Raw genomic sequence first — 72,089 nt, 5'->3', positions numbered from 1 at the left:
TGCATGGAACAGGAGAAACATCATCTCTCTCATCTGAAGTTGTGCTGGTTTGTTGTCCCATTGTAACTTAGACCTCCACCCCCCCATCATCCTTTTCCATGTTTCCTGGAATGCAATAAGAAAGATGTGAATATGGTTTATGTGCGTGTGTATATGTGTGTGTGTTGACATCATCTGGCGTTAAAGCAGAAATGCACAACAATAAGCTTGAATGTGGTGAGTGAGCTGCACAATCTGTACAGAAGTATTAACTCGGTCTCTGGCTTAAAGTTTGCTTTGGTCCCACACGTATAGCTGTTGTAACTTATGTCTTTTAGAAAGACAACATGATTTTGCCTGTATGCTTTTTATGTATTTTTTACAAGTGATTGTAAATAATTGTTATATTTTTGTTTAAGAGAATGTTTAAAAAGGAATAAATACCTTTTATTTCTCTGAGTCTACTGAAACGGATTTGGACAATAAATAAAAAGATAAAACTGGAAGAATTTAGGGTTGTCATTTGTGTTTGTTTTGTTTCATTTTAATATTCTTAACAACTTTATACGAACATGGTACCAAAAGTGCAACATTTTCCTTCAGTACCATCAGTATATTCAGTATTTATATGTTTTTTTTTTTAATGTTCTGAATCTTAATCTGAATATGTTGTGATTGTCTGTGGAAAATGATCTTTGGCTCAACAACACAAAAGAAAAGTATCTCCAAAGTACAGTTTTACATGAGAGCATAAAAGGCACAAATACAGACGTTACACAGATACATGCAAGACACCTGAAAAGGAAACTTAAGAAGTAAAAAGTTTATTTAATGTTAAGAAGCAGTGCATTGTTCCTCTTTAATGCCAATAATCTCGCCAACAATCAGAGCAGCATTTAAGTTATGGCCAGATGATGGCGCTAAAGGTTTTAATGCAACTCCTAGGGTTGCTGAAAATATATTTACACGATTATTAGCGATTAGTAGAGTATATATATATATATATACATATATATATATATATATATATATATATATATAAAATCTGCTAATCACATGGTTAAATCTAAATAATGCTGGGAATTTACTTTTGAGGCGAATGGATAGTGTTAAATGGAGAAACTAAACATTTTTAACATTTTATCATTCCAAATATAAACTGTACGTACGTTTGGTGTAGTTTTCACTTTCTCATGGTTTAAACGAGCCTTCATGTAAAAGAGGAAGACCCTGATCTCTCCTTATGCTGTTCTAATGTCCTCCCTGTGTTTTCACCTTCTGCTGCTTTCAGCACTTTATCAGATCTGATCAGAGCAGGAGAGCATAACATGGAGCTCAAGGTCAGCCTCCTTTTATTACTCATTAAAGGTTTACTGTCACACAGAGAAGCAGGCTGGTTGACCTCCCTTTGTGTGTGTGTGTGTGTGTGTGTGTGTGTGTTTGCATCATGGAGTTTGTGTGTTTGTATGAAGCACAGGCTTATGTGGTCTGAACCTTACCAAATAAATGAAATGTACTACAGAACATGACTGTCCCAGCTTTGTATGTTCCAGTTGACTTTTTCAACCCCTCATACAGCCACATATTCTTGCAAGTTTGCCTCATAACAGAAAAAGGAAATAATACAACCCTGTACAGCTTGTATACACCATTTATTACATTGTTCCAAATGATGTGCAGTGCATCTTCACTTGCATCTGTTCAATGTACTTGTTTTGTACTATATGCATATAAATTATGTGAAAACATGACTTTTTTTTTTTTTTTTTAAATCATGCATAAAATGCTGGACACAGCAGGGGTGCAACAGCTTGTCAGGACCACTTCTTCACCATTTTGAATGGGCACTGCTAAACACAGCCTTAAAATTCATCACGTAGGTTTTATAGCAGTAGATGGACAATCAAACTGGTGTCATCTCTGATCTTCTGCTGGTTCCAGTTAAGGTTTGCTGCAGCATTTTGTTCCATCTGAAAATGATGAATGGATTTTTTTTGTTAAGGTGAGGAGAAGGTTCAGCCTCTCACGCCAGCCTGGAAGCACGCCAGCAGACATTTTTTCATAAATAATAACTAAGCTGTCAAGAAACTGTCCCCCAAAATAGAAAGCTGGAAATGTGTCTTACTTCCTGCAGGCAGCAGGTGATGCTTCATGGCTTGTCCTTGTTATACGGGTGTTATATGCCTGCAGGTAGGCTCCTCCTATAGTTTACATGTCAGAAATGTTGTTATTACTGAGTGTTTTTGAGGATTTCTGCTGATCTTCATGCACCTCATCCCTGCTTTGATCCTGATTCTACATGAAACAGTGTGCACACTTCGTTTTTTTTTTGTTTGTTTTTACTTGTCCGGCATCGAAGCAAGCAGAATGATGGTCTGGCTGCTGCTTTGTGCCGAGAGGAGCTTCATAAATAATAAGATCCCCTTGATAATCAGAATTCTTATTTTGTTTGTTTGTTTATTTTGAATAATTGTTTGTTACAGAATTCATACGGTACGGCTGGGCTTGACTAGAGAGGAGAGAAAAGGATGGAAAGAGGGAACAGACAAAACAAAAAAGAACAGGAGGAGACAAAGATACACCATGTAGAAAACGAAGCAGTTTAAACACAGATTCTAGACAATCGGAGATAACTGTACAGAAACACAAAAAGGACATCCTGTGGCCCCCGCAGGAAGACAAAGTCCACAACCTTCAGAAACACCAGACATGAATAAGCGAAGAAGAAACCATGTAACCATGTAACTTAACCTACAACACAGTACCAGCATGCAGAATACACACAGTTACAAGTGTTCATAGATCATGCCATGATCATGCCAATGGTACCCCAATCATAAGACATGTATATTAAGTTAATTCCTATGGTTAATTGATCACTTATCACATGTAAGTAGCTTTGGATAAAAGCCTAGTTTGGTTAGCGATCCTGAGATCAGCTTCTCCAAACACGGACACTAGCCGCCACACGGCGTAATGGTGACGGGTTGTGTGTGGGTGGTAAGCTAACCTGGTAGCTACGTAGCAAAAACGTGGCAATAAGTAACTCACAAACACACTGGTAGTGTATTTCCACAGTGCTCTTCGTTTATTAAACTGACCAACCTTATAAAGGCCGGTTGGACGGCTACTGCCTTATCATACATGATTAACACAGAAGCTACACAACCCACCCATTACCATGAGATCAGGAACCAAAACGAGCGTTCTTCTAGAGAAAATGTCCATCCATTCTCCACGAGGCGACGTCCCAATCTGCTAGGCGCTGTCCGATGACATCACCAGTGGTGGACAGGCAAAGTGTTCTTAAGGGGTCATTCCACAATTACGACTGTTACAACGACGACCTTGAATCTGTACAAGAAAACAAAAGGCCCCCTGCAGCCAGGGGCACTGGTCCAGTACTGGTTCTGCTGGGTGGACAGTGCTGCGCAGAGCCCAAAGCTACTCAATACTCAATACAAACACGTATTGTTAAAGGGAAAGGTGACCTAACGCAGAATTAAAATGAGTGAATATTTGTTTAAAAAAAAAAAAAAAGATCAGTTTAAACATTAAATATGTTGTTTTTGTAGAGTATTGAACTGAATGTCATTTAAATCAGTGGATTCTGCTTTTTTATCATGCTTTACTCGACATCCCAGCTTCATTGAAATTTGGGGTTGTAGTTAGAAATTTTTTTAAATGCCATCAGCAATAGTATGGTATGTATGTAGCATACAACGTAATGTATGCATGTATGAATGCCTTACAATAGTATGGTATTCATTCCAACCATGTAAGCATCATATTAAGCAAAAATCTGATAAAGTCCGACTTATTTAAGTGTCATTACGTAGACCTTCAAAATTTTAGAAGGAATCCTTGTGATGATGTTCAGGTGGGATTGGTCCGAGAGAAAACGGAGGATGTCCTAACCCGCCTGCTCAAGGAGACAGTGTCTCCATTTCACAACGGGAAGAAGAGTTAAAGTTCAGCTCCAAGTGGGATATGTCTGCAAACGTGTGTGTGTGTGTGTGCGCGCGCTCAACACCTCCTCACTGTTTTGACTTTGAAGTTGTGACTTTGTCAGGAGCAGAAGCCAAGAGCAGGAGGTGGGAAAACTGAAGCGTCGCCACCTGAGGCTTGCGTGCACACATGGGGGGCGGCTTTTAGCATATTCCTGTCTAAATGAAAATTTGTGAGGCAAAACAGTATGAAAAGTATTCTGTCACAATCTCAGCTTCTCTGTCCTTGAACACAAGCATATGGAAGCGAGCGTTCGCTCAAACATACACAAATGGGAGAATAAGCTGCTTTTGCTCGTGTTGTGACTCGCTTTCTGCGTTATCATATTAAATCATACAAGCACCTCAAACCTTTGCATCTACCTTAAAGAAACCATAAACATCACATCGTTACTGTTTATGGATTTCAGACATTCACAAAAAGTTTTCATCAGTAAAAAGAAGCATGTTGCAACCCAAGCTTTGTTTAGGTGTGTTTAGGTGACAAATGACAGCTGCAATTACACTAAAAAAAACAAAAAACAATAAACTCTTCGTCTTAGATTTGATTTCTTCTGCTTGTGAGAGAATTCAACTGTAAATTTGACCTGTTTTAAGTGAAGTTTACACCAAATGGTGGTGGCGTTTATTTTCACCGCTTTAAAAAAAAAAAAGATTCCTGTTATTTAACAGCTTCGTTTGCTGTGAGGTCTTAATAAGAAGTCAACAAGGTCTCACAGCAGAGCTTTTGTGGAGCTGAAGTTACACTTGTCAGCAGTGTTGGTGCAGAGGAATTTTTAATCACGATATTTTACGGTGAAACCTTTTTAAAGCAACGCAGCAGAACCATGTGAAAGCTGAAAGGCTGTTTAGTGGCTGTGCTGGTGCCCAGGTTCATCTCCAGCCGTTTTCACAGCCCATGGAAATATTGATTAATTACTCGGATGTATCGCTTGACATTCTCAGCATGTGTCGTGAACAGAAAATACCTGGACGCAAGAGAAAATCAAATTTTAGAGGTGTTGTTGTCTTGCAGACGTGGGACTGGATCTTCAACGGATTCCCAAGTCTGAAACGTTTTAGTTGAGTTTCACCTCAACATATGCCAGCTGTTCTGGCCATTTGTCATCACTCCTCCAGGTTTACTGCAGCTTGTCAATGGGTTGGGGTCAGCGTCCTTGCATCTGGCTGTCCTCAACAATGTCAGCCGCAAAGCCCAGATAAATGACCTGACAAGCTCACACAATGTAACCTGATGTTTAAAAGGCCACAAGTAATCCTTCATGCTCCTCTCTCTCCTCCCTCCCTTCACTGTTTTTAAACATTTAGGTGTCAGTGTGCCTCCCTTAAATCTGCTCCCCCTTGACAGTTTACAGCATCGCAGCGTGAGGCATCTTCATTATCATTTCACCCCCTCGACATTCTCCCTTTTTTTCTGCTCATGAATCGGCTCAGAATAATATCGAGTAATTAACTTAATCCTCGCCCAGGAAATAGATTTAGACTCTGAAACCTTCCTCAACACAAATCAGGTAAGTGATTATAATGACAGAACAGGAAGAGCTGTTAAATATAATCTTTAAATGTTTAATTTTCACCCAAAATGACACAATTCCTGTTTACATTAATGTGCATAATTGCTTTTGCTTGCTTATCTTCACCCAAAACGAAGCTCTCATGTCCGTCTTTGCTTTATTTCTCTGAAGATGAGGTTGATATGAACGGTTTCAGTAGCTGCAGTTCCACTAACAAGCTTACGGGGGCAGTGCTGAATCGTGTGAACAGCTCAACCTTTCCAACTCTATTCCCTTTGGCTTCAGGCAAAATTGTGTGAAGGAAGACTATTTGAGGAGCATGTTTCCCCCCAGAGGTTGGACATCCTATTAAGGTGCAAATTACCAACACGTAGCCTGTGTGTGAACAATCCAAACCCAGCTTTGTAGATGTGGTGATTATATCTCACTCCACTGTCTTTGCCCTCTGTATAAGTCTTCCCTCATCCTATAACTAGCTAATGCTCCTCCATACTGGGATTTAATAGTTAGTTTTGATGGCTGGACACATGTTTGTATGGTGATGTGCATTAATGACTCATATGTGGAGAAATCATTAAGGAGTGTAATCTGTCCTCCCAAGTTAGAGAAGAAGCGGCAGCACAAAGATGCCTCCTCCTCATCATCATCATCTGTACATCATTAACCTTAAGCAGCAGAATTTGATGTCTTTGAAGAAGATTATAATTTTTTTGTGGGTTAAAAAGAGTCAAAAATCCAGTTGTGTAAAAACAAAAACTTTTGTTTGATTTGTTTAAACTTACAAAGTCTAATTAAAAGTGTCTAATTTCAAGCTGTGTTCATTACACAGAGTTTTGAATGGATCCTTGTGGAAAAAGTTAATGAAGGGATGTGGCCTGCCAAGCACTCGTTCTGCAGTATGATTGTGTGTTAGAAAGAGAGCAACATAGACAAAGACAGTGTTTAGTTGGATACACAGACAGATTCAGTCCGTCCGTCTCTGTCTCCTTGGTTGAATGCATTATTTGGTCTGTTTTCAAGTGCTAAGCTATCCGTCACTTGATGCAGAAAACTGAGCAACACAACGGGAGACTGCGGGGACAGTATTTATTTGTATAGCTGACACTAAGGTTGCCACCCGTCCCGTAAAATACGGAATATTCCTTTAATTGACAGACAAATGTTGTGTCCCAGATTGAACCAATACGGGACGCACTTTGTTACATAATTTCATCACTTTCCAACAGCCTACACATGTCGGCCACACATCAACACTCAATCTAAGAATAATTAACAAAATAAAACACAGAAAATCCAGCAGTCGGCAAAAATGTTTTTTTCGGGGAGAATCTGCAGGTCCAAGCCTCCTCCCCTGTGTCTGTATGTTGGACAGTCACGGTTGCCTCGAGACAGACATGGATAAAAATGTCTGCAGTAGCTTATCTAGTTATTACTCTAAGTCCTCAAAATCAAAAATTCTACAAAACAGACGTGAGTGGGAAGAGGCTGCAGCGTCACTGAAGGTGTTTGTAAGTCAAAATGTATGCAGGTGAAACCACACAGGTGTTATTGTTTCTAAAGTTCAATGTTGCACACTCTACACACATAGTAGAGATCCTTGTAATTACAGCTTTATGTCTCCTAATTAGCAAAACTCCAACAATGTTGCACAACAGGAAACGTATAAGGCATTTTAATCTTTAAGTTTGATTAATTGATCACTTCATCACTGCTTTAGGCTACTTAAGACACTAGCACAAAACATACCACTGCTGTGGACGCCCCACTTGCCTGCATTGGAGCTGTGGTGGTCCCTTATTTAAATTTCTGAAAGGTGGCAACACTAGCTGACACACAACCCGCAAAAGGAACAAACTGAAGAAGAAGAAGAGGAGGAACATTAAAAAGATGACACAGAAAGTGTCATATAAAAAGCACCCGAAGAAGACGCAGAAGAAGTTGAGGATAGCTGGAATAACTTAGTGGTTTTATTCTTCGAGCTCTTCTGGTGTTTTAAGACGGGTGAAAACTACGTTATAGTGGTGCATTACTGCTACCGTGTAGTGTGAAAATGCAGTGTCAAAACTCTCAACTCATAAAAGGGACATTTAAGGAGCGTAAATGGGACTTGACTATGGTTCTTAAATTTATGGGCAGAAGTAACACGGTTTCTCTGTCTTCCTGCTCCAGTGAGACTCAAACCTCCTCAGATTCTCACACCTGAAATAAACAAATAAAACACAGTTTTTCAGAGGGTCAATAAGCACAGAGAACAGCGCCAGTTTGTGAAATCTGCCAAAAATGGGAACGGTGGAGATTTGTTCATGTGCAGAGAACCTTAAGGCAGCCATACTTTCCACTTCCTCTCTGAAGGATCCAGAAAAATGATTCCTTGAATTATTTATCAGAGAACTGAAGCCTAAAGAGCCATATATGTTCCCTTGTGTACGTAAACAGGGACATCCATTTCAAACGTCACTGCCCTCATACTTCCATGAATTGTCCCTGTGGTTGTTACATCAATTCATCCACTAGAGGGCAGTGCTGAGTTCAACGTTCACCTCCACGTTTTGACACATGTTGGTGGCTGTAGTTACGGACACACACCCAGCCTCGCCATGTCTACAGTTGTTTATGTTGCTGCTGTGCTCAACTTCTTTTGCTGCATCCTTTACCTGTTCCTCTTCTCTTTACTTGGTTTGTTCATTTCCCTGGGTGTGTGTCCGCTATACAACTGTCGCTGCAGTTTACCACGGTATTGCTCTATTTTCTTTGTCAAGTGACATACGGTGAAGCTCTTTGAAAATTGACAAAATTATGCATGTAGCGGACATATGAGCTGGATGAAAGTGTTCTTCTGTCTGTGTGTTTTTGCATTGAACAGAAATGGGCCTCAACATGATGTATTAGGACATGTAGTACAAACGTCATTATTTCAGCACAAGTGAACTTTGCAAGCTCAAAGAGCAACGCATTTTCTTACTTGTAGGAACCTGTTTATGCACCGAGACCATAGACTGTATATGATCAAGGCATTTTGAAAATATTCTTTCTGAAAATGGAGACACTGATAAGACTGATTTTTTTTTTTTTTTTTAAATGTTACAGGATTCCCAATCACACCTAATTCTTACCCGTAGGATTTAAAAGGCCTGGCTCTAATCTTCAAATTAATCCAGTACGTTTTCACCGTCTCAACAATCACTGATATGTAAATCTAAAACCATGATCAAATCATTAATTAATTCAATCCTTAAGACAATGAAATCTTAAGAGTATTTTCGTTTAAGTTTCATTCTGATGCCAGAACTCATCCTGGTTTAGATCGGAAAATCTGGGGATTTTCCAGGACCTTTGTAAACAAGCAAATTCAATATATAAATGTGTGTGTATGTATGTGTGTTTATTCTTAAAAATGGATGAATTAATCAACCATTCCATCCAAACCTGTGACCTTCTCCTCCTCAAATGACCCGACTCACTATTGGACGCTGGTGAATAGCCAGTCAACCGTGTCAACCGAGGCTCCTATGAGCTGCTCACGCTTAAAGATGTACCTATAGAAAACACACACACACACACACACACACACACACACACACACACACACACACACACACACACACACACACACACACACACACACACACACACAAATTTCTCATGGGGATGGACACAGTTTATTTTCTCTTACAGTTATCTAGTGGGAGCAAGTGGAGAGTGGTGAAGAGTGAACAGAACTGGCAAAAATGGCAAAGGAAGATGGAAAAGATAGGCGTTGATTTGTGTGTGTGAGCATGTGTGTGCATTCATATATATTTAGCCGGGGACTGGAGAGTATTGAAGCAATTCTAAAATGATGAAGAAGGGAAAGACAGAAAGGAGGAGGTGGATGGAAAGTGCAGAAGTTTGAAGAGATCAGTGTTTAAACTCTCCAGCCACAGTTGTTTTCACGGTTTTAACCATTTAAAGAGGACATATTATCCTGACTTTTGTTTTTTTCCTTTCCTTGGAAAAGACCTCAAACAAATTAATAACCTTCTGCATTATAATCCAGTATTGATCTATTGGAACATGTCAAGCCTTTTGCAACAGCGAACTTAAAGAGGAAGGTACAAAAGTAAAATTTTAATCCTTTCAAAAATTTAATCATAAAGCAGTAAACAGGCTTATCATATCTAAAGGACAACTCCAATGCAAGATTGCATTTATTTAGGTTTCATCCCACTATGACCCAGTAAAAGGGGATAAAATAAGACTGACCAGCACCCAGCAGTGACTACATATGAGTAATAGTCTATGTCCATCTTAAAACCAGCACTGATCTGATCGACAGTAAGTCGCCCTAGCTAAGTGGACAGCAGTGACAAATGAGGGACTTATCATTCTACCTGTAGTGATTCATGTGGATCTTTTATGATCTTGGAAGTACATTAACATTGGTTCTAACCTACTGGAATGGATACGCTACTTCTGTCCGTTAGCAAAAAGGTGCTGCTATCGCCATTGGAGAGGGAAACAACCAGTGTGGCTAAGTTACCGACCCACTGGAGCAAGTTTTATGTTAGCATTGCTGGCATTAGTATGAGTAAACTGAGTATGGGCACAGAGGGACTGGTAACAGTTACACCAAAGCTTTGGGTACTAGCATGCTATAGCAAGCTGTTAGCTGCCCTAGCTTGTCTCTTTTTTTTTTAAATTGCAGATTGTGTGGTATACTGCTACCACCTATTTTTGACTTGGTTGTCACTGCAGTGTCAAGGCTCATTTATATTCTCTATATGTTTGTAAATAGGTGTTTACGTTTCAAACATCACCATACCCATACTCCAACGTATCCTTTACATTAGCATGGTTATTAGGCATTACAGCCACTAGAGGGCAGTGTAGAGCTCATGTTGTCAGTTATAACAAACATGGAGGCAGGAGATGATAATACTCACTGAAAAATATTTTTTAAAAAGGCAGTACAGTAAACAGTGGTAGTTTAGGCAGCCAATAAATTGATATTGCTTCTTCTTTTTTGTTCCTTTTGCTGGTTGTATGTCAGCAAAAATGCACCCTATCAAGTCTAATGACTGTGCCCCATTTCCTATGATACACTAAATATTTGCAAGAGCCATGCAAAAAGATGATTATATGTGTAAAGGACAAAAAAGACAGACAAAGCTCTCCGTATTAACTTTTAGCATAGAGCATGAATGGGCCTTTAGGTGCTACTAAAATGTAGACATTTTCCTCTATAAAGCTCCTCTTGCAAAAGACATGTTTGACTTTATCAGGACTTCCTGATCAAAATCAAACAAAATAATAAATTTAATTTATCCACTTAAGGGTATTTCTTCTAATGAATGTTGTACCAAAATGCTTGCTCACTCACACAAGAGCATCGGCTCTGTGTTGTACAGAAGGACGAGAGCAGGCAAAAATCTTGCTTCTTTAGCATATCTGTAAACTTGCTTGTTTAACAAAATAACAATAAAATGTTTTAAAGCACACTGAATGCGTAAAAGTTACAGCAATGGAATGGCAACTGCCCCACAGAACTCTCTACCTCCTGAATACATCACTGAAGCTTTTATATAACATTGCAGCAACATAGATCCCAGGCAAAGATGGAGGACAGACGAGTAGCAGGCGCAGCTGTAAAGATGGAAAATTTGAAGTACAGGAGCAGAGTGAGAGATGAAGAAAGAGAAAGAGAAGAAGGGAGTAAAGAGAGAACATCTATGAAACGCCCCCACTGAGGAAACTTGGGAGAAGGTGCAGAAAAATGGATGAGAAAGGTGATGGGGGGTGCTTAGTGGGAGGCCCCTTCTTTGAACTTGACTTCAGGAGGGAGGAAGAGGGAACGAGAAGAGACTAATGGAAGCTTCTCAGACCATATCAGATTGTAGAAGAGGAGATTAAAGACGGAGAGATCACGACAGAGTTAAGGATGATGTGAGGAAAAGAAAGGATAGAATAAAACGTCAGAGAGGAGAAGAGAGGAGAGGAGAGGAGAGGAGAGGAGATGGAAGGTCTAACTTCTTCTGGTGGCTCTGTGCTGCAGCCGGGCCTTTGATCCTGCACTTCATTTAAGTCCACTGTAGGAGACCTCCGAAGTCCGATGCACAGGATAAAAAGGCCCACTCCGGAGTTTATTTGATGCATACATTATTATTCATGTACAAATGATCCAGGAGTCTTGCCCAGCATTGCATTTTACAACTTTGCTTGTGGCCATTTTAATTCTGAAAACAGCAAGCTGTGCTAGAAGCTGTGCGGCGTCCATGCGCTGGATTGGGCTGACCACTGCTGCCTGTCGTTTGTCTCTTTGCTCCTTATTGCCCATTAATGTCACAAATGTGAAAAGTGAATAGAGTTTTCATAGTCTTTCTCCAAGCTTCTCCCTGCTCTAATGTGAACCATTATGTCGTTTGAATTAATCCACCATTAGGACACAGTGAGGTATTTAGTAATGTGAAAAGCAAAGAAAAGGAGCAAGAGAGGAAGAAATGCTTTATCAGTCATGTTTAAGCTATAAGAAGTAGCTCCAAAATGGATTATGACTGAGTCTTAACAGGCATAAATCTCAGCTTTGGATGGACAAAATGTACAAAGAGAGCTAGGGCCATGTTTAATGTATTTTTGTTGCTTATCAACATTACATTCAAATAGAATGGAACTGCAGCCTCCCAGCTTTATCAGAGCTTTTTGGAGGAGTGGAAACAACATGCTGGTTTATGCAGATTTGTTTACAGCCTTGTTGTCGTTGGACTTATGGTTTTCCTTTACAGAACGCTTCTGTATAAACACCTCTGTTCGCCTGAGTTGGCAAGCTGCTCTTTGTTGAGGAGCTTCTTTCAATGATAACTTGACTTAGGCATTGAACTGTTGTCAGGGTTAACAGTTTTGGGATTTTAAAGTCAAAGCCAGATGATTCATTAATGATGTTTTGCTTTGTTGTGTTTTAACTTTCTTTGTAATGTCTTTCCCAGTTTGAATAGCTGCATGTTGTTCCGTGGATGCCTTATTTTTTTTACCACTGAATTTTAGCAATAGAGAATATTCTTCTCACTTGGTTTTTGCTTTCTAAAAATTTAATTAATAAGTTTATCAAAGTTTATGTCACTTTCTTTAGATCTCCTAATTTTCTAAAGTTCAGACCTAGCAGCTAATAAACCTATAAATAACTGACTAGAAGATAAAAAATAAAAATAAAAATAGAAACTCTTTAGTGGTAAAGATCTGGTCATGACAGAGAGAGGAGACGTGGTGACACAGCAGACATATTCAGACACCTGGAAGTCTGTTCACTCCGTTGTTCTAAAAAAAAGACATATATGAACATCTACAGTATTTAGTTAGATATAAAAAAGAGGAGCTTCAAAAGAGCCTTTCAAGCTGCTCAGTTTCTTACCTGTCCTGTAAGCCAATCACTCTGTGGTTGTTAATCTACTGTCAAGCAGCTGAAGCATCATTATCAGCAATGCAAGGACTCCTGCAGACTCCAGATGGACTGTCATAGCATAATGGCATTGGTGCTATTTTACATTTATAGGGCAGTGTGTGGAAATCTTTCAGCTCATGCCAACGTTAGCATTTTTTTCTGCAGTATGTATCTGCTTGGCTCTTTTTGTACAAAAAATTATTGAGCTCTGAACACATAAATGAGGTTACTTAGCCACATTGTTAAATACGATTAATATATAATTGAAGATATTTTGATGTTTTTGAAGTTCTTTAATAAATTATTCTGCTTTTTACTTTGCACATCAATAGCCATGTTTACGTGGATACTTTCACCCCATTTGACTTGAAATAATCCCAATTTAAGATTTCATAGCAGTTGTTTCCATGGAAACTAATCTACGGTGATATGGTGTGTAAATGCGCTAACATTTAAGCAGACTGATCCTGTCTGACATGCGCAGAAAGATGTTTACATCGCGGGATTTAGTAAAAATGGAAAGGTTCACAGACTGATTGGCATATTTGTTATGGCTTTTGCAGTACTTTCAACCTGCAGTGTGCATAATACTCATGTGTCCTGCTGCAAACAAAGAGGAAAAGTAGAAACAGAGTTGGAATTATAAACAAACTTTATGCAGCTGTCTGGTGAATTTGTTTGTTCGCCCCCATCTCTCCAAATGAGGAAACGTCACTTGTTGCATGTTTATGTCCAGTCAGAGCATGTGTTGCAAGAACACAACCTGAAAACTGTTCAGTGTTTACGTGATACCATTATCGGGTTGGAAAAAGGAATATTCTATCCTTGTGAAACCAAACGAAAATCCTTTCGGTTTTACACTTTTCATTTGGAATGAGGTGAATACATGGATCATTTTCATTCCAGTTGGGCTTTCAGAATTAACTCCTCCCTGAGCTGCCACCTTATTGTGGTAGAGGGGTTTGTGTGTCCTGAAGATCCTAGCAGCTATGTTGTCTGGGGGCTTTATGCCCCTGGTAGGGTCACCCATGGCAAACAGGTCTCTAGGGGAGGGACCAGACAAAGTGCGGCTCAAAGACCTCTATGATGACAACGACCATGGGTGGAAATGTTCCCTTGCCTGGACGCAGGTCACCAGGGCCTTTCTCTGGAGCCAGGCCTGGGGGTGGAGCACAAGAGCAATCTGGTGGCCGGGCCTTTGCCCGTGGGTCCCGGTCGGGCTCAGCCCGAAAGGCTTACATGGGCCTCACCTCCCGTGGTCTCACCATCTGCAGGAGGAGCCGTAGGGGTTGGGTGCAATGTGAGCATGGCGGCAGCAAGGGGCGGGGACCCTGGCGGTCCGATCCTTGGTTGCAAAAACTGGCTCTATGGGCGTGGAATGTCACCTCTCTGGTGGGGAAGAAGCCTGAGCTTGTGCGCGAGGTTGAGCGGTTCCGACTAGATATAGTTGGACTCACCTCGACGCATGGCTTGGGCTCTGGAACCAGTACCCTCGAGAGGGGCTGGACTTTCTTCCTCTCTGGAGTATCTCATGGTGAGAGGCACCGAGCAGGTGTGGGTAGAAGATGGATGGGTGGATGGAAGAATGGATGGATGGATGGAAGGATGATGAATTGACTGGAAAAACCATCATTAAGAGTTTCATTGGCTCCAGGAAACTACACTGGTGTAAAATATGTTGGGTTACTCGGAGTTGAAATGCTTCTTAGGCTTAACAAATTCAGAAAGTTACTGTAATCTTTAACATAGAAATTTGTTTTCTCTTTGAGGTAAACCCACCTTGACACAAACTTCACATTCTGATAAAATGTATTCTTTGAAGGTAAGGTTTTCTTTTGGACAGTGTTTTTAGAGGGGGGCAGGGCATCTGACCTTTCGAGTGACTAATGGCTTACATCCTTGTGCACACTATGCATTTACATGAAATAGAAATATTCAATCGGGTTGCTTTCATTGTCATGGAAACCAGTACAACAAGAATGTTGTTTACTTTTCTCTCTCCGTTGTACCTGGCTCATCTCAGTCATGATCCACTCATAAAAACAGAGAAGTTGGGAAAAAACTGGGCCATGAACTCAACTTTTTACCTCATCATGCGACCAGCAGAGGCTCAAATGGTAATCTTGGTTTGCTGGTGTATTTTTGTCATCCCTGGCTTGTTCTCAGCATGCAGCCAACAAAGGCTCAGCCCAGCGTGAGATTTTTGACACAAAAGAGGGACAGCAGAGAAGGCATCAGGCCCAGATCAGAGGGGGAGATCTCTCCTCCTGAAACTAGGCCAAAGGAGATAGTTCCACTTTCCTGCACTTATTATATTTGTGGCACGGTGGCTAAACCAGTTACTAACAGTCAGACTCCAATCTTTTCCCACAGAAATTTCAAAGGTGAGTTTGCTGGGTTCCCTGCAGACTCATCTCCTTATTTTTCTCTCCCTAAACCCTGACATGCAACATCTGATAACCCACAGGTGACACAGTTATGTATAATTAGATCTTATTACAGGAGGGAATTTATATAAACTAGATAAAATCTGTTATATTCTATCCCCATCTCAACCTGTCCCTCAAAGTGCCATCTCACTTGTTTGCTGTGTTTTATTGTTGTGTTTTTAAATTGTTTTCCTAACTTGTGCAGCAGTTTGTGTGACTTTGGTCATAGTAAGCATGCTATAGAGATAACCTTGAACTTAAAGATTGTCCATCGTCTCGATCAAAGACACTTCATCATATAGACTGAAGGATGTTGTGATCAAACAACCAGCCCTGAGTGGATGACCTGAACTACAACCATGCCATCGCTCTCTCTTGTTGTCTGTTTGTCTTATTCACTGCAAAAACTCAGCCTTAAAAAAAACAAGAAAAAAAAAAACAAAAATTAGGTAAATGTTGCTTAAAATAAGATAAATTATCTGCCAATAGAACAAAAAAAATTTGGCTTGTCAAGACTTCCCAAAACAAATAAAAATACTCTTAAACCAAGAGGAATTCTCTGGCATAAAAACTAAGAATTATCTTACCTTTAAAAAATAAGCATATGTGTACTCAATTTAAGATTTTTAATCTTACTTAGATTTCAGTTTTTGCAGTGTAGTTCATCTCTATGTGATCTCATTTAATAGGCTTACTTAACAACTGATCAAGCAATAGGACGAATAACAATCAGAAGAATATCAGAAATTTGTCAACATGTCTAATAAAACATAACAGTAACAGTGAGATGCATACAAAACAGTATTCTGTACGTCATGTCGCTCATTGGTCTTGGATTTGGTTAAGTTTGGGTTTGATTCTTTTTCTTCCGTTTGTCCCCTCCTGTCTTGTAGTTGTCTGTTCTTATGGTGAACCTTAACTCTCTCTCTCTCTCTCTCTCTCCATCCTATGCAGTGAGACTGATCTCTCTTCCATTCAGGACTGAGAAGTTCAGCAGGTCCTTCATTCCAGCCACAATTAGACTGTTTAATATTAATCTTTCATTCAATCTATTTATTTATTTTTTTTAAGGAACTGTTGGAACACCCTGAATTTCCACCCTGGGGATGAATAAAGTGTCATTCTATCTATCTATCTATCTATCTATCTATCTATCTATCTATCTATCTATCTATCTATCGGTCCTTATTTTACTGCTCTCATCACAAGATGTTCATAATTTTTTGCTTTGTAGTGTCAGATGCTACTGAAGGCATCATTAGTCCTATCTGACTCAAATGGTAAATAAATAATCATCTCCACATGTATCCAGATGTATCCTCTAGATACAGCAGAGTTCCTTTTGCCGGGGTTCATGGATTGTAAACTTTGTCATACGTAAAGGTGTCAGTTCCTGAATTGAGAGGTTGAGACATGTCTGAGCCATGATTACCATCCCATTTTGACTTCTTGACAACAAGGTCCAGGTTGCTTCTCATTCTTTTCCTCAAGGGTGAGCTGAGGCCAGAGGTTGAGAGAGGCTCTGAATGAAGTTGCTAAGGTGTGCACCAGCTTGGGTCCATAAAGGCAAAGTGGAGAGCTCTGCAGGCCTTTTATAGCAGCTTGAACGTAACCTTTCCCTGACTTTTAGAGAAGAACTCACCTGCTACATGCAGCCACATCATGACCTTTGCAGTATTTTGCTCAGAGCTGAAACAGTTAAAAGCATTGCAATTATGAAAGAGGTTGGAAACCGAGCAATTTTTCTGCAGGCTCCAAGTCGTGTCAGTCTCAGTGAATCAAAATGAGGACATGAGGCTGACAGTAGTCCAAGTCAGAAATCAAAAGTTGAGTCATTTGGATAAAACTGAAACAGAATATACTGGAGACGTTGCCGTTGGCTGTGAAAAGGAAAATAAGATTTACACTTACGCTTCATGTGCATAGCAGTCTGAACATTCAGTTATTTGATATTCCTCCCTACACCTTTCTTTTTTCTCTTTCTGTCCTTGCCTTTCACTGGAAGATGATATGAGTGTGACTGTGGATTGACAGATGAGTACATTACCCAGAGGCAACAATTTCAACTTACAAGTCTGTTTCCAACTCAGCTTTCACACCATTTTGAAGAAGACACACGGCGTGACAGTGTGTTCAATTTTAGTTTCCTCATTAGCTTTCACCACTGCTCTACTTTGATTGGATCAGAAAGATGGTGACTGTAATATGTGTGTACACCTAAGTTAGCCTCAAACAAGCTGCTCTTAGGCAGAGAGAATTATTCTGTCAGCCAGGTAGCATCTACTGATGAGATGCAGAGTGTCTCTGACAAGCTGCAGAGCAGCAGGAGAGATCGTCTCTCATTAGCAGGGAGACGTTGACGTCTTCAGATACTTCTCATGCCACACAACGTTAAAGCTAAAGTTCCTTTAGCATCTTCTCATTCATGTTTTATCTGTCAATCATCTGTCGGATAGGCATCACACAAAGAATAGATATTGTTACAAGTGCTTTAACATTTACCTATTAAAGATTATAAATTCTGCCGGACACTTTTGCAGATTGTTTTTCTTTGAAGATTAACTTGTGTGAAGTACTCAGAAAGTATCTTCATTACAATAGTGCTGTTCAGAGTGGTCTTGGTTTGGTCAAGGGATTTTCATCACCTTATACGACTTATACTTCCATCCATCAGTCCATCCATCCGTCCGTCCATCCATCCATCCATCCGTCCGTCCATCCATCCATCCATCCATCCCTCCATCCATCCCTCCATCCATCCATCCATCCATCCATCCATCCATCCATCCATCCATCCATCCATCCGACCAACCAGCCAGCCAGCCCAGACCTCTCTTCCTCAGCCACTTCTTCCAGCTCATCTGAAAGGATCCTGCGGCATTGCCATGCCAGCTGACAGACTGATCATGATTCTAGTTTCTTTAGGATTTCTTTCAGAAGGACTTTCTGCAGGAAAAAAGCCAATTAAATTAGTTTTTGCAGAGAAACCAGAGATTCTAGATCAGTGGTCTCCAACTCCAGTCCTTGTGAGTTAGGATTTAATGTTTCCCTGCTGCAACACACCTTACCCATATCAATGGCTCATTAACAGGCAGGTACAGAAGATGACAACAACTTGTTGGAGAACTTTTTTTTAATTGAATCAAATGGGCTTCACCCGGGAAAAACTAAAACCTGCAGGATGGTAGCTCTCGAGGACCGGAGTTGAAGACCCTTGTTCTACATTGCTGTGACTAGTAACACTTGTAACACCTGTAGTCCATTGTTGTCTTTACTGTATTTTTTGGAATGTACCAGTGGTCCATCCAGTGTGTACTAGGTGTTTCTTAGGGCCTCCCCCCATTGGGATGTCATCACTGTGAACTGTTTAATTATTTGTTACTTAAAAGCTGTGACGTGTTTATGGTTAGTTGTTATTTTGGGATTACATCGGCAGAATAGTCAGTCACAGCTAATCATAAGGGTTGTTGGACCCAAAAATTACCACCAGGAAGAGGCTGATTATGTGGAGCCTAAAATCAGAACAACAAAAAGGAAAAGAGTTGGCTATTTAGTTAAAAGCTGTTTTGTAGATTTATGTACCCATATGTGGGGGTGTCAATCGACCATCAGTCAAACACAAATTACATGAAGAGGTATGACACTGTTGTATATGGCAAATATTGATCAGCCAGCTTTATTCACCATTTTGACCATAAGCACGTTCCAAAATATTAACACACATTAACAACTACAACAACAAAACAAAGCATACATTTTTACATGTAGTCATATGTACATGGTCATAAATAATTCTACAACTAACTTTGCTGCATACTATGTGTAAAGTGTAACTTATCTCAGCTACCCCCCCACCCCCATTAACATGGTTTGCTCCACAACCCCTAAGCAGGTAATTAGGCCTCCTTCCCTCCTTGACGTCCCCTGTCATGCCAAGAAGACAAGAGGTGAATATTGCCATTACCTGCTGAGCTTTTAATTTTACACACATAAAAATGAACAAAATAGAAGAATCAGGAGGTTTTTAAATCTAAAAATACTCATTAAAGTTTTCTTTAATGAGGAAGGTTGACCTCTCTGCAAGCACACATCAACATTTTACTTTGTACAAAATTCCAAACAGTCTGTGTGCTTTCTTCTTGCAATCGTTTTATTAACATCTGTATAAAATATTAAGCAATAATTAGTGATGGGACCACAAATCTTCATCACAAGAGGCTTTGGATGAGGCAGACCTACGGATATGCAGTGCTCCACCCCTCGAAACAAACAAACAAACAAACAAAAAATTCCATAAATTCTGGAAAAGGTTACAGTTAAATGTTGACTCATTTAAAGTTCCAGTGGTCACCATTTCCAGTCCTTGAGATGTACCGTCCTGCAGGTTTTAGTGATTTACTGATACAACACACCTGCTTCACATGGAAAGGCTCTCCATCAGCATGTTGTCAGCTTCTGCACCAGCCTGTTAATGAGCCACTAATTGGAGTTTGCTGTGTTGCAGCCAGGCAAACATTAAAACCTGCCGGTTGGTGGATCTCGAGGACCGGAGTTTGTGACAACTGGTTTAAACTTCATAACAGAGAGAATGATGCACCAATGATGCGGGAAAAGTTCAGCCATCACCGGATCATCTTCATTATTTTACCATTAGTTTCATCCCATCACAATGCAGATATTTTACTATCTGTTTTTCCAAAACCATGCTAACGCCTCAACAATTGCATCAATGCACATACCTCAGAAATTTCTGAAACATTTGTCGGGCTGTAAAACATCAGATGCTAGATGCAGATAATATGTAAAGTAGGTCCAGAGTTTAAGACTTTAATGATGAGTGAAATGAATCTGTTCTCTTATTTGCACTTTGCAATATGTAACAGCTCTTTTTAATTTTGTAATCAATTTCCTTTCACATTCTTTAAATGTCACATGAATATTTTCAAACTACGTTAAAGGGCAGGTAATAAAGTAATTAAAATCATCTTTAGGTCATGTAGCCCACAGATGTTAAAGGACAACGCCGGCCGTTGCAGGTAACTGATAATGAGGATAGGCTGTGAAGGAGGATTATGTACATACATAAATTCTGATATGAAAGCTTGATGTTTTATGTTACTATTATGGGACCAAATATTTTACTCTTATTTACTGGACCAAATATCATACTCTTATTTACTTTTGTATTACTTATGATGGAGAAGAAATGCTTATAAGGCCAGACCTCTGCTCTCTCCCTCTCCCTCCCTCTCTCCCTCTCTCTTGTGTCGCACAAGACTCAGAATAATAGTAGAAAGATAACGCTAAGACCTTGAAAGATAACAGGAGGAAGGATGCGATTGACCATTGAATACATGATTCAGTGTTACAGGGGAAAGGAAGACAATTCCATATATGGTCATGCGGTGTGTGTATGTAGAGAACTTTTTGTGGGAACATTTATTCAACTGTATGTATCGCTCCACCCATATGATTTAATAAAAACAGCCTGTGTGAAAAGAAGGCGGATTCTTCTGCGGCAGACTGTGGTGCTGGCGGCTGGGCAAGGAATCCCCTTTGCAAAGGCGAAACTGATATGGACTCCGACTTTTGTTGCAACTGATTTACCTCGCATTTCATCCAGCAAATCCTGAACTTGGGAGAAGGCTGTGAGGATTTCACAGCACTTCAACAGCTGCAAGACAAAAATGCATCAGGATTGTTTTAGTCATCTGGTAAAAAAAACCTTTTTTTTTTTTTTTTTAAAATTTATATTAAGAAACAATTTGATTTAAAGGAATAAACAACCCACTATGGTTGCACACAAAAAGACACGGTAGTTTTTAATTTAAAAAAAAAAATGTTTTAGTACCTTTAGCCTGTAGTTTAAAGTTTAAAATATATAATAATGAGGATCAATTAACCATGGAAATTATCTTAGTTATGTAAATAATAGTTTGCTGCAGTCCCAAGTCAACATATTTGGGCTTGAAAACAAAAACAAAATGAGACTGCCAAAGATATCCAATAGAAAACGCTACACTCTCACAGCGCGATTGGTGAGACAAGCAGGTTCAGATAATGGAATTAATGGCAGCCTTGTGCTGCCCAGGTTAAAGTCACGCTGTTAGGGCTCTCTGGATCACTTAAGTGGAAATGAACCATCATTAATTTTATTAGTTCCATCTGTGCACTCTTCATGATAAGTTTCAGCGGCCTGTCTTTGACCTTGGAAACGGCTCTTAACACAACTTTCCTTGCAGGCAAACAGATTCTCTATATTTGTAGATACTGGATTTTCTGAGCTGTCATAGAAATGATAAGTTTTCTCCTCAAATCAGATAAATTCTAAGATGTTGTTATTGAACAGGTAATTCCATAGAAAGATGAACTTGTTTGATGACTTTGAATCCTTTCACATTGACATGACTTTCATGGTGCATTTGGGCCAAAACACACAAGACATGTTTTTAAAGAACCGCAGGATGGAGATAATTAAACAGCGAACTTGATTAGATCTGATCTAGTTATCATCCTGTGGGTCTGTACTGTGGATCCGTGTTTGCTTGTTGAGGCAGGGAAATTAGAGTAGGTGTAAGAGCCACAGCTTATGGAAAGTCTGGAGTGTGTGTGTCCATGCATATTCAGTCTAATGCTAGTTTTTTTTTAGGGATTCTTTTGTGAAACAAGTTAAATTACTCATTAAATGCTTAGTTACGTTCAACGAACAGATGAATAACCTGAAGGCTGGCTGTGTTTAAGAATACTTCTGAAGTAGTTGTTGCAGAGCTTATTTTCCAACTTTGGGCTTTACAGGCGTGTGAAAGTGTGTAAGTTTACACCTCCAGCTCTGTGATCTTGATCCGCCCATTCAAGTCTCCTTCACTTGATCTTCTTGTTGTAATATTTTTTAATAAGTGTTCCTTCACGCCTGTAAATCTGGCTTTAGTGAACTGTGGGATCAAAGTTAGATCCTCATTCACCTCTACTGTTTGAGTTGCCCGACAGAAAGTGACCTCAACCCCCCCCCCCCAGGTGTATTAGGCTGAGCTTGTAAAGGGTTTATCGTTGCTTCAGATGACCTACATTGGATTAATAAGACCATCTGATGTTCCTTTAAGGGTTATTTATGTTCAGCCAGTTTATCTGTACACCTTTAAAGTACAAGGAAGATTTATTTTTTTTAGAATATTTTCTGTTTACTGAAGCTTTCATTGAAATATAGTGCTTTACTGTGGCATGAAAGACATGACAGTTGAAAGTAACTCCCTTGCGTTCACTTGTTCTCGTCTACTGGTCTTATGTGACATTTCTAAACAATCAATATTTTGTTTGTGTGTGACATTTGCAAGAAGTTTATAATTTGGTATTGCTGCAGATGTAATAGTTTGGTTGTGAGAAGGTTAAACCAGTGATCCAGCCTCTGCACATGACATGTGCTGATTACAACCCATGTATGCCTCTGCTTGCTTCCGGGAAATTTTCTGAAGCCATTTAAGATGGAGGCAGAAAGTAAATACCACAAAGCTCATGGGGGTTGCGGTAAAAGAAATGATTTTATCACTTTGAGTTAGAAAGGTTGAGTTACTGTCGGGGTTATGGTTTACACTGGAGGTCTGACAGTCTTATTAATGAAATGTAGAGGTTTTCACCATTGGCACTCAGGTGTTGAATGAACACTCAGGGTTGCATCTAAAACAGGGATCCCCAATCCTGGTCCTCGAGGACCGGTGTCCTGCAATTTTTCCAAGTGTTCCTGTTGCAATACACCTGTCTGAGTCAGTGTTCCAGCAGGAATACTTTGAAAACCTGCAGGACACCGGTCTTCGAGGGCCAGGGTTGGGGACTCCTGACCTAAAAGTTTCAGGATGGTAAATCTTGAGGACTGGACTTGGGTTCCCCTTCTTTATGCCCTTTACATTGGCTTGACTGTTAGGCAATATATCCACCAGAGGGCAACGAGTATTCAGAGTTCATCTCATTCATTCATTCATTTTCCGAACCGCTTATTCCAATTCAGGGTCGCGAGGAAGCTGGAGCCTATCCCAGCCGGCTTTGGGCGACAGGCAGGGTACACCCTGGACAGCTCGCCAGTCCATCGCAGGGCCACACAGAGAGACGAACAACCACACTCATGCTCACACTCACTCCTAGGGACAATTTAGAGTGACCAATTAACCTATCATGCATGTCTTTGGATGGTGGGAGGAAGCCGGAGTACCCGGAGAGAACCCACGCATACACGGGGAGAACATGCAAACTCCACACAGAAAGGCCACTGACCAAACCAGCGACCTTCTTGCTGTGAGGCCACAGTGCTAACCACTGCGCCACCGTGCAGCCCAGAGTTCATCTCCATGTTTTGAAATCAGTCTTTGCCAGTAAAAAACATGATAACTGTGGAGGAGATCACAATATTTTATTGTAAGAAAGAGAGAATAAAATACGCAGCTCATGGACAGATGTTGTCCATACTGCCGATGTCACTACAGCTTCTTCTTCCTTTTTCTTCCTGTTGCAAGTCACATGTCAGTTTTTCTACTCTGCATTGCCCCCACAGTTTTCTGGTGGTACTACTCTGTTTATTCCATCTTGGTGTGGGTTTGCAAGAGCCCTAAAAACTGACCGAATTATGCATTTATATGATGCAGCAAATCATCTGTATCTGTTTTTTATATAGAAAATAGATAGGCCGGTCCTGATAGGCTATAGGTTTCACTGTAGCAACAAAATCTTGTTGAAATTCCCTTAAGTAACAGTATTTCAATCACGTGACTTCTGTATGTTTTCATATCTCCAGCGAACAAAGTTGAGGGGAAAACAATCAAAATGGGGGATGTTGTTTTGGGAAGATAGTAAAAGCTGTGAGTACTTGCATATGTTACATGTGATTTCACAAGACATACCTTAGAGTTGAATTGTGATTTTTATGTTATCCAACATAGTTCTGGACTTTGAATTGGAGAAATAGCCATCAATTTATTTTTCAAAACCATCTGTTTGGACTACAAGACAAATCCTACATTGTTTCTGCTCCTGTAAGAACACATTTAGCTTTTTTTGTGGCATGGCTGTTTAAAATGAAAACTGGCTGTTTCACTCTGTAATGAACTATACATTTAATCGAAGTCTGGTTTTTTCCATGAAGATTGCTGGGACATCCTGGTGGATGAGGCAAAATTAGCTCAAGTTCAGAAATTCAAATCACAGAACTGATAATGTCTGTAGGTTACGGTAAGGAGTTGCAAGGCCGACTTGTTTTGAAGTGTCACAGTTTTAGTTTCTCATTAGCAATATGTACCTTTAAAAGATGCCTGACAAACAATGGGTAAAAAAGTGGTATTTGTATGCTTTTTGATAAATAATATTGCTGGCAACAAGGATTCATTTTCTGTACCTCCATCGTCAGCCCTTGCAGGCATTTCCTTTTGCTTTTAAGATATGCCAGAGCACGACACCATTTTTTCAAATCTTCATTATAAAATTATTTATTATGTTTTGAATAATTCAAATGACTTACTCCTTTCTGGACCAATCAGTGTAACTACTTCAGAAATATCTCCTGGCATAATTTGATTGCTTGTGTGTTTCTCAGAGCAGAGAAAACACAGAGCAGGGTTTCGACTTTCCCAGACTTTCTATAATCAAATTTGAACTGACAACTTTATGAAGTGTGCCAGACACAATAGACTGGCAGTAACTTGTCTTAGCGGAAGAGCTCTCCTGCAGCTCGGACATGTGTGTATCTGATAGATTGCAGAGATGTTTGTGCATGTTTCTGTTTTCATGGAGAACTGTTGCATTTTGATACTCCTTGACCTTTACTGGAAAATACCCACATCCTAAATTGGATTCTTGGAGGTGCTGTCAGTCTAATTTGCTGTTGCTTTGATTAATAACTTCATGGTGTAGGTGGTCAGGTCAGACTGTGCTGCTTGGGGTTGCAGCACCTTAGTTTTACCAATTAGGAGAAAGTGGGTAAGAGTTTTAGAAAGGGAAGCACGCAGACTGAAAGGGGGCAAGACCATTCAAAAGGGAACATCAGCAAGGGAATAAGGGGTTTTGTGGGGTAATATTTCAACACTGTCAAGAACAAAAGTATCATGGTTGAACTGATATTATGGGTTTTGACCCCTTATATGTCGGGGTTGCTTTAGTTACTGACAAAAGAAGTTTTCCTCTCTTCCAACTCAGACTTTTATTTAAGAAACAAAAGCCCTGGCTCCCGCAACACATTGTTCACGAACACCACTGTGACAGTACTGAAGTTCATCACCTCCTGCAGTGCCTATAGGCCATGTATCACCTGCGTTTTTGGAACGCCTGTCATGCTGAAGTAGGGGGTATGGGTGGCAGGCAGAGATCAAAAGGCAGTCAGTGTGACAAAGACAAGGGGAGACCTTGCTGAACCAAAGTGACCTAGTTTGCACAGGCAGAGAGGCTTTGAAAAGTCTTTGAGCAACAATTGTAATAAAAAAGCTAAAAAAAAAAAAAAAAAAAGCACTGAGTGCAGACCTCCGCCAAGCAGCTCATTTCCACCCATTTTATGGTTTCCACCCTATATTAAATTTCTACATTCATTTGATATGAATACACTTTGATTCCTAGATACACTGAAAATGAATCCATGGTGTTTTGGCTATATTGTGGTGTTTGATGCACATTTATATCTTTATTTGTTGTCTTGCAGTGATGACAATTCTATAGATCCTTTATGTTTTTTCCTGTAGTATCCAGAATTTTCCTGGGAGCCAGATCTATCTTGGTATGGTATCTCATAAAACCTGTTGGGAGCTTCTCCTGGAAGCACTTTATTGTGAAGTTATGTGCATATATATATATATATATATATACTGACAATGGGCCCTATTGCACAATGATAAAGAATTCTTCAGAAAATCACAGGATTGAGATGGTGCCCTGAATCACACCCAACATTTAATGGAATCTAAGTTAGAGTAAGACCCATTCTCAAAAAAATGTCAACAATATAGATGTTTTTACGTAAAGTTGTGAGCCGACAGATGGATAGACAAACAGACAAATAAACATAGGCAAAAACATAACCTCCTTGGTGGAGGTAAAAAGTTAAAAGCCTTTGTCAGCCTCTTATTGGACTCCTTATATTCTTACAAATCAACTGAAATTAGTTATTTCCTAAGTTGTACTTATTTTTTTTTCCTAAAAACTCCTTTATCTGATTCATAAATGTGGGCGTAGACCACAAAAATGTTTGTTTGTATCTTTCCTCTTAGACTGGCGAATCTCTCCATAAGCTGAAAGGATAAAACAGAGTTGCCCCACCTCATGACTTTACAAACAAAATGACAAAGTAAAGAATGAAACCAAATTATAAAACACCCGTTTGCTGGAATTTTTAAAGTGATACATGTCATTATAAATGATTACGTGTTAAAATTCTAAACCTTTTTATGTACAAATGAGTAATAATTACTGAACCAGGCCCCTCCTGAACTTGGACAGCAAGCCTGCAGTCTGGTCCCATGAGCTCACCAGAACGCACATCCTCATTGTGGCTAGAGGGAAGAAGTACGCTGAAGAATAAATGTAATTTCTCTTCAGAGAGTGAGTAGTACATCTACATGAAACAAAGACTCCAGGTGAGTCTAAGAGTTGGTCAGTGGTGTAATTAAGCAGGTGGACAGGGAATAACCTTAATTTTCTAATCAAACTAGTCATTAAACTAAAGTGACACCGCTGTTGTGCAGTTTAATTATTAAAGACCATGTCCAGCAGGTGGATCTGGGAGTCACAGGTGACTTGGACAATTATGGAGTGATATTCTTATGGTTGAGGGATGAAGGGGGAGGAGTCCAATTTCCATCATGCGCACCTTCGACCGGGGCACCATCAAGAGAATCCTCACCAGCTGCATCTCTGTGTGATGAGGCAGTTGCATGTTTTCCTCCTGCAAGACCCTGCAGTGCATGGTGAGCAGCTGAGGAGATTACTGGTGACCCCTTCCTCACACTTTAGGACATCTTCACACATGTCTGGCCACTCTGCATCACTGGGTACTCCACACACCCCTTACACACCCTCTCCAGTCTCCTGCTGTCCGGGAAGAGAATAAGATGTTGGGGGAAGACCTCACTTGCCAGGCTGTCAAGATGCTGAACTCTTGGCCAGTTGGAGAGTTCAGAGGTGTGCAGTCGGGGTAGGCAATGCCTACACAAGTCAGAAACAAATACCTGAATGAAATCACTCCATGTTTAATAATTAGTTTTTATTTTTTCACTCTGTTATACAATTATTATGTTTTATATATATTCTCTCAAATGATATTTTCCTGTAGCTTGTAGTAGTTATAGATTTAAAAGTGAATGCATTTAGTGGTTTTCATAGCTCAATAAAAATTACTCCTGGCACCTCCTCCTGGCCTGGCAGAAAATGTGCACAACTCGCCTCTGTTGTATCCATAGACCAGGGGTCACCAACTCCAGTCCTTGAGGGCTACCATCCTGCAGGTTTTAGTGTTTCCTTTATACCACACATTTGATCCAAGTGAAAAGGTTCTCCAAGAACTTGTTGTCATCTTCTGCACCTGCCTGTTAATGAGTCGTTGATTTGGGTCAGGTGTGTTGTGCCTGGAAAACAATAAAACCTGCAGGATGGTAGCCCTTCAGGACCGGAGTTGGTGACCCCTGCCATAGACTGTATATAGAAAGATGGACTGAGCCTCTTTGACGTCACCCATATATTTCTGAAGAGCTGAATTGAAGCTCGGTGGGCGGTTCCTACCATCGCCATCTTGGCAGAGGCATGTGTGATGTCTCACCCAAAAAATACAAATATGGGCAAAGAGGTGGGCTGTGAGCGTCATGGTGGATGATTGACATTGAGCTAACTCCGAGCTACCTGTAGCTAAGAGCTAGCCAAGCTAACTTGGAAATAACAGGAGCTAACCAGCTAACAGAGGTAAGCGAGCTTAAGCTAAGTCACGTTGGTAACCGGCTAAAAAAACCGCGGTTGTTCTATGTTCTCATGACTTGAAGCACGAGATTGGTACCTGTCAATCAAAAGGATACGCCCCTAAATATGCAGAACTTCAAGATTAAATTACTTTAAAACGGGCGAGTTAGAAAAAAAATTCACTCCCCCCACAGTTGTCATGAAGGTAAACTTGACCTATTAAACCGAAAATGGATTTTAGAACCAGGCTGTAAACATGTTTATTTCTGCCGTGAAGTCGGTCTTTTTAACATGGGAGTCTATTGAGATGTGCTCTGTTTAGGAGCCAGCCCCTAGTGGATGAAGGGAGAACTGCAGTTTTATGCACTTCCACATAGGCTTCACTTTTAACCGCCAAAGGCTCCGTCCATCTTTCTTATACGATCTATGGTTGTATCACAGTCAAGGCCACGCCCTCTACTGAAGTCATAGTCCTGTTCTTCTCTTTCCTTTCATCTCATCGCAACAGTGCGTGTTTGCGCATACGCAGTCAGTTTCCCCATAAAAACAATTCATGTAAATAGGAAGATCACTTGCTTTACATATTACTGCACTATGCCACAGAGAACTGGTGATACTTTGCTCTTGTTGGCAGGATGTCCCTACTAGAAAGGCTTACACAATTTTTATGTATTTCTTCTGAAAAAAAAAGAACTTATGCAACTGGTTGTCATGACATTTAAAGTTCATTGGGAGAGTCTGGGGACTGCTATTAAATCATTTAGCTAGCTTAACAAGCTTTTTAAATGGTGTCTTATGACCTTGATTTTGTTAGATTAAGCGGGCACTTACCTGCCTATTCATATAAATCTGTCACAATTTGCGACTGCTTGTCTGGCTACCTAGCAGGAAGTTATGTGGAATGGATGCATATAGTGGATTGACAGTTAAGCTGACTTTGACATTGAAAATGATTGTGTTTTATTCTCTCCTTGATTGCAGATCGATGGCTAAAAAAACAACAACATGCTGAGTTCTGTGAAGAGCTTTGGCTTCACTTATTTCTGTAGAACTGAAAAATACATCAGCCTCCTGTATACATGGGTATAAATCCCTGTGACTGCAAAAAAATATGTAAATATTCTTCCATCAACATTACGTATTCATTTACAAACCAAAAAATCTTGAATTTGAAGCTGAAAGGTGAAAAGCTGTGTTTGCTTGCTGCATTGTTTAATATATTTTATACTAATTCAAGTTTCTGAGTCAGAATGACTTTTTTGGAAGCTTGAACCTATAACCTAAAGATGCGAACAAGAAGTGCTCTTCAAAACTATCCACCACTGTGTTTACCTCTGACCTTATCATGCTTTGTAACAGATAATGGGCTGTAACACTCCGTTGTAGGGGCTCCACTTCAAATTTAGATTTTTATTCACTTTTTTGGTGCAATGTAAATATATCAAGGTTGTGCATATGCATAAATGCATATCAAAAGTTTTACCAAAAGCAAGAACTTAAATTTGTTATTCCAGTGATCCCATACTGCAAAGACCCCCAACTCTGATGCCCAAGGCCCACTCTGCTGCAGACTTTCAATGTTTCCCTGCTACAACTGACTCTAATTAATACCTTAAGACTTGTGCAGAGCTTGTTAGAGATCCATTTAATTCAAATCCGGTGTTTTGCAGCGGGGAAACTTCAAGTATCTACAGGATAGAAGCCTTGAGGACCAGGCTTGGGGATCACTGACTCCCCAAGCTGTTACTGGGTTCTGTCCGGTACAAGAATGTGGCATAGTTGTGGCTCCGTTTGAGGTGGATTATTTTACAATCCAACCCTCCAAAGTGCAGTGCAGCGTTATACACAGTGGATAAATATTTACAATATGTACAATATTTACACCGTAGATCGCCAATACGTTTTCAAATGCCAACTTTGCAATTATACTCTCACCTCCTAACTCTCCTCGCAGTGAGCGATGAATGAGCTCCTTAAATAACATCAATCCGCTACAAACAGGAAGTGTCTCAATTAAGCAATGAAATTAGTTTTTCTATGGTTTTCATATCTCTACAGAACAGATACACACACAGAAAAATCCAATAAGTAATAAATATGTCGAAACCAAATCATCATTCATTCATTCATTCATTTTCTGAACCGCTTATTCCAATTCAGGGTCGCGGGGAAGCTGGAGCCTATCCCAGCTTGCTTTGGGCGACAGGCAGGGTACACCCTGGACAGCTCGCCAGTCCATCGCAGATCATCAAAATTTTTAAATCAACATTAACATGTATGTCTCCTGTCTCAGCAGGTCTCCCTGGCCGGGAGTAGCAGTTCCTGTTGTCTGTTGTCTTTCTGTCCTCTTCCCCCCACACAGCAGAGGCAGATGGCTGCCTGTCCTTGAGCCGGGTTCTGCCGGAGGTTTCCTTCCTGTTAAAAGGGAGTTTTTTCCTTCCCACTGTCGCCAATGTGCTTGCTCAGGATGGGGGATTGAGTTGGACCCTCCAACTCAATCTGTTGGTTTCTGCATAATAATATTTCTGCATAATAAAATTCATAATAGCATAATATATGCTATTATGAATTGGCTTTCATTATGTTTTCTTCCCTGTCTGTAAAGCGTCTTGAGATGGCATTGCCGTGATTTGACGTTATATAAATAAAGTTGAATTGAATTGAACAGAATTGAAAGAAAAATAATAAAGATAATCGACAGTGCGGCAAGTCGTGGGTCACGGGATTGTTGCCTTACTACTGGCACTGCCTTTTTAAACACCACTCAGGCGTTGCCTCAGTTTGATCTGACCCAGAATTATGACACACGGTGAGTGTGAGAGTCTTATCTGTCAGGTAAGTTGGGTGTGTTGTGTGTCAATGGGATATGACGTCTGTTGGCAGGATGTGTGACAAGGGCTCCTGCTCACACTCAGGGATTTGCAAACTATATTAGCTTGATAGCTTCCATTCTTATACATTGAACATTGAAAACTATTTAAACAGGAACTTGATGCAACTTTGTTTTACAACAGCAGAGTACGGTAGGCTAAATAACACCTCAAAATGTGTGTAAATCTTGACAGTCTTCTGTTTAATGACAGCCCAGAAATGACACAAGGTGATAGAATTGAAAATCTTCTCCATCACCTCAGTGATGCAAGCTCTGTCAGTTCGTTTTCAGCCTGGAGGGTGACCACAGCTGTTCACCTTGCAGACTGCTGTCATCACGCACAGGTGGGGAGGCGATAGTATGGGTGGGAGAAACGACAGGCATTAATAAAGAAAAATGGAGCCGAGCAGCAAAACGTGGCTGAAAGCTGTTAATAAGGGAGAGAAGCCAACTTTTAGTAAACGAAATGACAAAAGGAGAGGAATAAATAAAACATTGCCCCCACTCGGAGCTGTAGAAGTCATAAATAATGAAGTGGGGTGACTTTAGAAAAACTGGTTTTGATTTTGTTGAAAAATACTTGGAAGGGGATTTCTAATCGCTGTTATTCTATAACATCAATTCAATTCATTTCACACAATTTATTCTCACAATTACACACACACACAGACTGAAAATAGCTGCTGTTATGTTACACTGTGAAAGAAGAAACACGCTAAAGAAGCTCAAAGCTTATAAAACAGGGCTCCCAACGGACCATCACCTGATACATAATATAGCATTTTCTTAATTGTGGCTTACTCAAATCAATACTACCCAGTAATATGATTACCCACAGCAGGAAATACATATGGGTGGGTCGATTCAGAGGACTCACGAATCCAATCACAATCAAGCTCCCACATATAGAGCAATCACGTCACTGTGTGCAGATGAAACAAATGGCACATACAATTTTTCAGCATGATCCTAGCAAAATTACATTCCTATAATGTAATACATACAATCCATGCACCCTTAGGAAAACTACATCATTCTTTAAAGTTTTTAAGTTGTAATTCCATCAGATCCATAAACCCCCAGTCATTTCTTTTTTTCTTTTTTTAGATTTCTTTTGACAATGTAACAGATTGTTTTATATTTTTTTCCAGCTCATTCTATACTTGTGGTTCTTTATAACTATAATTTCTTATTTAGCATCAACCTGTTCCTTGTATTTAGTAGGTAACAGGATGAATACAATGGAATGAGTTTACACAATCGAGTATTTAACTTATGAACAAGATTTTACATTGTGCATGCAGTTTGATAAAAAATGACACTGAGGAAGTTTTAGGGGAACATGTCTATGGATGAGAGGATTTGTTAGAGAATCTGTCGAGGACTACGAGCAAGGCCGGATTATCCAATGGCCGTTTTGAGCACAGGCCCAAGGGCCCACACCCACTTGGGGCCCATGTGGGGCCCACCTAGGGCATACACCAGCAGTTTGGACATGAAACATAATGTACATAAAAGCCAGGTAGTTTCACCACAGTGTCTAGTGTATTGCTACTGGTACCACTGTCTGAGAGATGTTAGAAATGTTGTTTCACAGTGTACTGAAACACTCTGGGTCCAGGGGCCTTTGCACTTCTAATTCGGCCCGGACCACAAGATTGCTCTTATGGCTTTTTTTTTTTGTAATATATGTTATTCCAGATAATTTTACTGTAAAATAAATGGGGCTCAAACAGCGATTTACAAATAGATAATAAAGCTTCAAGTGGAAAAAAATCTCTTACTTTAAAAAATAATCCTACCATTTTAGAGCAAATAGTGACAAATATGTTACATGAAGGTTCTTTTTTCTTTCTAACTAATAAGTACAGTCTTATTTTATCTTATTTAAATCCCATCTTATCAAAGTTTCATGTAAAGATTCAGTTCACAATGAATAAAGCAGGAAAGAAGTGAGCACCTGCTGAAGGCATCCAGCAGAAGAAGGAAGTAACTGATGGAAAGTGACAAGAACTGTCTTCATTTTGCCTTTGGCTTCATCAGCCTGTGTCCTCACCACACATACTGCACCTTCCACGGCTGTCTTTTCCATTTTAAAGAAGGATTTCCTAACATGGGTCCCTGCCACGACCTCACTCTCATTTCTGCTTAAGCACATAAACTTGCTCACACTGTCTCTGATGCCACGGAGACCCTCCCTCCTGGTTTTCTTCCCACTATTCATCTCCGTGACATTTTCCACTGACACCAGAGCACAAGACACACCTGAGACCTCCGCTCTATTGTCACACTCATACTTCATCTCAGTGGGGCTCGGAGGGCACAGTTCTTTGTTACTGCGTGCGCTCTGGAGGAAGAGTGAGAGGTAGAGTACAAAGGTGAAGTGTGGAAGCTAGCTCATTAACCACAGCTGAAAGATGAGGTACAAGCTTGCCTAGAGGTGCAAAAGGTCCAAGGAGGAAAAAAAATGCCAAGTTGTCAGTCAGAAGCCTATAATTGATAAATGGTGAGAGGCAAAATTATCCAGCTGAGAAATTGGCAATGAGTCATAATGTTGCCTCACAGCAAGAAAGTTCTTGTTTCTGACATTTTCTTTTTGTTTCCTATAGTTCGAATGAAATTCATGTTAGGTTTATTAGTGAGCATACATGGTTATGAGAGAGGTATTGATAGGATAGTTAATAGTTTATTTAAAACTACTTTCCATGCTGCTGATTTATGTTGCCTGCTTTGTTTCTGCACTGTCATTAGGGACTAAAAGATGCCAAATATGTGTGGTTGCAATCCAAATTCATCCGCTAACTTAATTTGGTATCGGCTGCATCAGTCAAAAGGATTATCTGCATATTTGTGCCACAAAATTTTCTTTTGTGGTCCCTCTGCTGTTCCATGAAAAGGAAGTAGGATCTTAGCAACAGAGAAAGCAGCAGTAGGAAAGACTCTACATTTCTGCTCTTTGGCAACAACAGATATAAAGTTAATCTAATCACAATTGGTGTTGAGAAGAAGGGCTGGGGTGAGGTGAGCTGCAGAGGAGGCAGCAAAGATTTGAAAACATAATCATCTTCACTTTTGTGCCCCGTGTGAAACTTTTCCATTGAGTTTGGTAGAATATAATTACTTTTGATGTGAGTGGGAGCACTGGAATCACTGAAGAAGATTTGACAGTCTACTAAAAAAAAAAAGCATCTTTTTTTTGATGATCAACTGTCAAAGATCACATTGTTACCTCTTGATTTTGCAAATCATCCTTTCCTCTCTTCACATCTTATTATGAATGTGTGTGAACATGTCACATTTTAGTGTGGGCAATATTAAGTTGAATAAGGAACGAGTGGTTGCACTTTGTGTTAGGGAAGAAAAACACAACAACAAAATAATCCTTAGAAAGTCGGTACAGTATTGCAGCTGATGAAAGCAAAAAAAAAAAAAAAGCTACATGATGGGCAACGAGCCAGTGTTGTGTAGAATTTTGACCCCATTCACAATTCAACCCTGTCTGTCTTTGGCACAATTATTTGAATAAACCCAACTGTAAGACTTCCCTTACAGTGAAACATTTGCTTTTTGGCTGTTACATAACATCGCATACTAAAATAAGCACACAACCAATGCATGGATGATATGTCACTGAATAATGTACAAATTCTGCACTAAGCTTTCCAGTCTCCACTATCATGCAGAGTGATGCTGCATATCTTTTACTGTTTATTTATTCCTTTACTTTTTCTGATGTGCTTGCATATCTAGCTAGCTAGTTTTCCTCAGCTGTAGTGTAAACATGGTCTGCATTAGTACACATTTCTCCCTTTATTCTTTTACATGAACTATTATTTCTAGCTTGCAATTGGCCACACGGTGTACCCATCAAGCTAAGGTCCCGACCGCTGCCTGCTGAGGAGCAGTGGCTACATTCACTTTTCTCCAATGGGAGTGGGCTCTTCTCATTAACTAAAAAAAAAAAAGCTTTACCAATTCATCATTTTATCTGGCAGGTTGGCAGGTTAGAACTGAGTCAAAACAAAATTTATACTTGTTTTTAGCCAGCTCGTGAGCAGTAACGAAGATCTTTGCTCCTCCAGAGGAAGCAACAAGCTTTGGAGTTTGGTCAAATTTTTGTGTTGCAGGTACATAAGTTTAGTATTTTGTATTGTTGCCTAAAACTGTTATTATATAACTAAAATGTTAGTTTTTAACACCCTACTAAACATCATATTGTGGCAACCCCTAACAAAAACGGATTACTCATCTGTCTTGTATCCTGTCTTTTCTCTGAGATCTCTCCATCCAGTAAAAGTCAGTCTGATATTTACTCTTGTCTTACGCTTGCTTCTTTATTTTCTCTTTTTAAGTTCTTCTGTTCTTCCAGTAATGTCCTTTTGCATTTCTTTGCTAAGCCAGCTATAGTGCACATTCAAAATGTCAAGTATGTTAATACCCAGTTGCTAGCAAGTGATGCTGTGACTCAAAGCAGAACATAGCTATCATGTGTTTCCCCAGACTGGATAAAAAGTTATGAAACACTGTTTCTCAGCTTCCAGACGCTGCAGGCCAACGACAGCATCAGGGATATACATAATGAATGTGAATCGATGTGAAAAGAAAATTAAAATAAGTGAGAAGTAAAGATTTTAAGGCTGAAAACTATGTAGTGTTGCTTTTAATGTTGACAGAAAATCACACAAAACTTTAGCTACTATTGCAGACAGAAAACATTCAGTTCAAGCAGGTTCTTTAAAAACAAATACTATAAATGCATACTATATAAAATTGTGTATAATTTTGGATTGATGCATGACTGGTTGTATTTAATAAAATCTCCTCTGTGACTATTTGTCTAGCTTCTATTATAAGGACGTAGTGGCAAATATGCAAGCCAAATATTTTTTTCAAGCTCCTGCTGGGCAAGATGCAAACACTCACCATGTGACTCAACTGCATCCGCCTCCGGGTTTTTTCTTCACCGTCCTCTTCAGAGTATGTCCAGAAGGAGGCAGCCAGGAGGCATTGATGTGCTAACTCAACTTTAACAGGTTCTTTCACAGTATAAAAGACCAGTGGCTTCTAATCAAGGTTCTCCAAAATCACTTAGCTCACTGACTCCATCGCATAGAGTGAGGCTGGCCACCCCGCAGAGAAATATCATCTTGTCTGCTTGTCGGTGAAATCATTCTTTCAGTCGCTGCCAAAAACTTGCCTCCATACGTGAGACGATTCAACAATGATTGGCCAGTAAACCTCAGCCAGTTTTTCTCACCAGCAGACAACTGTGTGAAATATATTCATATATTTTTCATCAGCACCACTCAATAAGATGGTGCATATTGAGTTTTATTTACACGGCTATAACTGGAGCCTTCACTGATCTTTTGGATACAAAGTTTCTATAAATATATATTGCTGTTTCAGGTGCAGCTCTCTCAACTGCCTAAAGCTTACATTTGCATGAGTTTTATGAGAAAGGCTTGAGTAAGGCTCGCTCCTGGTGTGGTTTGGAGTTATAAAATTTGTTTGGATTATAACAAATTTAAAGCTTTTAAAATAAATATAAAGATTTAACAAGTGCAATAGAAGGAGTAGGAAATGATCACCTTTGCTTGTTGATCAAATGAATGAATGGGTGAATAAATTAATACAAAAATAAATCAGTGCAGAAGCTGAGTGTGTGTTTCTCCATTAAGTATATATCAAAAGCAATTCCAATATATGTCAGAACTAATAAGGAACCAGCTGGTGTCAAAATGCATGAAGTCTTGTCAGGTAAGCTGTGGTACAGTCCTGTCTCTGGTATAAAACAAGTTTCTGATGACAGCATGACACTGGCTTGAAACTACGGACCACAGCACTCCACCTCTGTCTTCTCTATTAATTAGCAGTGGGTGTGCCATTGTCAGATGAGGGGTGACAGAGTGTGAGCATCTGTACCTACCTTATTAGTTTTGCTCCAAGGTAAGAAGTGTCAAGCACTGGCCAACATCTCCCCTAACATTTCTGCCTGGACAATGTAATATCTACAAAGTCAGAGTTAGAGAGAATAGATGCATCTGAAATTGTTGTGCAACGTAATGGTATTCATGAAGTTTTTTAAATTCATTCATTCATTCATTTTTCTACACCACTTAATCCAATTCAGGGTCACGCACTCTCAAAAATAGAGGTACAAGATAAGGACATTTCTGTACCTATAGGTACATTTTAAAGAAATGTTCTCTCAAAAGTACAATACTGGTCTTTAAGAGACCAGAAGCACACCTTCAGGGTACGAAAAAGGGTTCAAAGTGACATAAAGTACAAATTTGTACCATTTCGACCATAAGGGTACCTGCAGCATTGAAAAATGTAATGTTAATGGCTGTAATGTTACAAACTAGAGCAGAGTTGAGTGATGACAGTAGTACTACTTAACAGTCATTTACTACACCAGACAATGAAGGTCAGATGCTGCAAACTAAGTGTATGGCTGGTCAGTATTTTGAGTTTTTGAAGATTATTTCTCGGTTAAAGATAAGATAATATTGCTAAGTTGCATGGACCAGGCCTAATGCTGTGGAAAACATAAAAAAAACACAATTTGATAAGGTGAGGTTGAACTTGATAAGGTACAAAAATAGACCAGAACTGAAGGGTACAGAAATGTCTCTCAAAAGAGTACACCCCCAGCAACAAGCATTTGTACCTTTTTAGGTACAAGCTGGTACCTCTATTTTTGAGTGTGCAGGGAAGCTGGAGCCTATCCCAGCTGGCTTTGGGCTACAGGCAGGGTACACCCTGGACAGCTCGCAGTCCATCGCAGGGCCGTTTTTAAAAAATTATTTTTATAAATTTGTTAATCTATGGGGCTGTATTGGTGCATTTAATCAGATCTTTTGTTTGAGAGCTGATGTCCTTGTTTCCTGCTGAAATTACAGATATTTCTACCTCAAAAAAGCCTGGTAATATGTCTGCAAATATGTTGTGCTTCACTTCAAAACTCTGCTTCCTCTTCTCGAGCGTAGGTGTTGCACCTGAAAATGTCCTGCACTGTAGCTTTTCCTTGCACTCAGGCCCCTTCTGTGGTACCATTAAACTTTTGTTTTGATTTTATTGCTGTGTGCATTCAGGTTGTTGTGAAAGGATCCTGTTAAAATTCATTCAGCCAATTGACTTGTCAGATATGATGCTGACATCATCATCACCACCTCTTCGTAGATGAAAATACTATGATAAAAAAAAAAGGGTGTGCATTGATACTATGGTAGTCAGGGTAACTAAGTTAAATTTGGACAGGTGTTTATAAAAATGTTACTTTTCCTTTGGTTTTGGTTTCACTTTGCACTTCAGTTATGCAGAACAAACCAAGGGAACAACATCACACAGTTATGAGAGCAGCTCAGTAGGGGGTGATGTTACCTGAAAGAACCACCGTGGCATAGCAAAGTAACATCGGGAGGGTCTTGGCTGCAGACTGGAGAATGAGGCGGGGCTGGATTTTGGACGGGGCTGGGTGTCCAACCCCACCCCTCAGCATTTTGATTGGTGGCCATTGCATACCCTAACCCCTAACACCCATTGCCTGTGTAACCACACCCATTTGACATCTAACTCCGCCCAATATCCAGCCCCGCCCCATTTTCCAGGCTGCAGCCGGGGGTTATTGGCAACATCTGGCTCGTTGACTTGCCAAAACTGAGAACAGGTCATCCCCTCACAAACAAACAAAGATAAATTTGTGCAGTCTTCAGGTTTCTGTTTTTACCTCAGCGTTCAAACCTAATGGTGTTTTCACTAAAATCTGTTTAGCAAGACCAGCAGAAGTAGAGCCCTGTCTAGCATGTTGTGCTAAAACTTATGCCCTGTATTTGCTGCCACTGGATAGTTCTTTTGCTTTCACCTCATGATAAACCACACCAGGGTTCACTTGCAACTGAATCAAGACCCTGGTTTTCATGAAGACCAGAGTTCAACAGTGTGCGAATGAGCCTTCACGTTTTTCCAAACATACCGCACGATCTATGGTAGAAAACCACGGTGTGTTTGAGGTGGATGAAGCAGCACCAGTTTGAATGTGCTTGAAGACTTCTGTGCATCTTGCAGCGGCTACATGCTTGTAGCAGGAGGCTATCGCCATTCAAGCCTACTTGTGATCTGATTATTGACAAGCAAGCAGTAGTAACAGTTTATTGCTGGCAGTGGCAAATGAGAAGGGGCTTTTCATGAAAGAAGGCCTCATTCACAGTTCTCTCTCTCACTGGTATGTTTTTTGATACGTGTAATTGGAGCAATTTCACACATCCAGCTTTACCATCTGCTGATAGCAAGAGGAAAATATCAGCTACTGCACCCTTACCTAACATCGTCTGACATTGGCTGGACAAATAATAACTGGTTCCTCTGACAAGTACCCAAGCGTAACCAGAAAAAATAAAAACATGAGCAAACATTTCATAACAGCAGAGGAGGAGCTGAAGTGTGGGAAGAGATGAAGCTTCAATGCAGAACATTTGCAAGCACAACACAAAAATTTATCAAAAGAGAAAGCTTTGAATGGAAGGACAATGCATTTTCATGCATGTAGGGACTTTTGGAGTTTTTAATGTAGTCTAGTACAGTAGCTGAAAGTGAAAACAATGAAGCTTTCTCTCAAATGGAAAACTATGCTGCTGATTAAAGGCATTATTTGAGGCTCATAATAATCAGCTCAACCTCTAACATGTCTTCTTTCTCGCTGGTACATCAAACCTTCTGCAGCAATGGAGTCTCCTGTTTCATTGCAAACTGGTTGAAGTTTAAATCCCTGCTGCTACCAAAAGCAACAGAGTTTTCACTTACCCACCTTTTCTCAAAGTGTACTGTGTGGCTATGTCAAAGTTTGATCTATAAAGGTGCACTGCACAGAAGGCATGTCAGCAAATACCATGGTGTAGGTGATACCGTGTTATCTGATATTTTCCTGTTTACCTCAGCAGACGGTGAAGTTGGATGTGCGAAAGTGTTCCAATTATATGTGTCAAGAAACTGTAGCAGCTGCAAAAGTGACGTCGCACAAGGTAAGTTCACTTCTTAAAAGCGCACTAATTGTTGAAATTCATGCTATAACTCTTAACCTTCCCCATCCTCAACGTCCTGTCCTCAGATTGGATCTTTGAGTGCTGCAGCAAATCTTTCAGCTTTTACTGTCTCCCAGCTTAAAAAATGTCACACCAGTAAAGGTCCTTCCTTATCTGTCTTCATGAATTTTAATACAGTCACACAGATTAGGTTTCTGTATATGCAACAAAATCAAAAGAAAGAAATTGGCAATATTCAGATTGTATGCATTGGAAAGAACGCTTATTGTTTTCCATGAATATATCAGGAAGTCCAGGCAACCATAAAGCAAAATGCAGTTGTTCTTCTAAAATTGTAGAAATCAAGATGGTGAATCCCAAAGTATAAGTCTTTGAAACTACATATCAAGATTTAGTGTTTCTATTTTGGGATAACAAGCTCCAGCCTCCCACCCCTGTGACCCTGTGTTGGAATAAGTGACTATAAACAACAGGAACTTTATTGTCCCCAAAGGGACAATAAAATTTATTTTACAGTGCTGCACTTGTTTGAAAGACAACCGCCACAAACCACCACATCAATAATAACAGCGATATACTCATTCTTAAGGTTATTCACCGCACCTGTCCACTTTTACCCCCGGATCCACTGAACATGGAAGCATCGCACCTTTGCAGCTGATTGTGGTAACATTAGTAAAAAGGATTGGTCCTACCAGGTGAAATACGGTGCGTTTCTGAAGCGTCCCAGAAGTGCCGCTGCTTTCTGCTTCTCTAAAAAACATGTTGGTTCTATTTTTGCCACTTCTCTTGAAACCACGTCAATCCATAGCAGAGCGGATCGTTTAGGCAGGAAGTATGTTGATGAAAACCAAAGTGGATCCAGTGGATTTTACCAGTATAAGACTACATGTCCAATTTGGATGTATTTACTCTGAAACATCAACATTTCTTCATCACCATTAGGTGTGAGACGGTTTCGATTAATAGATGACAACAGGAAAAACACCTATTTATCTTGGAGGTGGAAAGCTGTCGTTCTGTAACTTATTGTTTTGTCACCAAATATCCCTGCTATAAAGAAATAAAGAGCAGCACGTGAGATGCGATTGAACTGTGCCTGCTTTTTTATTTGCTGGTTTATTGTTCACTTTAAAGCAGTTTTATGAAGCATTTTAAGTAGGCCTCAATCCTCTGTGGCACGATGACGCAATCCTCATGTGAACCGAGACATAAACGTTCCGCTCTGAAACTCTGCAGGTGAAATACGTTGCTGCGCAGAAAGCTCGGTGCACCACTATCACGATGCTTCCGCGGTAAGTGGATCACTGGGGTTACACATGATGCAATTGTGGGACCGCTCTGTGGCGTCTTGTGTTAAGGAATGCAATAACTAGAGGAATCAAGAGTATTCACAGTAGAGTGACAGAAACCTATCTTGTATTGCTGAGGATTACAGAGAGACTAAATTTGTGATCAAATTGTCCAGACTAAACATTAGCATGGTTCCTTAAGAAGTTCTGTGGAACTGTGGATTTATCTCAGTGACGCAGCTTCTAAAAGCATCCAACTCAGCATTTATCTTGCATCGCACCTGCACCGTGCACAGTGTTGATACTTGTCTTATATCATGCCTTGTCCCTTTCTGTCTTTTTTTTCCTCTCTTTTTCTTATCCATTCGTGTTCAAAACAGCCACTGATTTGAAATCCAGTTGCTGGTTTCTGATATGTGGACTGGTGACCTGTGTAGGTTGTATCCTGCCTCTCGCCCAGTGATTGCTGGGATAGGCTCCAGCTTCCTGTGACCTTGAATTGGACTAAGCGGTTAAAAAATGGATGGATGGTGGTTATGGTGCGTAAAGCCAAGCTAAGCCTGGGTCCTGGAGGAAAAAGTTGTGATGTTTCTCAACCTTGGGAAAATGGCTCCAGAAATGTTGATAATAATGAGTCGCATGCATATTTTTAAGGTCAGAAAGTTGCATAGTGTAACTTTAGGAATTACATTTTTTTTTTTCATCTATTTTTTTCTTTTAAGTTTTATTGAATTAACTTGTCTTTCTATTCTGCAGTCATTTGGGAGACACTTTTGTCCAAAGCATCTTACATGTGATAAGTGATCAATATACCCAACATGCATGTCCTGTGGTGGGAAGAAGCCAAAGTACCAGGAGATGACATGCAAACTCCACACAGAAAGGCTTATCAAACCTCCCTCCAGCTAAGGTTCAAACCAGCGACCTCCTTGCTGTGAGGCTGCAGTGTTAACCTCTATGCCACCACGCGTCTCTCTTAAAACCTCTGACTTGAGTAACTTGGGTATCACAATATTAAACTATATTTGCAACTAGTTGAAACTTTCACACTACTGTTTGTGTCCACTGATGCCACTGACCGAACTGAAGGTGTTTTTCATCATCTTCTTTGTTGCCTTGCTGATGAGATGATATATGTTTGTCTTTTTTTTTTTAACATCCCTAGAAGATTCTAAGTTCCTAATTTTCCCATTTTTATATGTCAGTGTCATGGGGGTCACCTTGTCCTTGAAGATAAAATCATGTTGTGCTTGGCCACCAAGCTGCGGTGGTGTCAGGAGATGCGCTGTTCTACTTTTGAAAACCAGCTCAGGGACCTGTGAGAGCATCTTTACCAACACATAAATGACAAGGGAAATGACTGCCACTTTGTGCTCATGCACAACACACACACACACACACACACACACACACACACACACACACACACACACACACACACACACACTGTCTTTGTTTTGTGCAAACATGGAAAACATGAGCCCACCTTCTGGCCCTCTCATCTATTCTCTGTTGGTTTTTTCCCATTCATAGATATAACTAAAAAAAACATGTTTTTCTTATCTTTTCTTCTTTTTTTTCCACTTTGTTTGAACTTATGGCAATTTCTTCAATTTCCAACACTCAATTACTGACCCAAGAGAGAGAAGGACAGAAGATTGTAAGGAGAGGCAGTAACTCCTCCCCATCTCAGTGGAGGTTCAACTCATTTTCGACTCTTTCACCCCTTCTGGAGTAATGCCATTCTCTGGAAAGGCCCATGTGCCACTATGGTTGTGTGATGATATGATTTGCTATGAGAGCGAATGTGTGTGTCGTGCGCTTCCACTGCTGCTCAGCACACCATTTAGATTACTTTCACCTCATCAGCCCACATACACTTGGCTCAGACCTTTGGGACGTTCTCTCATGAGGATAGATGTTTTCTACCGCTCGGCACACATATATGCCTCAATATGTGGGTTTTGTCTGCATGACAGGAGATAAGGAACAAGGCAAAAAGAGAGGAAAGGACACCAAAGGTGAGGAGAGGAGAAAGTAAGAAAGAAATAGAGGGGACTGTACGTAAACACAGAAAATTGTCTGTAGGCATGATTTGTTTCACTTTTTTCTCTGAAGGGGAAGATGGAAATAGATGTCCTGATCTGAATGAAGAGTCTAAATCAAATACACATAAGGCCTGCGTAAACTGCAGCACCAAACATTTTAAAATGCTGAGTAAAACAGATTTTTTTCTTCCTAAAAGATGAGAGCAGAGGAAAGGGTCAGAGAAATATTAGAATCTGTAATCTCAGCTCAGTTTTTCCTCTCTCAGATTGCTGTTCATGAAGTTTTTTGCATGTAAAAGAATCTAAAGAAAAAAACCCCAAACAGTTCAAGAATCCTGACAACTAAGTATTTCATTAGGTTGACCTTATTTGCAGATAACTATATTATACATGTTTTCAGCAATTGGATATGGGTGTCAAAAGCCCAACAACATTGTTTTTAAAGTGTACCACCCCAACTTCATTTTGTTATTCCAAAAGTCGCTCTACTGTGAACAGCTTATTTCTGGTACTGAACCTTTAAGTGTTCATGAGCAGTGCCTGTCTATGCCCACTCCATGCCTCTCTCATGAAGAGGATGCAGCTTTTGCTTGTGCCTGCTTGGTGATTTTAGAAGGCATGTTCATCTAGTTGAGAACAGCAGTTTTCACTACTGGGGGGGACGGTTATTTCCTTTGATGAGGTCACAAAGGGAAAGATCTCAGACTCACCCATTTGAGGAGACATTCACTAAAAAGTGGAGCAAGCGAGAAAGGTGACAGACGTTTTAGATTTCAGAGCCTCATAAACACGCTACAGAGAAACACATGACTGTTAAAAAACCTTTAGAAAGGTAATTTGTCATAATATAAGACATCATGTGGATCACATCTGTGATGATGTTGGCTTGAAGTTGACCAAACTTTAGTAGTAGAATTGACAGAGTAAATGTTTTTTAGTGTTATTATTAATAAAAAGATTTAATGTTGGTTTCATATTACAGAGACAGAATCCTGAAGTTGGTAGTTTTTATTTTGGCATAAATGGTCAGGGGAATGGTTTGGTTATGTGTGTGTGTGGGTAACGTGTGTGTGTGTATTTTTAAGCGTGAAACTGTTTTTATTTTTATGTTCTGAAGCACTTTTGTGTGCTTTTGTATGGAAAGTGCTGTACAAATAAAGTTTGATTTGATTTGATATTAATGGTACAATAACAAAAGTTACTAAATAAATGTTATGTTACAAAATGTAAAGGATTCATTAAACAATGCACAACATCTATGATGCCATTTCTTTGTTTCTTATCTGACCTGTCACATTGAAATACTAGGAACTGCATAACAAATATACATTAATCCAGTTTTCATCCTACAGAAAAGAGCGATACGAGTTTTAGTTGAAGCAGAAACAGGATGTTTGTTGAGTTATATATATTCAAATTTGGTGACGCTTTAGATTTACACTATTTTGAAGCTGATGCATAAAGCTCATCGGAAGTGTTTCCTGATAACTGGCCAAAAAAGATTTGAAAAAAAAAAGACAAAAAACAAAATAACTTAAAAGGATGTAAGATATTTAAACAACAAGTTTCAGAAACAAAAGTGTCTGGACAGAAAAACTTCAGAAGAAAATCAGTTATTGAGATTAAAATGACCATTAACCCCGCCTTTTGCCCAAAGACTGCTGGGATAGACACCAGCTTTCCTGCGACCCTACATCGGATTAAGGGGTCAGGATAATGAATGAATGAATGAAAAATGACTGTTGAAGACATGATAAGAAAAAATACAATGAATAAGGTCAGGTTGTTTTCTTCTGTTTTGCTTTGGGACATTTTTAATAAATGAAGTAAATAAATGTTAGAAATCAGCAGCATATCAGCTTACAACTGCTTTTTCATTAACTTATTTATTAGTTACATAACTTTTATTTATTATAAGTTTAATTATTTGCGTGGCAGGGCAGATTATAAGATTATCTTCATTGTGCTTCTTTTGTTTCAAGTGTTTTGTTGTAAAGAATGAAATTTTAAAGAGTTTTACAGTGTGATTACTCTGCAAACAGTTTTAATAGAAAACATGTCATATGGGCTTATTTAAAGTCAAACTTATTTTTGTGTCCATTTGCCTTCAATCCAAGTTTAAAGATAGAAACTAATCAATTTTCCCAGCAACCTAAGTGTTGATTATAGTTATCAATAATCTGTGTCTTGATTTTGAAAAACAAACAGGTTACAATTAAATTCCTATATTCTGTGTACTTCAGGAACAACGTATGAAGAGTGAAAATTTTTAATTTCCCAAATATTCAGTCAGTAAGTTCTGTCCATGTGCGAGAAGTAGCAACTCTCCCAGTGACTGTACATGAATAAATTGAGCGGATATCCAAAGCAAAAGCAAACCAGAACCTGCCTCAGCATCACACAGCCACAGTTTCACAACCACACACACATCCACACCCACCCACACACACACACACACACACACACACACACAGTACATAAAGTACAAAGTTTAGACTGAACTCCAGTCCTCCAAGGTCAGAACCAGAGCAAATTGATGCTGTCGTTCATCTCACATACGCTGACTAAAAGTAATATTTTCCGTTGCGAGCTTGTGCCGCTTTCACCTCTAAAGGACACCGACCCCCTCGGTGGGAGTCCACTGCAGGCAGAGTACAGATGACTTCTACTAGATGTATTTTACATTTTTGAGCATTTCCATGCATTGCTGCTTCACTTGCCTTCATTACGTATCATTTCATCTGGAAGGGGTAGAGATACAGGTGGATGTGTCAAGAGACAGGTCGCCAGGCGGAACACGAAATTATTCCGCAGCACAGACTTGTGTTTATGTTGAGTCATGTTATCCAGTGTTTAATCGTTGACAATGAACGAGGCCACTCTGATGGCCTTTGCAGCATTATTTACAGACAGATTCATAGAGCTCACATGTTCTCAGATTCATGGAGCATTTACCATTCTGTTTGGCTGACTGGTAAAGGATCACTGAGAGATATATTGGGCTAGTTATCAAAACTGTTTCTTTCCCCATGAGCAGCTGATTTTTATGAATGATGAAAATGAAAACAGATTGACCTTCAGCATTTATTTCCCTTGTAAATGACTGAGCCATCATTTCTGCTATTTAGAAAAGTTGCCTTATTTATTTTATTATGCCTTTAGAAGAGTTGATGTACATGACAGCCAAGTCAAATTTAACTTTGATTTTTTAAGATGAAAACATCTTATTTATTGGAAATTTGCATTAAAAAACATTTTAATTTTCTTCTCTTTTCTCACACTCTGTTGGCCTCTTAAACCCCCAAAACCATGCAGGAGAAAAGCTTTGTGGGTTACATTTGTTCCATTTTAGCATTGCTTTGAGTCTGCGTATTTGACCTTTCAGACCCTTTTAGTGTATTTTATTAAAAGAAAAACAGATCCAGAAAACCAAGCATGGTGGTCTCTCCTCCATTCATTCCTTTTCTAGATTGCTTAAGGGTCACACTATACTAAAATTAGACCTTTTAAATTAGGTATGCCACTCCAGACATGCAGCGCAGTAGAAGGTATTACTGATGGAGAAGAAAACTCAACTCATGTCCAGGTAATGCAGAATAAACTTATGTTTTCACCACATAAAAGCAAAACACGGAGCTGCATCAGCTGATCATATTTCTATCGTTGTTGCCATGTTCTTTCACTTCTGACTGCGAGACGTTTCCCCAGTCCAGAGCTGCCTACTGTCCCACATGGGCACATATTTAGGCCCGAGCACCTTGGCGGTGCGAAGGCCTATTGTATTTGCAGTGTTTATTATTTTTATTCGGACACTTTGCGTGCTTTTTTGGAGGCCTGAACGTGCTCGAAAACTCACCAAATTTTGCGTACCCCCCCAAGGGAATACGAAAAATTTGATATTTTGAGGTGCTCCAGAATGTTTGGGCGACACTGAACGAGAGCGCCACCTATTTTAGGTGCCCCGCCACTGCATGTCGGTAATCTTTATGAAAATTCATACACATGATCTACATGACAGGACAAACAAAAAATCCTCTTAATGTCATGGTGAAATGTCGACAGGAAGGCGGCCATTTTAGGTCAAAGTCAATATTTTGGCGTTTTAGCACCTCGCATTTTAACGAACTCGTCCTAGGGCTTTTATCCCACTGAGCCACAAATTGCTCAGGATGTTCAGGAGGCATGTGTGATTAAATGTTGTGTTATTTCTTCTAATAGGAGACTTAGTTTACGAGGGGTGGGGCCTCAAAGTTTGATGTCTCGCCATGAAAAATTAAACGGATATAACTCCCACATAAAGCAACATTTCTGCACCAAATTTGCTAGATATGATGGCAGTCCCCTCCTACAGAGTTCTATATGTCAATATTTTGATTATGAAATAGCCACGCCCCCTGGAGGTCAAAAGTGTTGTTTTTTGCTCACACACCCATAACTCTGGCTTGGTGGACACCACATGGCCCAAATTCACTCAGGCATCACAAAACATGTTGGTGAAGAGATCTGATAAAGGACGTTGCTCTACGCTGCAAGGCGTGCCCGTGACGCCATGGCGAAGTTCCATGCGGCGGCGTGACATCATAAATCACTATAAAATTGTCAATTTTGATCTGATCACCCTAAAACTTATAGGGATTAATAAGGGATCAGTCCTGAACAGATTAATGTGACCATTGCTGGTGTAGACCTAAGCCCCGCCCACTTACAACAGGAAGTGGTTTTTTCCACGTTTGAGGGTCATGCTTCTAAGCAAATGGTCCAAAACACTTGAGCCTCCTCCAAAACATGTCAAACCCATTCATGATGCCACAATAAAAACCTCAAGTCGCTACGCTAAACGGGACATGGCGAATGGCGGTCCAACGCCATGAAACAGGAAGTACCTGTGACCAAGCCATGGAACCTTGGACCGCCACCAAACTTGCCATGACTGATGACAGTAAGGCCCTGAACTAAGCCCCATTGAAACATTATGGAATAAATGGAGCATGTCTCCATAGCGCCCCCTACAATATTTCAATCAATCAGCCCCGCCCACTACATTGATCGACATGGATAAAATTCAGCACAGTTGGAGAACCTGCCAGTACCTTCAAAAAAGTCTCTTGGACATATGGGCTAAATTCAACAGGAAGTCGGCCATTTTGAAAAAGGTGCCATTTTTGGGGTCATTTCTTTGCCATGCATTTTAAACAACTCCTCCTAGGGATATTGTCCAACTGACACCCAACTTGCATAGGATGCTCAGGAGGCATGTGTGATGTAAAGTTGTGTTATTTCTTCTAATAGAAGATTTAGTTTAGGAGGGGCGGGCCCTCAAAGTTTTATGTCTCATTAACAATGACTTATTGCTAAAACTCCCACATAAAACAACATATCAGCACAGGAATCGACACATTTGATGCCAGTCCCATGATGAACAAAATCTGCAATGCAATAATGGGACTATGAATTAGCCCCACCCCTTGGCAACAACAAGTGTCTGATATCATGAACCAGGAAGTACCTGTAACAAAGCCATGAAACCTTTGATCTTCACCATACTTGCCATGAGTCATGACAGTTATGTCCTTAATAGAGTAAAATTAAAATGTAGTGGAGAAGATAGTAAATGGCTCCATAGCGCCCCCTACAATATTTTAATTAATCAGCCCCGCCCACTACATTGACTGACATGGATATGATTCGGGAAACTTGTAGACCCTCCCAGTACCTTCAAAAAAGTCTCTTGGACATATGGGCTAAATCCAACAGGAAGTCGGCCATTTTGAAAAGGGTGCCATTTTTGGGGTCATTTCTGTCATTTTCTTTGCCATGCATTTGGAAGAACTTGTCCTAAGAATGTTGTCCAACTTTAACCCAAATGAGTCAGGATGCTCAAGAGGCATGTGTGATTAAAAGTTGTGCTATTTCTTTTAATAGGGGATATCGTTTAGGAGAGGCGGGGCAGCAAAGCAGATGTGATGCAATGAAAAGGAAAACTGACATAACTCCCACAAAAAACAACCAACCTGCACCAAATTTGCTACAGATGATGCCAGTCATATCCTTCACATTTCTGTATGTCAATAATTAGATTATAAATTAGCCCCGCCCCTTGGTGACAGGAAGTGACCGTTCATAAGGTCTAAATGGCCTGAAGTGCAGTCTGGCTGCACTTTAGGTTGAGAGAGGCATGGGAAGGATGTTGCCAGGGGAGGCGGTGGCATTATGCCGAGTGGCGCCATGGTGCGAGGGCCTATATCACCGCTTGCGGTTTTAATTTAGTTTTGTGTTCCCACAATGCTGTGTACTGAACCCACAATGCACTTTGCTTTGCAGTCTGCTTATTGTATTTGGTCCAGTTCAAGCAGACGTTTAAAGGTGGACCAAGTCTGATTCTTTGATTTGAATCAGAGATCGGCTGCAAATTTACAGTGGCTCAAATGAAGCAGACTTTTCTACTCAGATTTGAAAAAAAAAGCAGGTGTGAGTTTGCCCTGAGTTCATTACAACTGCTGGTTCAGCTTCATTCAGGAAGTCTTATGCTCCATTTCTTAATCTTTCCCACCGTCCTCCCCGCTTGCTTCTTTTTTCTCCACTCCTTTCATCAAATCAAGAGAATCTATGGCCACAGCCAACCTCATTAAACCTACAACCATCAAGATAAGACTCAATTACTGCTATCGTCTGCACTGGCACCCAAGATCAATATTGAAATAAGAAAAGGGGGACGTCTAATGCCGTCGACATGCTGGCAGGAGGGAGGTAAAGGAAGAATGAAGTTTCCCAACATCTCCATAACATGCAGTGGTCTTCCAGTATTTTAGACAATATCAAATTGCATGCAACTTTTCCTTTAATTAGCTTTGCATAGATTTTGAAAAGCTTTATGACATCTGCTTTTCAAATCTAATTTGCTGCCTTGCTGTGTAAAATTAAAACTATGTGAATGTTAAACAGTTATGTTTGCCATCTTGTCAACAGGACACTGTTGGTCAACCTTTACAGTGAAAAAACTGAGTGATAAACTGCTATTTCCCCACACTCCTTCTGATTTAGGGATTTTTAATAATAATGCAGTTAGTTCAGATGCATATTTACCAACCTAATTGCTTTCAGTGTCCAGCAGTGTGGAATAAGAATTTAAACCAAGTCTCTTCTATCAGTTCATTTGCAGGTTTACATGCATGTTCACAAATTATGAATGAACATAGTTGGTGAGGTAGATATGTTTTTTTTGTGCATAAAACTGGTTTTAACAATTGAAGAGAGACTAAGTTAAGAAGAAAGGATGCACAGCTACATAAATAAGATATAAAATCAGATATTTTTTAAAACATGCAGTTAAAGGTTGAAGATTTTCAATATTTTCAAAATAAATCAACTAAAAAAATAACTACAATCATAATTAGATAGTTTTTTTTAAACATGTAGGTTTTTTGATGCATTATTAAATTACAAGTTTAATTAATGACAAAGACACTTTTTGAATGTTTTCTGACCAGTAAAAAAAAAGTACTTTTTTTTTTCCACCAGTAGGGTGAGTATAAGCCCATTTATTGCAGAGCAGCTCTGAGCTACAGCTCACAAGCGATTCCTGCCGTCATTGGAGCTGGCAAGGAGGAGGGGTGAGGGGTGAGTTTTGCTTATTACTGCCAACCTGTGGTCATTTGTGGAGGTAGCAGTTTTGTGGTTTTGCTCATGACCTGGTTTTTGCCACCTGGCGGTGGAAAGAATCGCCTTGAAATCTTACATACTCTGCCTTCAAAGACAGAGCAGCGAAGTGTGGATGAAAGCTTTGCTGAGACCTTTTGTTTGACCCTGTAAGATTATGACAAACTTGTTAACCTACATAATAATGACATCAGGAGCATTAATGAAACTGCTTCATTTTTGTAGTCCAAGGGTAAAAATGAAAAACATTTTGTAAATTACATAACTGAGAAATTCTCATTTAAACTGATTACTTTTATAACTGAGATCCCCTCTTGTTTGAAGTTATTGACATTAAGTAAATTGTTTGGGATCTCAAACTGTACATGGTTTAAGTAAAGTGAACCATGTAATTTTCCCCTCAAGACTTTTTTTTTCCTTTTGGCATTAATTAAGACAGGCTGCCTGTGGCAAGATGAATCCATTCAGCTCTATGCTCAGTGTTCACTCCTCAGGGGAATCTTAATGTCATCCATTGTGCTATGCTATTCAGACAAACAATGGTAGTGTCATAAAAATCACATTGCATGTAATAGGTTTTAAAAAGGCTTGTCAACAACACAATTCTACAATCGTTACACAAGGAAGTTCACCCATATATTGTACTCAAGTTTGCCACGTAATTTATGTCGGAGACGATTAAATAACATTTATGTAATAGCTGTTTGTGACTTCTGTTAGTTTTGGTGGAACTAAAAAGTGATCCTGAAAAGATATTAAATGATGGGCTTCTTTTTAGTCGGATTCAGATCTACAGTGGGCTGATTCAGGAAAGTGAGTCTGATAGTCTTTATCAGAGGTGGAAAGGCACCCAGTGAGAAATCCGTGTAAGGATGCATAAGCAAAAACAACAGGACCTGAATCCAACTGAGCACATCTGGAACATCATGTCCCCCTCCATCCACCAACGCCAAGTTGCATCAGAGCTGGCGGATGCTTTAGTCCAGGTCTGTGATGAGATCCCTCATGAGAACACCACACTGATCTAATTAAAGTCAACAGACACTGCTTGATGATATGGGCAGATATCTGAGCAGATATCTGAGAGTTTAATGGTACAATGATTCCTTTGATTAAAGTGAAACTTTTGTCCAAAGTTTGGACGTTCCTTTCCATAATGAAGAAGGGCATCAAAACTTTTGACTTGTACTTTACACTTCTAGTCATAAGTTTTGCCACATTTCTCATTAAATCCAATGAGAAAGTGTTCTCAAGCTCATGACCAGTAGTGTATACAAGGTCTTGAAGACACAGTGGAAACTTAGACTTTTGTCTAAGGGAAAAAAAGGCCATGATTTTCATTATTATGGTTAATTAAAAGACTCTTACGGTGTGTTCAGACCAAATGTGTTTTGACTTCCATGTAAAGTCTATGTGGAGGCGCGGCAAGGGGGCGTCGAGCTCGCGCGTCGCGTTTTAAACGTCGCTGCGCACATTCCATGCGGAACGTGCCGAAAATTTAAGTTGAAAGTTTTTTAAGCTTGACATGCATTGCGTGCGTCGAAAGCCAGAGATGGAAAATCTGAACTTTGGCCGCTTGACCCGCGGTGCCAACCAATCAGAGCGATCAGCTCGCAGCTCCTGGAGGATTTCTGTGGTGAACCCAGACACGGGGCTGAGATGCCATTACTCTGTGCAATATTTAGGATAACCATCCCTTGCTAAAAAGCTGAATGTTACTGATTTGGCAACGTAGCAGGATATGTTGCCTAGCAATGCTTTGTTGGGGGGAGGGTAGCGTCTCTCTGCTGAGTGCGGAGTGCTTGTTGCATTAACGCTATCACTGCCCTACAACAACGTTCTCTTAAATAAAACTATGCCATGGCTCTACTGAATCCGCCATCATTCAAACTGACCGGAAGAAAAGCTCCACCTTTCCCCCTCTCTTTTCTGCCGTGTTTGCTGCTAGCTACAGACAAGTGACAAATGTGGCAGGAGCGTCTTGGGCGTCGGACACAAAAGTGGCAGGTTAGTGACCAGCATCGAGTGTTCAGCATTTTGACCGTTTTTGATGCTCAAAATGCGTTTGGTCTGAACACACCGTTAAAGAATGAAGAGAGTCTTCAATGAAAGATTAAACATCATCAGAAAATGGTCATTTACTTCTGATATCTCATAAGCAACTGGATGGCTGATAACCTGAACAATACGTGTGCCAGAAGCACAACTTACTCATAACTAAAACATTTAACAAACAAGCCAAAGAAATAGCAGAGTCCCCAAACCTTAAAGCTGCATCTGCTACATACCAGGACTCTCTCACACGCATTTATAACTGTGGCTGATGGTTTTGTAAGAATGTGGCAACAATCCACCATATGTATATGAAAATAATAAACAAACAAAAAAAAAAAACAATCAATACAATTAAAGAGAACTAACAGGCAGTTAAATGTATGAAACCGCATGATATAAAGTATATATATATAAATATTAAGACAATGAATATCTTCATCTAGAAGTATGTCCTACTTAAATTATAGATCAGTCGGGAAACTCAGAGGAATGGTGCAAAACATCCCACGGGCTTTAATGACAGCTAGTTCATAGCTCAACTCCCATCTAAGCTCTCCCAAGTGTACAAAATGGCAATTAAGGGGTCCTTATGGGACCACAAGGTGAGAGCAAACAACACTCCTGGCTCATCAGAAAATGGGAGGGCAGCACGAGTGAAACAGGACCCTGTGATTATTTAGTTCACAAGCTGTTAGCGCGATGGCTTTTTAATCGTTGCTAATGGAGTTCCCACCAACATAAGCACCCTGTGGGAGTTCAGAGAGTGACTTTGGTCCATATTTTCTCAGTGCATCCATCACTTAATGATATCTCGCCTCCTTTATTTTGTCTCTCTGTTCTGCCTCTACTCCCCTTGCCCACCCCTTTGGACAGCAATTATGAAGTGGAGAAAGGAGTGGCTGTTATTTTTTGATGTACTGCCAGCTCTCTCGCCTTTTTAAAAAGCAAACAGAAACACATTATTGTACTCAGCAGCAGCCACACTCACCCCGGGGCAATGTATTAGCTGCTGAAGTGGCTATTTAGAGTGAGAGCAAATGAGTCGTGGGATGACAGGTGAGCTAAACGTTTTGCAACCACCAAGGACACTTCAACACTTCACTCCCCACCGCAACCCTCTTACTTTTGCTATCAAAAGTCAGATAAGATGATTACTTTCCCTCTAGCCAGTACTTCCCCCACCTATATCAAACTTTTTCTCCTCTGCCACACAGTTTTACCGAGGTTTGCTGAAGTGAAGGGCGTCCTGCTCTGGAGCTGTCTTTCCTGCCCACCCTCCTCCGTTGGTTCGCTCCACCTTTCCCCCTGCTGCTGCTGACTGTGAGCAGAAGCACATGAGATTTGAAAGCACTTTGTATCAGGAGAAGGGTACAGCATTTTATGCTGCCCAGCGAACATCCAAACCTCTCCTGCTGTGCTCCAGGTTAAGCAGACCTTACATAAATATAACCATGTGAGAAGCAGAGAAGGCAAACTGTGAAGGAAAGTAAAAAAAAAAAACCCATCATGGTGAAGTATCGGTTCTGGAGCTGAGAGAAGAGAAATGGAGAGTTCTCACATGCATGTTTCTCTGTGTGGCCCTGCGATGGACTGGCGAGCTGTCCAGGGTGTACCCTGCCTTTTCCTCCAACACTGCTGGGATAGGCTCCAGCTTCCCCATCACCCTTCATTGGAATAAGCGGTTAGGATAATGAATGAATGAAGGAAATAAAGTTTTGAGTATTTCCTCCTTACCTGACTCAGACTTCCTTGGCAGTTCAAGCCTTTGACTTGTGGCATGTATTTGTGACATCTTTCATTTTAGGAAGCAGAGGAACGCCTTCTGTTTGGCACCGCTCAGTCAAAAAAAAAACAAAAAAACAAATCTGCTTTCCAAGAACTAGAGCTGTTTTTATAACTTCAAAAGTAAATAGAGAGGGGAAAAGAAGCTGCAACCCGAAATGTTATGGTGCAAGCACGTCTGGATTCCAGCACTGCTACTAAAGCAATAACGTTTTTATAAAGTACGTTTGAAAGCTGTTAAGGAATAGAGTAGTAGCTATCCTTTGAAAAAAAAGGAGGGGGTGGGGGATCTTTGGAAGCCATTAGGATATATTTTTTTGTTTCCCAACTACAAATCAACCAGCTCTACGGCAGACTAGTGAGGTAGACATTTTTATTAAAAGCCGGCATACGTTTTCACATAACATATCTGTTCGTATGTGGGCTTCTGTGCACAGATGGCAAAACACATCTTTTGGGTAATCATTTAAAAAAAGGGACTTTTTTTCCGCCCCATTTTTTTTTCTGAAAAGCAAGTACACAGTTATATGTAAGTGTCCACTATAATAAGAACTTTAAAAATAAAGATGAGGCCTTATTATACTTTATATACATAAACAAAGTAAAAGATGAAAATTTATTTTACACTCTCACATGGACAATGACGTGTGAAATGATGGATTATAATGACTTTGTTAAACACACTATTGAGCCATTTTGGATGTGTTCCAGGGCAGAAACTTGAGAAGACAGTCACAGAGCAAAGACATGAGAAATAACTTTATGGAAAGAGAAGAGACAGGATGCAAGATGGAGGCCTAATTAGCCGTTGGTGGACCTGAAAGTGTGAATATTTGGCAAAGTTCAGCAGTTTCAGTTTACTTTTTCACACAGTTTTACTACGAATGAGCACTAAATATGCTGCTCTATAAAACACTATCTTATCTTCATAACTTTTCAGATGTCAGATGCTTTTTACTTGACTAATAAAGCAAACATGCTCAAGGTACAAACACAAATGTTAAATACAAATTTGACCGACAACATAATTCATTCATGATAAGTTCATTTCTTTAAGTGTTACTTTTACTTTTAAATGTTTTCACCTGAAGGAAAAAAAGACTTTGCAATTTTAGAACTGTGTCATTTATGTGATAATATTTGATTAAGTATAGTTTTATGCACCTTTTTAGCCATGACTTTAAAAAATACAGTGTGGTGCAATGATCCATCCATCAGCAAATGGTAAATATTCTTCATTTATATTGAAAGGTGACTTTTTCCAAACCTTTGACAGCCTGGCTCCAGTGCTGTACTACTCACTCTGCACTGTGCCATGAACCTCAGTGGGCTTTTCTACCCGGTATGACAAGACCTGCTCCACATCTGCCCAAGTACAACAGGGGCAGTTTGTACTTAAGCACCGTGATAGCCCCATTAACCATTGTTTGGTTCACTCTGAAGTCCGGGGGCTGTGCTGGCATGGGGGTGATGCTTCGCTTAGCTCAGCTTGTTGTTTGCTGCCATAAAGTTATAGTTGTGCAGCTGGATTTTAGGTGAATCTATTTTAATTTTTACCTTTAATAAAAAAAAAATATCAGGGTTTATTTTGCAAGAAATGTATTTACTGATTAGTTTAACATTTCTGCTGCTCCAGTCCCATTCAAATAATGGTGGAGAAGGGCTTCATGTTCTTTAGGATTGTGTTGTTACAGTCAGCAGCTCCAATTAATCCCCCCGAGCAAAATGTTCCCAACAAACAAATTCAAGGACAATCATGTGAAGATCCATTTTACTGAGATATGTGTGTATGTGTGTATGTGTGTGTGTGTGTGCAGAAAAAAAAAGCCTTCCAGTTTGGGCTGACCTCCATGTTGGGTGCAGAGTGGTAATTGGTAACGTTGTGTGTTGATTTACCAGTTCAAGTTCCCATCTTGGCTACTTCTTAGTTTGGCAGAAGCTGCCACTCTAAAGGCAAAATTATATATATGTTTTTCACATCAATATTCATATTATTATTGATGAATATTAATCAATCAGTAGCTAATGTGGTAAAATAGGTGCAACCGTCAACGGTAGAGTCCCCAGCACACGGCATGATCAACGACAAAAGGTCATCATCCTGTTAAGCCATCAGAGATGAGTCCCACATGATTTATTTTAACATTGATTTATGAACATAATGAATAATACAACACTATAAAAGGGACATTACATTATTTAAATAAGTGAAACTATCAGATTCAAAAGGTACTGTTTGGCTGCTTTTGGGCAAGTCAAGTTTATCTGTATGTCAACTTTCATGTACAAGACAGATCACAGTGGTTTACATGAAACATTAGAAGCTTTACAGAGGGTGTAAAAAAAAGGCATAAAAGACAACACAAACAGCAAAATCACAAGAAAATCATAAATTATATTAAAATAATTCAAAGCAAAATGAATTAAAATTTGCCCTGCAGATTTCATGCTGGTGCATGATAAAAGAAATGTTTTTAACCTGGATTTAAAAGTTTCTACATTTGGTGAGAGTTTAATCTCCACTGGCAGCTTGTTCCACTTGTTTGCAGCTAAATGTTGCTTCTGGCACGGTGGCGTGGAGGTGTGGACCCAAATGCGGAGAACGGAGGCAGAATGATGAGAAGGTTCTGGGAATCTTGTTTAATTGAAAAAAAAACCAAAACAAAAACTAGACTGAGGTCGAAACTCAAACTCCAGAAGTAAATACAACCCAATGGACCAGGAAAACCAAGACAAAAAATAAATACACAGAACACAACAAGAAGAAGGTGAAACAAACAAACTAAATGAACCCTAGTGAAGACAGACAAAACAGGCAAAACAGGAACAAACTACCAAATAAAACAACAAACCAGTGACATCCCAAAACACATTATGACAGCTTCTCTATGTTTAGTCTGGACTAGCTGACCTGAGTTTTTGGATCGAAGAACTCTGCTAGGTTTATATTTTCTGAACATATCACAGGTGCATTCTGGGATTGGTAAACAATCAGCATGGTTTCAAAAATCTATCCAGTGACTGACTGGAAGCCAGTGTAAAGATTTTAAAACTGGTGTGATGTTTTCAGACGTCTTCGTTCCACTTGAAGCTCTAGCAGCAGCATCTGGATGAGCTGCAGATGTTTAAAGCTCTTTTTAGGAAGTCCTGTTAAAAGACTGTTGCAGTAATCCAGTCTATGCATGGAGAAGCTTCTCCTGATCTTTCTGGGAGATTAAACTTGTAACCTGTTGATGTTTCTGAGTTGGTGGGAAGCTGTCTTAGTGTGGCTGCTGAAAGTCAGATCTGAGCCTGTCAACACTCCAAAGTTACAAACTTTTACAATAAACAAAGAATTGTAAATGTGGGTTTTCATTTATGAATGTGAAAATAATTTCACGACTTGCTTTTCCCGCCACATTGCACAGTAATATAATTACTTATTTAAAAAGGCAGTTCTCTTGTAATTAAATTGGTTTTATTTCCAAAGGTAACATTTTCCAACATTGCTCAGCACAAAGCCAGAGTCTGTGTTTCATAGAACTCCATTCTTAGGTTTGGTCTTTGATGATGAACCAGAGCCAGCTTTTGTGAGAACAATGCCAAGACAGACCTTCTTTCCTTTCGTGGATAATAACACTGAGTCCACATTTAACGTGTAATTGCCAGGCAATAGCCTAATGTCGATTTGGCAGTATAAATTTTTTGTCCAACTGATTTCATTTCCCTCCTGGATGGCTTTTGTCCTTGTTTTCTTATCTGGATGTTTGAAGGGCAACACAAGACTTGGACTCGTGGTACATGGAGAGTTCTGGGAAGGGTGTTTTGTTACATCTAGTTGTGACTTAAATATTATTTAATTAGGTGTAGACTTTCTTCTGTTTGGACCAGGTACCTGCTGCAGTTCCAATCATGGGCACGTGGCTTTAAATCAAAGCTTATACTGATTGCTATTTTCATCTCTTTGCTTCAGGAACCCCGTAAGTATTCTGGGAAATCCACTGTCTCATGATTGCACAGGCAGTGTTCTGTCCAACTGGGAATGCAAAATGACAACAGTGGGAGCATCTCGCCGAACCCTTATTCATCTATTTCTCTCTTTCATGGTTCTGAACAATGGCACCCTGCACCCAATTAACCCCACAATACTTTTAAAATTACACAGGGTAATTTGAGGTATATGACGCAATCTATTTTAATAATCTAGTCAAATGTCTCATGGCAGCCATACTGAATATCCTTGAGAAATCAACTTGATATGTACTCGGAGTCCATATCAGTTACATCATCCTGACTGCTGTACCGAGATATTAGAAATCCATATGCTGAAAATATGATGAATGATTTGGCTGCAATGGAATTGACTTGGGCTTCAAAGTTCTGCCGTTTTCTTTATCTGGGAGAGGAAAAAAAAAAAGGGGGATAATTTGCACATTCCATATGGTGGAAAAGGTCAGACTCATGAGGCAGCTTAAGACAGTGACTATTGATGAGAGTAGGTAACTTGTTTTCGGCGAGGTGCATGTAAAAGTTAAGTGGCTCGGGTGGTAATGTGGCATGGCCGAGGTCAATTTGGTCACATTTTCACCATGTATGTGTCATCCTTTTCTCAAATCTGGAGGGGATTTCTCCTGACTTATTACTGTCGTCTGAGTAAATTAGCCAGAAAAGAGCACATAGATGAGGAAAATTCATGTACCCTCAGGTAACATACCTGGTCGAGTCCACACTGTTTTATTGTGCCACTGAGGGGGCTTCATTATTTCTTTCTTTATACTGTTATAGCTTTTTCACCTCCCCCAGGTGAGTTTGAATCCCCCTTGTAACTTTTTGTGGCTAACTATAAAATCAGCTAATACTATTGGAAAGTTTCCTATACACACATTTGACAAGAAATTTAGCTTTAGATTAGGATTGCACCATAAAACCTACATGACAGATAGCAGAACTGCACAAAGATGCTTGGACTGAAAAAAATGCGAGCCTCTTAAAAATATCGTTAATAATTTTACAGCGGATATTTTGAGTTGAGAACATTTGAGATTTAAATTTGAGCATAAACATGATTAAGAAAGTCGCATTTCACTTTGAGGAAGTTCTGCTGTTGTACTAAAGATAACAAGCATGCAGTTATGCAGAAGTGCAACGAAACTATCATTAAACTAAGACGTATTTGTTTGTAAATGGGAAGTCACAGTGTTGCAACAGTGAGAATATATTTGCCTAAAAGCATGTAGTACTACTTTGGATGGTAAATGACTGTAAGATAGTGAGACTTATTCTGATACTATAAACTTTCTTTCTTTTCCTTCTTTCTTTCTACCAATCATTTTGTGGCAGTTCCTTTGTCACGTAAGAAGAAAAACAACCAAACTATGAACACGGCAGCCATGTAAGGTATGTATCTTCATGTCCCATAACCATAGGAAGGCAGGAGCTTATAAGTGACTTTGGAAGTGAAAGAGCTTGTTGATTTAAATCTCACGCTTTACAACAACTTTTTGCTCTAATGAAAATCATCAAAATGTTGCAGAAATCAACATAGAAACATCATCAGCAGAATGATGCAATGATTGCAAAATGGAGGCTTTGTACAGTTTTACAGTTAAAGTTTTCATTGTAAAAGATACATACTTCCTCATGAAACATGTATGTCTTTCAGGATTTGTTGTTGTGAGGGTTGTGTGGCCTCTGTGAATGTCAAACCAGGGAAGGAAGAACTGCCAGAATTTACTGAGTATGTACCCCTCTAAACTGCACAAACATGGACACCAGCTTGTGTCTGTTGACCACATGAACTTCGGTTATTTGAACAGTGAAGTAGCCATCAGTGTAAATTTAAAAAGCTTTCTTAAACATGTTCCAGCCTCCTCTGTCTGCTAGCTTGCGTATGTATGTGTGTGTGTGTGTGTGTGTGTAGTTTAAGAGTGCATAAAATGCTGTGTGACTAAATTACTTCATTGTTTTACTGCCCATCCCAAGACAGACATTAGTGGCGGCTGTCCAGTAACTGCTGCATATGCCATCCTAATCTGTTCCCCCTGCAGTGCCAGGTGTGCAGGCAGCAGGCACTTCTGCAAGGACAGCCAACTATGTGTAAACTCTGCACTCAAGGCAAAGCTTGGGGACTGTAATCGCATAAATCTTCTTGTAATTATGTCGTAAACAGAGATGAGACAATAAACTTTGTGCAGACTTGTGCTAAAACAAAGTGGGAGGTTTAATCTTGCACAGATCGTGTCTTTTTGGCCACTGGCTGTCTTTTTGGCCTGATATTATGTTGAAGTGATTGAATTCTGGTGATGTTTGTTGCTTTGTGATGGATTGGTCCACAGGACCCTCCATCAGCCGCCCTCACTGACGAACCATCTGCTGTTTAAATTACTGCATTGCTTGTGAGCTATTATTTAGGAAAATATAAACATGCAACAATCCTAGTTTTACAAAAGACTCAGAATTTAGTAAAATCATTTACATTTTTTTCCTTTTTTTAAAAAAAAAAAAAAAAAACCAACAGCAAACTGTTTACTGTTTTATTATCTTTATGCATTTAATCCTTTCCAGTGTATTTTCCAGTGTTCCTTAGATGTAGCTCTCTGCATGCGCTGGGTGTCACCAATGACGGACCCCTTTCCCGTCATTGGTCTTTTAACTCCTGATGGCTCCTGTGATAGTGTTTCCTAACCGAGCCCCTCTGCTCTCAGCAACAAATAACTAGGTGTATGTGTGAAGATAAAGGGTGCTAGAATGAGTGTGTGTGTGTGTGTGTGTGTGTGTGTGTGTGTGGGACTGGCGGAGGTAATAGGTTATGCTTTGTAGTGCTTATACTATGTGTGAAGCATTTCGTATTGCATTTCATTGTGTAAGAAGTGCTTTATAAATAAAGTTGTTGTTTTTGTCTTTTTTATTTGATTTGATTTGATTCAATTCGAAGGATGTCATATCAGTCCCATTTATTCATTTAGCATTGAGCATGCCAGATTTATGTTTCTGTCCTACATGACAAAGCTTTACAGATAAAAACTGTTGGTTATTGAAACTGCTTAGAAATGTTGGTGCAGTACGTCTAACTAACAAAAAAATGGTACTGATTCCTTTATTGTTTTGCTTTCCTTCCTTATTGGTCAGTATCTGAGTAGTACTAAGTAGTACTGAGTAGTTCTGACAAGGCTCAGTAGTAATTCAATTTTCCCCTGAACATCAGAAGAAAGGAGTTTTCTTAGACTCTAAGAGAACCTAATAATGTTTTTATTATGTGCTTAGGAGTAATATGTGTGGGGCATTTGAGGGGTTTCTGGTGGCTGTTGTGTCTTGTTTGAGCTTCTTGCATGCTGGCCTGTTGTCATATTTCCCACTGCACTGAGGAGGATTGTGTTCAAGAGAAATATGAAATCTGGATACTTGCCCTGACTTCATAGATTACCGACTGAATTTCTGCTTGGATGTCTGTGTTTGAGATTGGGAAACACTTCAGAGCTGTTTTGCTGATTATCTCCCTGAGATTGTGTCTTTGCTTTGCTGTTGTGCCTTGTGAAGAGTCCAACAAGGTTTCCAAAGTGAATTCTGTGTTCCTCAGCTTATCTGACTCACTCGTAACAAATGCCTGCCTTCATATACAAGATAAAGCTTTTAGCATGATCTGATCAGAATCTGCAGATCAATGCTTTTGTTGTACTTGTACAAGCATTTAAACTTCTCTTTTATTTATAATCATGACACTAAAGCTAATTTATTCAGAGATTCTGTGTAATTTTGCACACAGGAAACACGTGAGACAGGCAAAGCACATATTCTGTGCATAAAAAGTTTAGTTCTGGGACATTTTCATGGTAATACTGTATGTGCAGCTGATGTCAATTCACACGTAAAAGCATATAATCACATATGAAACCCATGTGGTTTAGCTTGCTTACTTTTTTCATGTGATAATACCATGAAACCTGACTGCATCTTGGCTTCACATCTTGATGATATGCATTATACATGATATTTTCCACACAGTATTCTATCGTAAAAAGAAAAATGAAAAACAAACAAATTTTAAACAAATTTTAAGTAGATATGAAACATAAATGTTTGTGACTGCTTTGTGAAGATTGTTCCAGTGTGCTGCATATACTTTCTGCAACCCGAACAGCATTTTTTCAGCCCCTCAGTATGCAGCGCAGACCTGTGAAATATATCGTGGCTCCAGTTCAGTCACAATCTTCTGACAATCCTTTTTCTAGAGCTGCAAATGGCAAAAACAAATTCTTTGCACATAAATTGAGGAGTCATGCAGGTCTCACCTTATCATGGACATGCTGTAGCTGACTGTGCCTGACGCTGACTTGCTTGTTCCTCCGCTAACAGGTGAATTTAGAAATTGGTTGTTATTATAGAGTAAGACTTGTATTTTTGTACAGAGTTAACAAACAGATCATGTTTGTAACTAATTCTATTTACAATGTGAAACTCAAAGAATCACATCTTAGATTGTTAGTGTTAAAATGACATCTTTGTCTACTACTTTTGTCCATTTTTAATCACAAAAAACGTACATTTGGCCACATTTAGCAGTGTTAGCTTAATTTTCCAGGAGGTTACTGTGGCATTTTTCAGGCCAGGCGGAAACTACCGTGCTCTCTGCTAACACACAATAGTCCTCATGGTCGGATGCATTTTTGCAGCTCATGGAGAGAAACAATTACTAACTGCATTCCTTCTGATTAAACTGAGATACCAAAGGTTCCTTTCCATTGAAACAGATGTTCCAACTTAAGAGATTTAAGTGCTTTGATTAATGTGCAGCAGATTTGACAGAGATTGCTCTATGATGACATTGAATTGCTGTTCTATTTGGTATCATAATAAATATTAAATATCCTGTTCTATCATGTTACAGTTGAATAATGAGATTTTATGGTATAAATACAAGCCCAGTGGTGAGCATAGTCCTTATTGTTACAGGGTGGATATCCAGTATGCTGTCTGCAGATCTGGCCAACATACACACAATTTCCATACATTTTCCTAACCGCTTTCTCCAGTTCAGGGTCGCTGGAAACTGGAACCTATCCGAGCAATCAGTGGGTGAGAGGCAGGTATAACCTGGACAGGTTGCCAGTCCATCACAGGGCCAACACAGAGAGACAAACGACCATTCACAATCGGTCACTAGGGAAAATTTAGAATAACCAGTTAACCTAAAATGCATATCTTTGGATGGTGGGAGGAAGCCAGAGTACCAAGAGAGAACCAAGCGGCAACCTAAAAAGTGAAGCCTATGCAGAAGTGCATAAAACTGCAGTTCCCTCTGCATCCACTAGGGGCTGCAAAACAGAGCAAATCCCCATAGACTCCCCATAGACAACTTCAAACAACTTCAAAGCAGAAATAGACATGTTAACAGCCTGGTTCAAAAATCCATTTTCAGTGGAAAATGGGGGGGGGGGATTTTATTCTAACTCGCCAGTTTAAAAGTCATTTAATCTCGGAGTTCAGCATATTTAGGGGCGTGTCCTTTTGATTGACATGTACCAACCTCCGGCTTCAAGTCAGAAGAACGAAGAACAACCGCGGCTTTTAGCCAGTTAACAACTGGCTAAAAGCCCGCTTACCTCCGTTAGCTGGTTATCTCCGGGTTAGCTCGGTTAGCTTTTAGCTCCAGAAAGCTCAGACTTCGCTCAATGTTAATCATCCACTATGACGCTCCCAGCCCCCCTCTCAGCTCCACCTCTTTGCCCATATTTGTATTTTCCGGGCAAGATGACACACATGACGTTGCCAAGATGGCGATGGTAGGAACCGCCCACCGAGCTTCAATTCAGCTCTTCAGAAACCTATGGGTGACGTCACGGAGGCTCTGTCCATCTTTTTATATATAGTCTATGAAGAGAACCCATGCATTCACAGGAAGAACATGCAAACTCCACCCAGAAAAGACCACTGTCGAAGTCTCCCCCCAGCTGAGGCTCAAACCAGTAACCTTCTTGCTGTGAGGCCACGATGCTAACCACTATCTCACTCTGCAGCATCATAGAATTTTTTTAACCAAAGCTTTATCCAACTCGTCTGAATGATTAGTTGTCTGTGTTTTAAATTCGACACAGCCCACAGCTTTGTGTTATTGATGAGTTACCATGGTAACATTTTTTCCCAAGTGAAAGCATTCCAACCTGTTTAAACTCATTTCCAAATAAACTCATGCAAGTTATCATGAGAAGATTCCTGTATTTGCTTAATGTGATCATTTGTTTGGAAAGAGAAAACACAGCTGCATGTTTTCCAGTGTTTTACAGGCAGAGGACTGATTACAAATGCATCCATGTGAACCAGAGAGCTGAGGGTTTTTCTGTCAAAGATGTGAAGACGTGAATTGTATAAGTATTCAATCTGCAATAAAGTGAATCAGAGCCTTCTCTCCTCAGCTTGAAATGAGGTAATGGGCTCCATGCAAATTAGAAATGACATTTGGTTTTCCTCAGCAGGCCTGAAAGGTGAGGTGATGGGGGTCAAGAGGAGGGACGTCCATTATCATGACTCACATGAAGGCCACATCCATATCCGTCTGCTTCACATTTTTTGGCTTTGAGAGTACTGGAAGTGTGGTTGGTGTACAGACATTTCAGCACAAAGAGGTGAAAGAGTGGCATTAAAAAAAAAAAAAAAAAAGACTAATGACATGCAATGATGAGAAGCTGAGGAATGTGAGAGGGAACTGGAAGGGACTGGAGTGAAAATCAGGGAGAAAGGCATTAGGACAAGATGGAAGAAAGAAGGAAGAAGGCAAGACATTAGCCTGTCCACACTATTAGGCACTTAGTCCCAGCTCTCTGGCTTTATAGTGAGTTTCCTGTCATGGTTCTGTGTTTTAATTGACATTAAAGTGCACTGACCAGTGAGAGTGCTCCCCCTCTCCATCTATATATATCTTCACTCCTCCTATTATCTCTCTCAGGCTGCAGTGAGCTGTCATACAGTGTGGCGTGACAGAAACGGCATCCTTTCATCAAATCTCTCCTGCAGCTGTGATGATCATCAGCTTCTTGCTGTCAAACCGGTTTAGCGTCTAAAACCTTGTTTTGTTTTCTGCATGTGTGGAGGCACCTGCTTTTGTGTGTCAGTGTAATATTTCATGGATTTGTCATGTAAAGAAAAAAACAAAGCCAAAAGAAAAAGTCCTCCCAGAGGAAATGTGGCACCGCTCCCATGGGTGCAGCAGAGCTTTTAGACTATGAAGGGGGTGGAGATGAAGAGTAATACCCTTTGAGGTTACAGTAATGAAGATGTATGTAACGGAAAGTGTTGCCATGAAGAAGGGGTCAGCGTCTTGCACAGGCGATGAAGGATTAATATGAAATAAAAACCAAAAAAAAACCCCAAAACAATGTACCCTGAAAAACAGTTTGAAGTGGTAAAATGCAAATATTATTGGTTTTTTTTTTTTTTTTTTAGCTCTCTTGCAAAAATATTGGAGCTTGTTTATTTCACAAACCACCACAAAACATGCATGTTCATAGGTTGTGTGCAGATCTGAATCAGGCGTGGCAGAAATGCTTGACATTGATTATGCATGCATGTGCTTGACATGCATGTGCTAAATATCCAAGAACTTCATCTGAGTTAGACACAAGAACAGTCAGCGCACATCCACAGTCTGAAACACTGGAAACAGAAATGATGGGGAGGTAAACCGCAGCATGTGTGATACATTTACACTTTACATTTTCTATTTCACATTTCAAAATAACAGTTTTTTCTCCTAACACAATGCTTTGCTGTTTGGAGTTGCTAGTCAGCCCATACTGCCTCAGAAAGCAGCATCCATTCGATGAAACCTAATTTAATCTGCTCCTGCCTAACCTCGTGTTACAGTCAGAAAGCAGAAGAAAAAAGTGGGATTCTAATTATCCAGTTTCTATGCTCTTTTTAGAGGGGTACTAGTCGTTGTGAGGCATGGCATGTAGTTTTTACCAGTGCTGGCACTGAACAGGCACGCCTCAGCATTTTACCTTCCATTTCCTTCTGCTCCACTTCCTCAGATCTATGAAGTGATAGACGGCTAAGAGGCCCGAGTCCCTCTCCTGGCAGAAAATAAACACAACAAAAAAATGGTCTGTAAATCGGTTAGCATGTGTTAGGATGAGCCATGCTTACTCTGGGCAGAGAGTGCATGTATGCATGGAGCGTATGTGTGTTTAGATTCGATGGAGTGAATGTGTGTATATGTGTGAGTGATGTTACGTGTATGTGAGCTTGGAGGCCATTCTGATTAAAGAAAAGTTTGTAGAGGTCAGTGAGTGCAGAAACTTCATGGATTGTTGTTAATGAAGAGAAGAAGAGAGATGAGAAGCGAAAGATGGATGGAGGGAAGGACAGAAAGAGACAGATTGGCTATTAAAGTGGATAAAAGAGGAGACAGATAAATATAAAGTAATAGAGAGCAGGATGAAACACAAGGAGAGGGAAGCATTGACTCTGTGGGCATCATATAGAACAGCCAGGAAGCCAAAGCCCTTTCAAGGACACGCAACTCGTCCTGGTCCGCTTCCAGAGACGCTTCCAGAATCAAAGTTCACAGGGTCATGTCCTTCATGATTCCTGCCCTGCCCTGCCTCACCTGCTAATGCTTTGTCTTCCCACAACCGCCTCCCGATCCATCAACAGAAAGGCACATCTTAGCAGAAGATGCGCTTACAAGTGTGCATGAACCACAAAGAAGCTGCACATAATGTGCACATGCGCCAACAGACCTGTTTCCCCAGTGTGCCTGATTCACTGGTTTCCATGATGCCACAGCAGCCTCAGCCAGAATCATAGACAGGTTCTGCCAGATAGTTCCCCATGCTCTTACTGATGATGATGATGATGATGATAATGACCATGACTGACCATTAATTAAGAAAAATGTCCTCTGCAGCTGTGTCCTACAACACACATGTGAGAATGAGTTGACGGATACTTTACATGCCATTTTGCAGTGACAGAAAACCTGTATGGCCGTCACTGAAATTAGTCCTGGATTTAGGAGTTTTACAAAAAATACCAATGGTTTTTAGATCTTTAAAAAGATCCTGTTAAAATGAGTAAAGATCACGTGCATCAAAATGTTAGAGGCGCATTGCTGCCTTTTTGACTTGGTTTGCATTCCCTTCAGTGAGAAAACTGCAGGTGAAACTGGCTTCAAACGTGGATTATTTTTCTTTTTTTAATCTTAGTTTAACCATTTAACCAGCGAACTGATTTGTCTGAGATTTAAACCGATTAAAATGATAAACAACCCTAAAAGAACCATCCTGAAGACAAATCAGTATAAATGATTTATGGGTGAATTTACGAAAGAAAAGGAAGTCAAAGAGTAGAGCTGCAATCAGACCTTCATCATCTTATGTGTATTTTATTTCAAGCTAAAAATCCAAACAAAGCAACTGAGCATTTAACACACAATCTCAACACTTAAAGTTTAAGAATGGTATAGGAGGAAGTCAAATGCTTATGTAGTCTTAACCCTTTTGTCCACAATAACTTGTATATAAAAGCTTTGACAACATTTCATCAGGATAGACAAGTCAAAACACACAATTGTAGCTCCCAAACATAATAAATCATAACACATATACAGCTAACTGTTCATTTCCGTTCTACATACATATATACTGTATATATATATGTATGTATATATATATATATATATATATATATATATATATATATATATATATATATATATATAAAACTACCTGTGCTATTCTCTCCATTTGCGGTGTTTTAATGATGAAAATGAAATTATGGATAAATAATATATGAGGTTGGTGTTTATATGTATTTACATGACACACAGAGCCAAACGTGGGATGACACTAACATATTTTTGCACTGTGAACAAACTGCATTGTACACGGAGTCTGCGCTGCCTTATATTTTCTTTCTGTAATTTTTCCCCCATTTACATTTGGGAATATGACTCCATTTAACTATGTGACAAAATGTGTCAATGTTAAAAGCTTCAGAGGGTATTGCTATATTTCATTTACTTCATACAGTGATGAATCAGGAAGCATTTTTGGATTACATCAGCTTTAAAGTGAATCAGATCAGTTAAGGTTTTTTGTTTGTGTTTATGAGGCAGGAGTATATATAAATATATATGAAAAATACATTTTGGAATTGTTGAGTTTGATTTCTGACAGTTTCAGTTTTTTTTTAAAGAAAAAAACTTACTTTAAAGCAAGGCTACCCAGCCACACTGTTATAGTGTCTCATTCTTCAACTACAGACTTCAATGCAGCTGAATGTGTATCTATTTGTAAATGAAGTTGTTACAGCTCCAATCCTCAGCCTCTTATGTAATTTAGAGAGTCTAGGACTGATTCCATTAGACTTCTACAAATTGTTCCATTACACTTCTGCGATTGGCTGGCTCCGCAGGACACATCCAGGTGTGCCATCACCCACCTGTGATTGGCCCACTCTTGACTGGCCAGTTGGGACTTCAATATTTGAGCAAGCTTCTACTGAACATTCAGTGCAGCTGTGGTTCTGGTGTACAACAGCTTGCCACTTAGGATTCTGGCGATCTGTTGAATCCTTGTTGTAGTTGCCTCTAATAGTCCCTGTAGTTTGGTTGTGCCTTTGGTTGTGTTGTTCTTTTTCTGTAAAGAGTGGTGTGAACCAACTGGGGAAGTTTTGTTGACATTGTGTTGGTTGAATATGAAATCTTTTTTACTTATACCAATTCTTTTTATGTCTTTAAAGTTGCTGCCCCATTACCCCTGGCAGAGTTGGGGTTTGTAACAAAGTCAAAATGATGCACAGAAAAATATTTAGAATGAACTTTAATCAAATGTACAATACTTTGTATTAGTTGTAGCTCGGTCAAATATCATACAAGTTACAGCAAAACCCAACCACCAAGAAGCATCTACTCAATAACCATAAAGGTTTATACAACTAAGCTGTGTATCTTTGGTGTTTACAAAACTCCATTACACACATTCTGTTATTATCCTCAGCATCAACAACACTGATAATCCAAGGAATTTTCCACTCGGAGATGAGGGGTAAAGATGGATCTGGAAAACCAAAACCCAACTACTCCATGTGCTCTGCGAATAATATGGTAAAACCAAGATGGCTGCCTCGGGGTTCCGAGGTCAAATCAGTATGGTAGGCTGAGAGATGAGCTGCTCTCTCTCTTTCACAAACATTATATGTTTACTCCGAAGTTGGAGTTCCCAGTCGGAAATGCAGCAAAAATACCATTTTTAAGTTGGATATCTAACTTGGGGGTTGAAGCGAAAATATAAGAAGTCTGATTCTTTTCTGAATTCCTGTTACAATCTGGTTTCATGCTAAAATGATGGACGGATTTATGAAAAAATATGAAGTTTATTAATCGCATGGTGGGGCTGCACGGTGGCGCAGTGGTTAGCACTGTGGCCTCACAGCAAGAAGGTCGCTGGTTTGATCCTTGGCTGGTTTGGTCAGTGGCCTTTCTGTGTGGAGTTTGCATGTTCTCCCCGTGTATGCGTGGGTTCTCTCCGGGTACTCCGGCTTCCTCCCACCATCCAAACACATGCATGATAGGTTAATTGGTCACTCTAAATTGCCCCTAGGAGTGAGTGTGAGCGTGAGTGGTTGTTCGTCTCTCTGTGTGTGGCCCTGCGATGGACTGGCGAGCTGTCCAGGGTGTACCCTGCCTGTCGCCCAAAGCCGGCTGGGATAGGCTCCAGCTTCCCCGTGACCCTGAATTGGAATAAGCGGTTCGGAAAATGAATGAATGAATGAATAATCGCATGGTTTAAGTTCATCTTAATAAGAATGTGCAGACATGTAGGATTCAGCTTCTTGATGTATATCAGCTCTTTTTTGCCTTCAGAAGGGATGTTGGGAAATGGCAATACGTAGTGCTTTATGAGTTTTGTGATTTCCCTTGACATAGCCAGGCCAGGCATTTGCCCATGGCTGCCTCCGATTGCATTACTTGTGATCTTACAGATTACTTTTGGTCTTACATGCCCAAAAACGGTTTGAAAAATGTTGTTGTTTATTTTCAATAAAAAAAAAAACTTTTATCTGAATATAGGTTTGGCTTAGTTTAATCTTGGTCTTCCCATCAGACCAGCAGCTGCATCAGGAGTTCCTGCTGTTTTTCAGGAGGCTGATCAGGTTATGTTGCAGGAACTGTTTTGTTGATGTAGGGATGTAATTGGCTTTGTGTGAAAACTGTCACTTATTGTCATGTGGAGATACACTTTGAAAACCTCATTGGTTGTGTGAAATTTTTACATATATTAATTCAAATTTTACTACCCTGTCACTTGTGAGTCACAGAAAGTGACTTTCAACATTTCTCCCATGTAGAATAACTTTCATCCAAATACCTCCAAAATTCAGGTGTCAATTTACATTTTTCATTTTGGTTCCACGTGCAGCACAATATGGTCTTGACTGGATTGCACCAGTAAAATAACACTAAAACACCTAATTAAATAAAAACTCCAGATTCAGAAGAATTCACATTCAATGACTTAATTCTGACCAACTTTCTTGTTTTTTTTCTTCACCACTGGATCTTATGTTTTTATTTATCTTTTTTTTTTTTCAAATGAAAAAAATGAAGTTGTTACAGGCCTGCTCAATCCAGTACTATGAGGGCAATAATTCTGCAGGTTTTCAATATATCCCTGCTCCAACACATCTGACTCAAATCAAATGGATCCAAGACATACTGCACAATGACTCATTAAGTTGATTTAAGTGTGTTGGAGCAGGGAAGCATTGAATACCTGAAGGACACTTTTAAGGAAAAATAAGTTTTAAGCACAGAGGCTAGTTTTCTTGCCATCTTTTGCTAATAGTTTGATATTGAGAAGACGGATAACCCACTGGTTAGATTACACAGTAACAGACTAGAATCAAAATTCTCTTATGTTCATATTAAAGACGTCCAGACATGTTCATATATCACATCTGTACATAGTGATTAACTTTGGAATCTACCTCAGGCACGTTATTCAATGAAGCCTTTTACGTTCTCCACTAGACGTGAGAACTTTGTTCTTGTTCTTGAGGCCAAAGGAACCAATGGATGTCAATTTATTCATGTGGCCCCAATTTGGGAGT

Source organism: Telmatherina bonti (genome assembly GCF_933228915.1).
Source record: "Telmatherina bonti genome assembly, chromosome: 10".
Taxonomy (NCBI): domain Eukaryota; kingdom Metazoa; phylum Chordata; class Actinopteri; order Atheriniformes; family Telmatherinidae; genus Telmatherina; species Telmatherina bonti.
Note: the sequence above shows the minus strand (reverse complement) of the source record.